Consider the following 72,089-nt stretch of genomic DNA (forward strand, 5'->3'; position numbering starts at 1 on the left):
GACAGGTCGCTCCTACCAGGTGGCGTGGCGAGAATCTGTCTCCGCACCACGTGCTCTCACCACTGGTGTCCCCCAGGGCTCTGTTCTAGGCCCTCTCCTATTCTCGCTATACACCAAGTCACTTGGCTCTGTCATATCCTCACATGGTCTCTCCTATCATTGCTATGCAGACGACACACAATTAATCTTCTCCTTTCCCCCCTCTGATAACCAGGTGGCGAATCGCATCTCTGCATGTCTGGCAGACATATCAGTGTGGATGACGGATCACCACCTCAAGCTGAACCTCGGCAAGACGGAGCTGCTCTTCCTCCCGGGGAAGGACTGCCCGTTCCATGATCTCGCCATCACGGTTGACAACTCCATTGTGTCCTCCTCCCAGAGTGCTAAGAACCTTGGCGTGATCCTGGACAACACCCTGTCGTTCTCAACTCACATCAAGGCGGTGACCCGTTCCTGTAGGTTCATGCTCTACAACATTCGCAGAGTACGACCCTGCCTCACACAGGAAGCGGCGCAGGTCCTAATCCAGGCACTTGTCATCTCCCGTCTGGATTACTGCAACTCGCTGTTGGCTGGGCTCCCTGCCTGTGCTATTAAACCCCTACAACTCATCCAGAACGCCGCAGCCCGTCTGGTGTTCAACCTTCCCAAGTTCTCTCACGTCACCCCGCTCCTCCGCTCTCTCCACTGGCTTCCAGTTGAAGCTCGCATCCGCTACAAGACCATGGTGCTTGCCTACGGAGCTGTGAGGGGAACGGCACCTCCGTACCTTCAGGCTCTGATCAGGCCCTACACCCAAACAAGGGCACTGCGTTCATCCACCTCTGGCCTGCTCGCCTCCCTACCTCTGAGGAAGTACAGTTCCCGCTCAGCCCAGTCAAAACTGTTCGCTGCTCTGGCACCCCAATGGTGGAACAAACTCCCTCACGACGCCAGGTCAGCGGAGTCAATCACCACCTTCCGGAGACACCTGAAACCCCACCTCTTTAAGGAATACCTAGGATAGGATAAAGTAATCCTTCTAACCCCCCCCCTCCCCCTTAAAAGAGTTAGATGCACTATTGTAAAGTGGTTGTTCCACTGGATATCATAAGGTGAATGCACCAATTTGTAAGTCGCTCTGGATAAGAGCGTCTGCTAAATGACTTAAATGTAAATGTAAATGTAATGTATAACACAAATTACAGCTACATTGTTTATAAAAATTGCCCATCAAAATACACTCCAATTTGGCTACTTAATTATAGATTATTTATCAGGGCAAACTCATAGCATACTGTAGGATGTTGTCCGTTGTCTTCTCTCTGGTTTTGCAGGTCGTGAAGGTTTTTTAAAATTAAAATTAAATAAATAAATGAAAGGTCTCGCAGTCGCCCCTCTCGCTTAGCACCTCCCTTCCCCAGGCCCGTAAGTATCTGCACTTCTGGCTGCCATTCAGGCCAATAGGTTGATGATAGATTTGCTTGTGCTCTGCTCCAAGTGTTCAGCATATTTTAGATTTTTTTGAAACAATACATTTTCTTCATTTCACTTCACCAATTTGGACTATTTTGTGTATGAACATTACAAAAAATCTAAATAAATATCCATTTAAATTACAGGTTGCAATGCAACAAAATAGAAAAAATGCCAAGGGGGGTGAATACGTTGCAAGGCACTGCAGCTAGCTAACTATCTAATATGAAGTTAGCAAGCTGGAGATATTTATTTCACCAGTATTTTAAGTTAGCTAACTTGCGAACAATACGTTAGCAGCCCATTTGAGTTAGCCTGCTAATAATACATAGTTTTTGATCACTTTCAAAATGCTGTATATTTACTTACTTGAATGGGCTCCCGAGTGGCGTAGTGGTCTAAGGCACTGAATCTCAGTGCAAGAGGCGTCACTACAGTCCCTGGTTCGAATCAAGGCTGTATCACATCTGGCCGTGATTGGGAGTCTCATATAGCGGTGCACAATTGACCAAGCTTCGTCCGGGTTTGGCCAGGGTAGGCCGTCAATGTAAGTAATAATTTGTTCTTAACTGACTTAAAATAAAGGTAAAGTAAATAGTGTCTCCAACTGCCTCCATTTTCTGGGTCCTTAGAAAAATGAAATAATGGCATTCTTCCTGGAAGGTTTCGGTGGTAGCAAAACACAGCCAGCCATGTGAACGATTGGAGGACTTCCAACATGGTGCCTGGTGCGGTTGCTAGGTAATTTGTGACACAACTGCAAGGCCTCTATACAGTAGGATATCTGTGGTCTAAGCCTACTGAGCTCTTACAGTATACTACCCCATGTGGACTGCCATTTCATTCAAGTATACACCCTCATCAAATATGCTAATAAATAATTGTTTCTCTTCAGTTTGTGTCTACATGAATTGAATTCTCAGTTGATCAAAGACATGCTTGTCTGCTATTACACATCTGTTCAGTAGGTGTATGTCTCTCTCTTCAGAATGACAAGAGAGAGTTGTACAGTGCAAAACAACCTCAATAAAAACCATCACTTCATATCTCTCCCTCCCTCCCTCTCTCCCTCCTCTCTCTCATGCAGCATGATCATACCCTCCCGTTCTCTCTCCCTCACTCTCTCTCTCTCCCTCCTCTCTCTAATGCAGATTGATCACACTCTCCCTCCCTCCCACGCTCCATCCCTCCCTCCAAACCCTTGTATCTCATCCTGATTCTGTAAACACTGAGCTTCCCAGAAACAGCCAGTTGACAACCTGCCACTCCACACCTCCCCCTCTCCCCACAACTGCCCCCCCCCCCCCCCCCCCCCCCGTGACCTGCCCTGGAGAGACAGAGGGCCTTACTATTAAAGAGCATTTCTCACATTCCTGCCCTGTTATCTTAAATCTGTTGGTTACCTTTTCTGTTTGTCTGTCTGGGGGCCGGACCCGAATGAGCATGCACTCTTCACAGCTTTTCTGAGTGAAGTTGTCAGGGCCGTGCAGAACAGGATTCCACGTCTTGGCTCCGACCCAGCGCCCGCCACTCTCACCCCACTCTCACCTGCACAAGTAGTCATTAGGGCTGACCCCCCTCCCAATTTCCCCACGCGCCCAACTGTTCTTCTCCGTCAACACTCCTAATCCAGCAGCCTAAAAGCACTTCACCACTCTAAGCCGACCTGCTTTCACAACCTCAAGTGCATGTCATGCCAAATGAAAGTTCTAAGGACAGATGCTGCTGTAATATGAGAGACCTCTTGTTTCTTCTTGTTGGTTAGTGTCAGGGGATTAAAAAAAACTGGATGAGAACAGCATGTACAGTCAGGTTATTAACAGCAGCTTACCTGCATGTAGGTATACACACATTGACACACATTCAAGCAGACACACACACACACACACACACACACACACACACACACACACACACACACACACACACACACACACACACACACACACACACACACCCCAATCTATTAGTCTAGAGCAGGTAGACATCATGTCCCTCCATCCATCAGCCACCTGACAAACTGACTGACTGCTGCTGGAGGAGGTAACCTGTGAAGGGCACACTGACTGACTGCTGCTGGAGGAGGTAACCTGTGAAGGGCACACTGACTGACTGCTGCTGGAGGAGGTAACCTGTGAAGGGCACACTGACTGACTGCTGCTGGAGGAGGTAACCTGTGAAGGGCACACACTGACTAGCTGCTGCTGGAGGAGGTAACCTGTGAAGGGCACACTGACTGACTGCTGCTGGAGGAGGTAACCTGTGAAGGGCACACACTGACTAGCTGCTGTTGGAGGAAGTAACCTGTGAAGGGCACACTGACTGACTGCTGCTGGAGGAGGTAACCTGTGAAGGGCACACTGACTGACTGCTGTTGGAGGAGGTAGCCTGTGAAGGGCACACTCTGACTGACTGCTGCTGGAGGAGGTAACCTGTGAAGGGCACACTGACTGACTGCTGCTGGAGGAGGTAACCTGTGAAGGGCACACTGACTGACTGCTGCTGGAGGAGGTAACCTGTGAAGGGCACACTCTGACTGACTGCTGCTGGAGGAGGTAACCTGTGAAGGGCACACTCTGACTGACTGCTGCTGGAGGAGGTAACCTGTGAAGGGCACACTCTGACTGACTGCTGCTGTAGGAGGTAACCTGTGAAGGGCACACTCTGACTGACTGCTGCTGGAGGAGGTAACCTGTGAAGGGCACACACTGACTGACTGCTGCTGGAGGAGGTAACCTGTGAAGGGCACACTCTGACTGACTGCTGCTGTAGCAGGTATTCTGTGAAGGGCACACTCTGACTGACTGCTGCTGTAGCAGGTATTCTGTGAAGGGCACACTCTGACTGACTGCTGCTGTAGCAGGTATTCTGTGAAGGGCACACTGACTGACTGCTGCTGGAGGAGGTAACCTGAGAAGGACACACTCTGACTGACTGCTGCTGGAGGAGGTAACCTGAGAAGGACACACTGGATGAACACACACACACACCCTTATCAACGCAGTTCAAGAAATAGAGTTACTGTTAGTCGTAAGAAAAAATTTGCTAAATAAACTAAAGTAAAAATGTTTTAAAAGTAACACAATAAGATTACATTAAAATAACGAGGTTATGTAGAGCGGGTAACGGTACCGAGTCAATGTGCGGGGATACAGGTTAGTCAAGGTAATTTGTACATTTAGGTCGGGGTAAAGGCTACGACTAACCGGAATTATTAATTCATTTCACATTCAGTAAAGGCTACGACTAACCGGTATTATTTATTCATATCACATTCAGTAAAGGCTACGACTAACCAGAATTATTTATTCATTTCACATTCAGTAAAGGCTACAACTAACCGGTATACTTTATTCATTTCACATTCAGTAAAGGCTACGACTAACCGGTATTATTTATTCACATCACATTCAGTAAAGGCTACGACTAACCGGTATTATTTATTCACTTCACATTCAGTAAAGGCTACAACTAACCGGTATTATTTATTCATTTCACATTCAGTAAAGGCTACGACTAACCGGTATTATTTATTAATTTCCCATTCAGTAAAGGCTACAACTAACCGGTATTATTTATTCATTTCACATTCAGTAAAGGCTACAACTAACCGGTATTATTTATTCATTTCACATTCAGTAAAGGCTACGACTAACCGGTATTATTTATTCATATCACATTCAGTAAAGGCTACGACTAACTAGTATTATTTATTCATTTCACATTCAGTAAAGGCTACGACTAACCGGTATTATTTATTCATATCACATTCAGTAAAGGCTACGACTAACCAGAATTATTTATTAATTTCACATTCAGTAAAGGCTACGACTAACCGGTATTATTTATTCATTTCCCATTCAGTAAAGGCTACGACTAAAGATAATTATTTATTCATTTCACATTCAGTAAAGGCTACAACTAACCGGTATTATTTATTCATTTCACATTCAGTAAAGGCTACGACTAAAGATAATTATTTATTCATTTCACGTTCAGTAAAGGCTACGACTAACCGGTATTATTTATTCATTTAACATTCAGTAAAGGCTACGACTAAAGAGAATTATTTATTCATATCACATTCAGTAAAGGCTACGACTAACCGGTATTATTTATTCATTTCACATTCAGTAAAGGCTACGACTAACCGGTATTATTTATTCATTTCACATTCAGTAAAGGCTACGACTAACCAGAATTATTTATTCATTTCCCATTCAGTAAAGGCTACGACTAACCGGTATTATTTATTCATATCACATTCAGTAAAGGCTACGACTAACCAGAATTATTTATTCATTTCACATTCAGTAAAGGCTACGACTAACCGGTATTATTTATTCATTTAACATTCAGTAAAGGCTACGACTAACCGGTATTATTTATTCATTTCACATTCAGTAAAGGCTACGACTAAAGATAATTATTTATTCATTTCACATTCAGTAAAGGCTACGACTAACCGGTATTATTTATTCATATCACATTCAGTAAAGGCTACGACTAACCAGAATTATTTATTCATTTCACATTCAGTAAAGGCTACAACTAACTAGTATTATTTATTCATTTCACATTCAGTAAAGGCTACGACTAACCGGTATTATTTATTAATTTCCCATTCAGTAAAGGCTACAACTAACTAGTATTATTTATTAATTTCACATTCAGTAAAGGCTACAACTAACCGGTATTATTTATTCATTTCACATTCAGTAAAGGCTACGACTAACCTGTATTATTTATTCATTTCACATTCAGTAAAGGCTACGACTAACCGGTATTATTTATTCATTTCACATTCAGTAAAGGCTACAACTAACCGATATTATTTATTCATTTCACATTCAGTAAAGGCTACGACTAAAGAGAATTATTTATTCATTTCGCATTCAGTAAAGGCTACGACTAAAGAGAATTATTTATTCATTTCACATTCAGTAAAGGCTACAACTAACCGGTATTATTTATTCATTTCACATTCAGTAAAGGCTACAACTAACCGGTATTATTTCTTCATTTCACATTCAGTAAAGGCTACGACTAACCGGTATTATTTATTCATTTCACATTCAGTAAAGGCTACGACTAACCGGTATTATTTATTCATTTCACATTCAGTAAAGGCTATGACTAACCGGTATTATTTATTCATTTCACATTCAGTAAAGGCTACAACTAACCGATATTATTTATTCATTTCACATTCAGTAAAGGCTACGACTAAAGATAATTATTTATTCATTTCACATTCAGTAAAGGCTACGACTAAAGAGAATTATTTATTCATTTCACATTCAGTAAAGGCTACAACTAACCGGTATTATTTATTCATTTCACATTCAGTAAAGGCTACAACTAACCGGTATTATTTATTCATTTCACATTCAGTAAAGGCTACGACTAACCGGTATTATTTATTCATTTCACATTCAGTAAAGGCTACGACTAACCGGTATTATTTATTCATTTCACATTCAGTAAAGGCTACGACTAACCGGTATTATTTATTAATTTCACATTCAGTAAAGGCTACGACTAACCGGTATTATTTATTCATATCACATTCAGTAAAGGCTACGACTAACCAGAATTATTTATTCATTTCACATTCAGTAAAGGCTACAACTAACCGGTATTATTTATTCATTTCACATTCAGTAAAGGCTACGACTAAAGAGAATTATTTATTCATTTCACATTCAGTAAAGGCTACGACTAACTGGTATTATTTATTCATTTCACATTCAGTAAAGGCTACGACTAACCGGTATTATTTATTCATTTCACATTCAGTAAAGGCTACGACTAAAGATAATTATTTATTAATTTCACATTCAGTAAAGGCTACGACTAACCGGTATTATTTATTCATTTCACATTCAGTAAAGGCTACGACTAACTGGTATTATTTATTCATATCACATTCAGTAAAGGCTACGACTAACCGGTATTATTTATTCATTTCACATTCAGTAAAGGCTACGACTAACCAGAATTATTTATTCATTTCACATTCAGTAAAGGCTACGACTAACCGGTATTATTTATTCATATCACATTTAGTAAAGGCTACGACTAACCGGTATTATTTATTCATTTCACATTCAGTAAAGGCTACGACTAACCGGCATTATTTATTCATATCATGTTCAGTAAAGGCTATGACTAATCGACAGGTTTTGTCTGTTGCATTACAATGTGCTTCTTTGGCTCCCGCTGTACCTTTCACTCTTCCTGTTGTCGCTGCGGTTTCCTGTCATTCCCAGTATTTAGTCTTGTCCTCTGTGTGTAACTCAGCAGTAACACAGGTGTCCTGTCATTCTCAGGATGAGTGTGTAACCCAGCAGTAACCTAGGTGTCCCGTTCTGTCTTAGGTGTGTAGCCACAGTCATGAGAAGGCTGCTATCCGAGACATAGAAAACACTCACTGGAGTGTCAACGAGAGTTCATCCTAGCTGAAGAGAAAGTCTGCCAGACTAGTCATGCCTGAACATACTTCAACAGGAAGCCTCTCCAATATTGTCTGACAGCCAGGATGCTTTTATATGTGCTACAGCAGTGCCTGATAGAGTAGAGAAAGAGAGTGCGAAAAAGAGATTGAAAGAGAGAGAGGTCTGCCAACAAACACACCCAACAGGACCTATTGGCTGAACAAATACTGTTTTTCCTTGACGTTATATACTTTGTCTCTGAAAGATGTCCAATAGCTCTATCAAACAAGGAATACCATATCTACACGCACAAAAACACAGTGTGATCAGTATAACATAGAGGCTTAGTGAAATGCCACAAAGCAGGACTACATTTATTTTCAGATGTCGCCCCCCATCAACACACTGGAAGCCATCATATGGTGTTTCTTTCGGCAAGTGTAGCCCAGTCCTACCATCTTCGTGGCCAATTTTGTGTAAAACACATCTCATTGACTTAGAAATCCCTAGGATTAGAAATTCCCCTTTAAGCACCTTGCTAAGAGGACAATTAATTTTTGGGGAAAGAGCCAGGAATCTAAACTAAAGCTTGGATCCAACCCAATTGCACTCTGTTGACAATCCAGCTTTTAAAGGCGATGTTCCCGTGTTCGCGGAGATCGAATTCACGATAAACACTTAATATGTCAGCTCAAATGGAAATGACCTTTAAATGTCAAGCACGCTAGAACGTGGAATCAGATTGAATCCCAGCCTACAGCCACATAGAGTGAGCGGGTCAATGTGTGATGGCCTGCATGTGGTTTACAGATGTCATCTTCTGCTGGCTAGCTATGCTGCAACTACATCCTAACAACACAACATTAGACATCTCTTTTAGAAAGGAACCCATGGCACATTATGCCAGTTAAATGGAGCTCACATTGAAAGAGTCAAGACCTATTGTAACAGCACCATGTGATGGATCATAAGGCTTATCCACTGCCACCTCCTCTCTGTCCCTCATTGCAGTCCTGTTCCCCTGGTGGGGTTTCAATATGTCCCTTCCGACCCTGCAAGTCTTCCTAATACTGAAAGCCAAACCAGTCTGGGGTTCTGGGTCTGGGCTATGTTGCAGAGACCTGGCCAGTCAAGGACCCTATTCCTCGGGTGCCATTCAGGTGCCATTCAGACCTAGGCCTGGAGCAGGAAGGTGCTAAATTAGAGGGGCTTACTGCGAGCCTGGGGAGCGGGTTGAAGTGCGGGGGCCGCTAATGCCTCCCTCTCCTGGAGAAGAGGAATATCAGGCCAGGGCCCGGTAGTGGAGGGGAGGTGGCCCGTGCCAGGCCAGGGCTGGGTAGTGGAGGGGATGTTGCCCGTGCCAGACCAGGGCTGGGTACTGGAGGGGAGGTGGCCCTGGCTAGGCAGGCTGGAACCAGGCTGTGGCCTCAGCATGTAGTCCATTAGAAGATTAACTCAGCACTTAATTTATTAAACACTGAACACATCTCTCATCTGGTAACACACACACATGCACGCGTACACACACACTTAATTGTCATTCTTGAGTAAATTTAAAGTTATGGACCTTAATAGGAAATGACTCAAGTAAAAGTGAAAGTCACTCAGTAAAATACTACTTGAGTAAAAGTCTAAAAGGATCTGGTTTTAAGTGTACTTAAGTACAGTGGTGGGGAAAAGTATTACATTGTCATAGTTGAGTAAAAGTTAAAAGTTAAAGAAAATGCTATACATCAAATTCATTATATTAAACAAACCAGACACCATTTTTTTTCAGACAGCCAGGGGTACACTACAAAACTCAGATATCATTTACATGATTTGTGTTTAGTGAGTCTGCCAGATCAGAAGCAGTAGGGATGACAAGGCGTTAAATTGATAGGTGTGTGCATTGGACCATATTGCTGTCCTGCCTGAATATTCAAAATGTAACTAGCACTTTTGGGTGTCAGGGAAAATGTATGGAGTAAAAAGTACATATTTTCTTTAGCGATGTAGTGAAGTGAAAGTAAAAGTATCAAATATATAAATAGTAAAGTACAGCTACCCCAAAAAACGACTTAAGTAGTACTTACTTAGTTAACACCACTGCACGCAACGCACGCACGCACGCACACACACACACACACACACACACATTTCCTAAACACTTTATTCTTCATGAGCACCAGGGCTCTGTATGAGCTTTCATCTATCGACCTCTCATCACGCCACCCATACATATTCTCAATGGATCACAACCAACAAGTTACACCATAAAATGCATGCAGTAAACTGAGGTATTATATTGTAGATGTGTCATTCATAGGACTAACATTCATCATGGCTACTGTATAGTGAGGAAAAACAGTATAGTTCTCCTGAAATGGACCCCACACCCCAACAGGCAAATCCAACTTCCCCCTGGCTGGTCTGTATGATCAGGGATGTCTGCTCTTTCTCTTCCTCCCTTCTCACGACAATGGAGGGGTGAGGAGAGGGAAGAGTGGAGATCTGCTTGTGAAAATAAACATGTTAAATAAACACTCTGCGTGTCCGTATCGAGTTACAGTGGTGTAATGACGAGGAGAGGCGAGATGGGAACTGCCTGTGGTAACGTGACCAGGATACTAGTACCAGGGGAGGTACTGCTCTAAAACACATACACCCAGTGAGGGCTTCAAGCAGCTGGGAAGGGAGATTGTCCACTCACATCTCCATAGGACTGGACTTTGCAGTCGTGCTTCATGCCAAGTGGATGTACAGTGGGGTCCGGAATTATTGGATCCCTTGATAAAGAAGAGCAAAAAATGATAAATAATACATAAATAATACAAATACTGAAAGAAAAAAAAATATATATATATTATTTTATACCAATACAATTGCTCAAAGAAGAATATTTTTCTTAACAAGTACAAAAAAATCTCGAACGAATTATTGGATATCCTGTTTCAACACTCCAGGGCCTCCCCTTGTACGGATAACGACAATTAACTTTTTTTCTCGGAGAAATTCTATTAGTATAAAATAATATACTTAAAAAGAAATGTAGCCTACAATATAGCTCAGTATTTGTAGCATCTCTTTTATAGTCTTTTTTGACAATCTTTATCAAGGGATCCAATAATTCCAGACCCCACTGTCTTGATATGGAGAGGGCAAGGATTCTGGTTAAAAGTGTCAAGTATCACTGTGAATTTATGAGTATCTTATCACTGAAGGGACAGACATGTTGTGGTCATGGCCTGTTGTTATGTGGATACAGAGACAAACACACAATTGTATAAATGCATCGCCCCCCATGCCAGCACACACAGATCTGTGTAACCAGATCTGGCTCTGAGCTCCAGTAGCAAGTCCCAATGGGTGAGCCACAGACATGAGCGGGAAAAATGACACTGCCAATGCTCTTTTGGGAAACCCCCACTCATCCGTACAAACACACACACACATAATCATATAATAGATATCATGCTACCAGCGCAATAGAAATCATATCCCGCCCAAGTTGTTAAAAACATAGTAATAGTCTGGACAATCCTCTCTCTTCAGTCTTTAGTAATATGAATGGTTACAATGAAGACTCAATGTCGGGCTTTATTATCTATGCATTTTTCTCTAATACATAATGCTACTAACTCATTTTATGGAGTGCAACTTTACTGTACATTTCTGACCGTGTGTTTCGGAAGGTTCTTGCTTGTGTACTAGTAAGTGGTATTAATGTTTTGGTGAAGTTGATGTGAAATGAGGTGAGGAGCAGGATGGAAGGATGTACAGTACCAGATATCAGCTATCTCTCCTTTCTCTCTCTCCCTTTTTCTCTCCTTACCTGAGAGGGCCTGGGAACAGCAGCCCTGCAGTACCTGTGAGTGACAGCTCATCTCTCGGGGTAACCACCCCGCCTTCAGGTGAGGTGTAGGCATCTCAGATTCACCCCACCTTTCCTTTACCCTCCCTCTCTCCTCCTCCCTCCGGGCTTGCTCATCCACCTGCTGCACTGCCCCTCTCCCCCCACTCTGTGGAACAATGGCAGGCAGGGCTGCAGCTACCCCCTGGGGCAGTGAGATGTACACCCTCTGTCCCCTGAACTGTGCCTGGGAAAGGAAACGCTCCTGTAACACTAACCTCCCACCTGAGGGCAACACTGACACTCACAGGCACCTTAAAGGCCATGTTGCAAGTTCAATTGGCCAATATACATAGAATATACACCCCTTGTAGATGGTAAAACAAAAAAAACAAAATAATAATAATCAGAAAAAATTAGCTGGCTGCTAAAGAAAACAATGTGTGAAGCACGTGCACTAGTAAGCCACGCCCCCTCAAGTGCATGACGCAGCCTGGGATTTTGTCTGGGAGATTGGTTCTGGTGAAGACTGGAGCTAACTGGGGAAACATCTGGTGAAGACTGGCGCTAACTGGGGAAACATCTGGTGAAGACTGGAGCTAACTGGGGAAACATCTGGTGAAGACTGGAGCTGACTGGGACAACATCTGGGAAGGACTACAGCTGACTGGGACAACATCTGGTGAAGACTGGAGCTAACTGGGACAACATCTGGTGAAGACTGGAGCTGACTGGGACAACATCCGGTAAGGACTATAGCTGACTGGGACAACATCCGGTAAGGACTATAGCTAACTGGGACAACATCTGGTAAGGACTATAGCTGACTGGGACAACATCTGGTAAGGACTATAGCTAACTGGGACAACATCTGGTAAGGACTATAGCTGACTGGGACAACATCTGGTAAGGACTATAGCTGACTGGGACAACATATGGTAAGGACTATAGCTAACTGGGACAACATCTAGTAAGGACTATAGCTAACTGGGACAACATCTGGTAAGGACTATAGCTAACTGGGACAACATCTGGTAAGGACTATAGCTAACTGGGACAACATCTTGTTAAGGACTATAGCTAACTGGGACAACATCTGGTAAGGACTATAGCTGACTGGGACAACATCTGGTAAGGACTATAGCTGACTGGGACAACATCTGGTAAGGACTATAGCTGACTGGGACAACATCTGGTAGCTAACTGGGACAACATCTGGTAAGGACTATAGCTAACTGGGACAACATCTGGTAAGGACTATAGCTAACTGGGACAACATCTGGTAAGGACTATAGCTGACTGGGACAACATCTGGTAAGGACTATAGCTGACTGGGACAACATCTGGTAAGGACTATAGCTAACTGGGACAACATCTGGTAAGGACTATAGCTGACTGGGACAACATCTGGTGAAGACTGGAGCTGACTGGGACAACATCTGGTGAAGACTGGAGCTGACTGGGACAACATCTGGTGAAGACTGGAACTGACTGGGGACAACATCTGGTGAAGACTGGAGCTGACTGGGACAACATCTGGTGAAGACTGGAACTGACTGGGACAACATCTGGTGAAGACTGGAGCTGACTGGGACAACATCTGGTGAAAACTGGAGCTAACTGGGACAACATCTGGTGAAGACTGGAGCTGACTGGGACAACATCTGGTGAAGACTGGAGCTGACTGGGACAACATCTGGTGAAGACTGGAACTGACTGGGGACAACATCTGGTGAAGACTGGAGCTGACTGGGACAACATCTGGTGAAGACTGGAGCTGACTGGGACAACATCTGGTGAAGACTGGACCTGACTGGGACAATATCTGGTGAAGACTGGAGCTAACTGGGACAACATCTGGTGAAGACTGGAACTGACTGGGACAACATCTGGTGAAGACTGGAACTGACTGGGGACAACATCTGGTGAAGACTGGAGCTAACTGGGACAACATCTGGTGAAGACTGGAGCTGACTGGGACAACATCTGGTGAAGACTGGAGCTGACTGGGACAACATCTGGTGAAGACTGGAGCTGACGGGGACAACATCTGGTGAAGGCTGGAACTGACTGGGGACAACATCTGGTGAAGACTGGAACTGACTGGGGACAACATCTGGTAAAGACTGGAACTGACTGGGACAACATCTGGTGAAGACTGGAGCTGACTGGGACAACATCTGGTGAAGGCTGGAACTGACTGGGGACAACATCTGGTGAAGACTGGAGCTAACTGGGACAACATCTGGTGAAGACTGGAACTGACTGGGGACAACATCATGCCTCCTTGCAGCATGCCTAAGGCACGTTCACACAGATGAGCGGGGACCCTGGGCATCTTTCTTTTGCTGTTTTTCAGAGTCAGTAGAAAGGCCTCCTTAGTGTCCTACGTTTTCATAACTGTGGCCTTAATTGCCTACCATCTGTAAGCTGTTAGTGTCTTAACGACCATTCCACAGGTGCATGTTCATTAATTGTTTATGGTTCATTGAACAAGCATTGGAAACAGTGTTTAAACACTTTACAATGAAGATCTGTTTACGAATTATCTTTGAAAGACAGGGTCCTGAAAAAGGGACGTTTTTTTTTCTGAGTTTTGTCACGTTCCTGACCTATTTCTGTTAGTTTGTTGTATGTGTTAGTTGGTCAGGACGTGAGTTTGGGTGGGCATTCTATGTTTTCTGTTTCTATGTTGGTTTAAGGGTTGCCTGGTATGGCTCTTAATTAGAGGCAGGTGTTTGGCGTTCCTCTAATTGAGAGTCATATTTAGGTAGGTTGTTTCACAGTGTTCGTTGTGGGTGGTTGTCTCCTGTGTCAGTGTTTGTCGCACCATACGGGACTGTTCGGTTTGTTTTGTACATCGTCATTTTGTGTAGTCTATTTTTCCCTGTTCGTGCGTTCTTCGTGTTTAATGTAAGTTCGTCGTCCAGGTCTGTCTACTCCGTTTGTTGTTTTGTTAGTTATAGTGAAGTTCGTGTTTTTTCATCTTGTCTTTAAATAAATTATGTGTTCACAACCCGCTGCGCCTTGGTTCCATCACTACTTATCAAGCAGCGGTGTAATCAGAGGAAGGGACAGCGCAAGAAGGAGGAATGGACTTGGGACGATGTTTTGGACGGTAAAGGTTGCTACACATGGGAGGAGATCCTGGCTGGAAGGGATCGCCTCCCATGGGAACAGCTGGAGGCACTGAGGAGAGCAGAGGCAATCGGAGAAGGGAACCGGCGTTATGAGGGGACGCGTCTTGCACGGAAGCCCGAAAAGCCCGTGAGTACTACCCAAAAATTTCTTGGGGGGGGGCTAAGAGGTAGTGGGCCAAGGGCAGGTAGGAGACCTGTGCCCACTTACCAGGCTAACCGTGGAGAGCGGGAGTACGGGCAGACACCGTGTTACGCAGTACGGCGCACGGTGTCTCCTGTACGTGTGCATAGCCCAGTGCGGGTTATTCCACCTCCCCGCACTGGTAGGGCTAGATGGAGCATTGAGCCAAGCGCCATGAAGCCGGCTCTACATATCTGGCCACCAGTACGTCTCCTTGGGCCGGCTTACATGGCACCAGCCTTACGCATGGTGTCCCCGGTTCGCCTACATAGCCCGGTGCGGGTTATTCCACCTCCCCGCACTGGTCGGGCGACGGGGAGCATTCAGCCAGGTAAGGTTGGGCAGGCTCAGTGCTCAAGGGAGCCAATACGCCTGCACGGTCCGGTATTTCCGGCGCTACCTCCCCGCCCCAGCCCAGTACCACCAGTGCCTACACCACGCACCAGGCTTCCAGTGCGTTTCCAGAGCCCTGTTCCTCCTCCACGCACTCTCTCTATGGTGCGTGTCTCCAGTCCGGTGCCTCCAGTTCCGGCACCACGCACTAAGCCACCTGTGCGTCTCCAGAGCCCTGTACACACTGTTCCTTCTCCCCGTACTCGTCCTGATGTGCGTGCACTCAGCCCGGTGCCACCAGTGCCGGTACCACGCACCAGACAAATAGTACGTTTTGAGAGTCCAGTGTGCCCTGTCCCTGCTTCCCGCACTAGGCTTGAAGTGCGTGTCTCCAGTCCGGTGCCTCCAGTTCCGGCACCACGCACCAGGCCTACAGTGCGTCTCAGCCGGCCAGAGTCTGCCGTCTGCCCAACGGCGCCTGAACTGTCCGTCTGCCAAGCGCCGCATGAACTGCCCGTCTGCCATGAGCCTACAGAGCCTTCCGCCAGACAGGAGCAGCCAAAGCCTTCCGCCAGACAGGATCAGTCTGAGCCATCCGTCTCCGCAGCGCCATCTGAGCCATCCGTCTCCGCAGCGCCATCTGAGCCATCCGTCTCCTCAGCGCCATCTGAGCCATCCGTCTCCCCAGCGCCATCTGAGCCATCCGTCTCCCCAGCGCCGTCTGAGCCATCCATCTGTCCCGAGCCATTAGAGCCGCCCGTCTGTCCCGAGCCGTCAGAGCCGTTAGTCAGTCAGGAGCCGCTAGAGCCATTCGTCAGTCAGGATCTGCCAGAGCCGCCAACCAGACAGGATCTGCCAGAGCCGCCAACCAGACAGGATCTGCCAGGGCCGCCAACCAGACAGGATCTGCCAGAGCCGCCAACCAGACAGGATCTGCCAGAGCCGCCAACCAGACAGGATCTGCCAGAGCCGTCAGTGAGCCATGAGCGTCCAGAGCCGTCAGTCAGCCATGAGCGTCCAGAGCCGTCAGCCAGCCATGAGCGTCCAGAGCCGTCAGCCAGCCATGAGCGTCCAGAGCCGTCAGCCAGCCATGAGCGTCCAGAGCCGTCAGCCAGTCATGAGCTGTCCCTCAGCCCAGAGCGGCTATTTGTCCAGAACTGCCCCTCAGTCCAGAGCTGTCTCTCTGTCCGGAGCTGCCTTTCAGTCCGGAGTTGCCCCTCTATCCTGAGCTACCTCTCTATCCTGAGCTACCTCTCTATCCTGAGCTATCCCTATGTCCTGAGCTATCCCTCTGTCCTGGGCTATCCCTCTATCCCGGTGCTGCCCCTTGTCTCGATGTTACCCAAAAGATTAAGTGGGTGTAATATGAGGGTGGTCATTTGTAGGGGGAGATGTAAGCTGGGATTGACTATGGTGGGGTGGGGACCTCGCCCTGAGCCTGAGCCACCACCGTGGTCAGATGCCCACCCAGACCCTCCCCTAGACTTTGTGCTGGTGCGCCCGGAGTTCGCACCTTAAGGGGGGGGTTATGCCACGTTCCTGACCTATTTCTGTTAGTTTGTTGTATGTGTTAGTTGGTCAGGACGTGAGTTTGGGTGGGCATTCTATGTTTTCTGTTTCTATGTTGGTTTAAGGGTTGCCTGGTATGGCTCTTAATTAGAGGCAGGTGTTTGGCGTTCCTCTAATTGAGAGTCATATTTAGGTAGGTTGTTTCACAGTGTTCGTTGTGGGTGGTTGTCTCCTGTGTCAGTGTTTGTCGCACCATACGGGACTGTTCGGTTTGTTTTGTACATCGTCATTTTGTGTAGTCTATTTTTCCCTGTTCGTGCGTTCTTCGTGTTTAATGTAAGTTCGTCGTCCAGGTCTGTCTACTCCGTTTGTTGTTTTGTTAGTTATAGTGAAGTTCGTGTTTTTTCGTCTTGTCTTTAAATAAATTATGTGTTCACAACCCGCTGCGCCTTGGTTCCATCACTACTCCTCCTTTTCGGTTGAAGAGGAGGAGAACAACCTTTACAAGTTTATTATGAATATACTATTCAACTTAGAGCACACAATCCATCATGATTCAACTAGGCCAAGTCTGAGCTTACTCTTACTCACTCTGTCATAATTTGTCGCTGCAGCTTTCTTCCCCTGGCAGGCAGCTATAATTATGTGGTAAATAATTACATTTCCTCATTCCAGAACGCACAGCCACAGTTCCTCTAGCTTCTCTGGCCAGAGGCAGCGTGACAACAGGCCGCAGGATCACCTCTATAGCAAAGCAGGTGGAACAGTCAGAGCTTAGTTTATACACTTAGAAACGTGTCAGGATCACAGCCTTTATATGTACATATTCTTATTCATTCCTTTACACTTGTGTGTAAAAGTTAGTTGTTGTGAAATTGTTAGATCACGTGTTAGATATTACTGCATTGTCGGAACTAGAAGAATAAGCATTTCGCTACACTCGCTTTAACATCTGCTAACCATGTGTATGTGACCAATAAAATTTGATTTGATTTTTTAACTCCACAGGTGTGTGACAGCTACCACTTTTTAGCTGTGTTATTTACCTAATCAGCAGAGGAAGCTGGGTGGTCATGATGAACATCAGATGTAATCTAGTGACAGCAGATAGAGATATTATATCAGGTATTTACTGAATCTCATGGGATTCACTTTGTTCTGTGTGTCACTCTCATTCCAGACTGCACTCTCACGCCAGACTATGACGTTTGACTGGAAGACAGAGGTTGTTTATGCTAGGCTAGGCTAATGGTGCGTAAACATGAGAACAGACACAGTCATTGGCAACAGTGTGGCGAGTTACAATAATGGATAATGCAGACCTGTTTCTGAGCCTCAGGGTTAATATACACTCCAACTGTTGTGTAATATAGCATATCTGGAAGAGGTGATGATGAAACAGAGAGGGTGAAATAATGTGCTGCACCTTTTAACTGTACGTCAGTGGGGATGCGTTGGAGCTGGCGCCCGGTTAAGACAAGAAAAGCCTCAGCACATCTCAGAGAGGGTTTTATTGAGCTTCGAGCCTCAAGCAGGGCGAGAGAGATAATTGGCCAATGGATATTTCAGACGCTCCGCTCTGATGGTTTTCAGGTTTCAGGGCCCCGGCTGGGCGGAAGTAGAGGCTTCTGGGATAGATTTATACGGAACTCTGGCCTAAATTGCACGTCAGGGTCGACTCTCTCTAATATTAAAATTCATTCCTTTTGGACTCAGCACAGATTCTGGCAAGCGTTAGCTGTCTGGAGTTCTCCAAGTAGTTTTCCATAAACCTTCCACAGCACAGGGGCTTAGGAGCTATGATGGTTATAACTTTCTCCCTCCATCACACTCTCCTTCATAAATGCCAGCAGTTTCCTTCGTTTCCTCAGATATGTTTTTGTAAAATCCAATCATTTGATGTCACACTAAAGTGAGCAGTGGCCAAGTTCCAATTCTTTAGCAGCATAGAATATTTTAGAGGACTCAAGCATTTTAGCACAGTTCTGATCAACTTAGCTTCAACACAATCTGGAAAAACAGACAGAGCCTGTAGGGCCACAGTCATAATAAACATACCAGCCTAGTTGACCAAATTCCTACAGCTCCTCTGCACAACAAGTGCCAAGCTCTAAGTCTGGGTCTGATGTGTCCCTGGACAGCCCAATACCCCATTAACACAGGCACTGACTTCACTCTCAGAACTCTGTGAGCCAAAGACAACATGATACCCTTCCCTCCCTTCTCCACCCCTGACTGCCTGTAGCCTCTACCATAACACAGAACCAGGGGTCTGCTCCATCACAGAGAGAAGAGAGCTACCCAGCAGCCAGCCCTAGGCTTTCACTAAGACCATCACAGAACAATTAACAGCTCCACCTTAATCAAACCCCTGTTTGCATTGGAAAATGCTGGTAAAAATGTGAGCTTCAGTTACTTGCTTTGGCCAAAACCTGATTGGAAGTTATGGATAAAATGTTGCATTAACTTAGGATAGGCAAAACCTGGCAAAAAGCAGTGTCATTGGGTTCCTCTGATGTCTACCCAGCTAACAATTCTAGGAAAAGAGAACATTTTCTGTAAGTTACCCGTAATGTTTGTGTCCAGTTTTCCCATTAGGCAAACATTCTATATATGTTTTTTTAAGACTTCTTAAAGCATTGTTGGTTAAGGGCTTGTAAGTGAGCATTTCACTGTAAGGTCTACCTGTTGTATTCGGCACATGTGACAATTACGATTTGATTTGATTAAAAACACATCTGAGAACCTTTTTAACATGTTTTGGTGTAAGGAGAACATTCCCTTAACTTCGTATGGCTGCAGTCCCGATATCGGGACCAATATGACAACAACCAGTGAAAACCAGAATAGAGATAAAATTAATCACTAACCTTCGATTATTTTCATCAGATGACACTCATAGGACTTCATGTTACACAATACATGCATGTTTTGTTTGATTAAATTCATATTTATATAAAAAAATCTGAGTTTACATTGAGGCTACAAGATTCAGTAAATGCAAAAACATCAAGTGACTTTGCATAGCCCATCGTTTCAACATGAATACTCATCATAAATATAGATGATAATACAAGTTATACACATTGAATTATAGATATACCTCTCCTTAATGCAACCGCTATGTCAGATTTCAAAAAAACTTTAAGGAAAAATAATTGCACGCTATAATCTGAGACGGCGCTCAAAGTAGCATATCACAGCTGCAAAGATAGCGTCACTATAAACAATAAAATACATGATGAATATTTCATTACCTTTGTTGGTCTCGATCAGAAAGCACAGCAGGAATCCCAGGTCCACAATAAATGTTTGTTTTGTTCGAAAAAATCCGTTATTTATGTCCAATTGTTAGCGCGTGTCCAAACGTGTCCAAACGCTAATTCTGGTCAGCTTCATATCGGACAAAAACTTCAAAATGTGATATTACCGGTCGAAGAAACATTTCAAACTAAGTACTGAATCAATCATTAGGATGTTTTTAACATATAGCGTCAATAAAGTTCCAACCGGAGTATTCGTTCTTGTCTGTGTGAGCAATGGAACGTCAGTGGTTTGCATGAGGAAAAGTCATGATAAGCGCATGCCTGCTTGATGGACACCTGACTGATTCTGCTCTCATTCTCTCCCACAACATCATAGAAGTCTCATTGGAATTTCTATTGATTGCTGACATCTAGTGGAACCCCTAGGCAGTGCAACCTCAGTCCTAAGTCAATTGGATTTCTTTAGGGACTCTGGTGAATACAGACAAGCTCAGATTTCTGACTTCCTGTTTTGATTTCAACTCAGGATTTTGCCTGCCAATATGAGTTCTGTTAATCTCACAGACATAATTCAAACAGTTTTAGAAACTTTGGAGTGTTTTCTATCCAATACTAATAATACTATGCAAATATTAGAAACTATGACTAAGGAGCAGGCCGTTTGAAATGGGCACCTTTCATCCAAGCTACTCAATACTGCCCCTGCAGTTAATGTCAAGCAAAACGTACAGTGCCTTCAAGAAAGCATTCACACCACTTGACCAATTCCACATTTTGCTGTTACAGCCTGAATTCCAAATTTTATTTAAAAAAAAACAATTCTCACCCATCTACACACAATACCCCATAATGACAAAATTGAAAACATGTGTTCAGAAACTTTTGCAAATGTATTGAAATTAACTTATCTGCGCTACGGATCCCTTTTACGGGAACCCTTTCCTAAACAACCGCTAGAATTGCAGGGCGCCAAATGCAAAAATATTACAAAAAATATTTAGAATCATGCAATCACAAGTGAAATATTCCAAAACACAGTTTAGCTTGTTGTTAATCCACCTATCGTGTCAGATTTTGAAAATATATTTTACAGTGAAAGAAATACAAGCTTTTGTGAGTGTAGCTTTCAATGCTACAACAGCTAGCCCCAAATTAGCTTGGTCACGAAAGTCAGAAAAGCAATAAAATTAAAATCAAATCACATCAAATCAAATCAAATTTTATTTGTCACATACACATGGTTAGCAGATGTTAATGCGAGTGTAGCGAAATGCTTGTGCTTCTAGTTCCGACAATGCAGTAATAACCAACAAGTAATCTAACCTAACAATTCCACAACTACTACCTTATACACACAAGTGTAAAGGGATAAAGAATATGTACATAAAGATATATGAATGAGTGATGGTACAGAACGGCATAGGCAAGATGCAGTAGATGGTATAGAGTACAGTATATACATATGAGATGAGTAATGTAGGGTATGTAAACATAAAGTGGCATAGTTTAAAGTGGCTAGTGATACATGTATTACATAAAGATGGCAAGATGCAGTAGATGATATAGAGTACAGTATATACATATACATATGAGATGAGTAATGTAGGGTATGTAAACATTATATTAAGTGGCATTGTTTAAAGTGGCTAGTGGTACATTTTTACATAATTTCCATCAATTCCTATTATTAAAGTGGCTGGAGTTGAGTCAGTATGTTGGCAGCGGCCACTAAATGTTAGTGGTGGCTGTTTAACAGTCTGATGGCCTTGAGATAGAACCTGTTTTTCAGTCTCTCGGTCCCTGCTTTGATGCACCTGTACTGACCTCGCCTTCTGGATGATAGCGGGGTGAACAGGCAGTGGCTTGGGTGGTTGTTGTCCTTGATGATCTTTATGGCCTTCCTGTGACATCGGGTGGTGTAGGTGTCCTGGAGGGCAGGTAGTTTGCCCCCGGTGATGCGTTGTGCAGACCTCACTACCCTCTGGAGAGCCTTACGGTTGTGGGTGGAGAAGTTGCCGTACCAGGCGGTGATACAGCCCGACAGGATGCTCTTGATTGTGCATCTGTAGAAGTTTGTGAGTGCTTTTGGTGACAAGCTGAATTTCTTCAGCCTCCTGAGGTTGAAGAGGCGCTGCTGCGCCTTCTTCACAACGCTGTCTGTGTGGGTGGACCAATTCAGTTTGTCCGTGATGTGTACACCGAGGAACTTAAAACTTTCCACCTTCTCCACTACTGTGCCGTCGATGTGGATAGGGGGGTGCTCCCTCTGCTGTTTCCTGAAGTCCACAATCATCTCCTTTGTTTTGTTTTGTTGACGTTGAGTGTGAGGTTATTTTCCTGACACCACACTCCGAGGGCCCTCACCTCCTCCCTGTAGGCCGTCTCGTCGTTGTTGGTAATCAAGCCTACCACTGTAGTGTCGTCCGCAAACTTGATGATTGAGTTGGAGGCGTGCATGGCCACGCAGTCGTGGGTGAACAGGGAGTACAGGAGAGGGCTCAGAACGCACCCTTGTGGGGCCCCGGTGTTGAGGATCAGCGGGGTGGAGATGTTGTTACCTACCCTCACCACCTGGGGGTGGCCCGTCAGGAAGTCCAGGACCCAGTTGCACAGGGCGGGGTCGAGACCCAGGGTCTCGAGCTTGATGACGAGTTTGGAGGGTACTATGGTGTTAAATGCTGAGCTGTAGTCGATGAACAGCATTCTCACATAGGTATTCCTCTTGTCCAGATGGGTTAGGGCAGTGTGCAGTGTGGTTGCGATTGTGTCGTCTGTGGACCTATTGGGTCGGTAAGCAAATTGGAGTGGGTCTAGGGTGTCAGGTAGGGTGGAGGTGATATGGTCCTTGACTAGTCTCTCAAAGCACTTCATGATGACGGAAGTGAGTGCTACGGGGCGGTAGTCGTTTAGCTCAGTTACCTTAGCTTTCTTGGGAACAGGAACAATGGTGGCCCTCTTGAAGCATGTGGGAACAGCAGACTGGGATAAGGTTGAATATGTCCTTAACCTGTTTGGGCTGCAGGGGCAGTATTGAGTAGCCGGATAAAAGGTGCCCATTTCAAACGGCCTCGTACTCAATTCTTGCTCGTACAATATGCATATTATTATTACTATTGGATAGAAAACACTCTCTAGTTTCTAAAACCGTTTGAATTATATCTGTGAGCAAAACAGAACTCATTTTGCAGCAAACTTCCTGACAGGAAGTGGAAAATCTGAAATCGATGCTCTGTTCTAGGGCCTGCCTATAAATGTTCTTGATATATATCAGTATACATGCACTTCATACGTCTTCCACTAGATGTCGACAGGCAGTGAGAGAAGAAATTGAGTGTATAACTTGATCTGGGGTCGAATAAATGCTCTTTGTATGACGTGTCACCAGTTTCCTGTTTTCTGGAGAGCGCGTGAAGGGACCTGGTTTTGCCTTCTGTACAGCTATAGACGTTATAGACGACTAATATCTCCGGCTTTGATTTTATTTGATACATGTAACAATATCATCGTAAAGTATGTTTTTTCAATATAGTTTTATTAGATTATTGAAATTTTTTCGGGACGTTAGGCGTGTTGCGTTGTCTGCGTTTGTTCACGAAGGAGAGCTTAGCGCCACTTTGCTAGCTTTCCGTGCTAATTGACTGGAGAAGAGGACATTCTAAATCCAAACAACGATTGTTCCCAACAAAGGACCCCTTGTACAACATTCTGATGAAAGATCATCAAAAGTAGGACCCATTTTATGATGTTATTTCATATATCTGTCGAATATGTTGTACTAGTAGTTTGCGGCCAGGTTTTGGGCACGCTCTCGCCATAATGTAAACTGCATATCGTAATGAAGTTATTTTTAGAATTCTAACACGGCGATTGCATTAAGAACTAGTGTATCTATCATTTCCTATACAACATGTATTTTTTAGTTATGTTTATGAATAGTTATTTGGTCAGAATATGTGAGTGTCAGAAAAATATCCGGACGTTGTGGGAAAAATATGCTACGTTAGCACAATGTATAACCACTGATTTCAGCTCTAAATATGCACATTTTCGAACAAAACATAAGTGTATGTATAACCTGATGTTATAGGACTGTCATCTGATGAAGCTTATCAAGGTTAGTCAAAAATTATATATCTTTAGCTGGTTTGTTACGATCGCTAACTTTTGCTGCTGGGGAATGGCTTGTGTTTCTGGCTATTGTGGTAAGCTAATATATGCTATATTGTGTTTTCGCTATAAAACACTTAAGAAATCGGAAATATTGTCTGGAATCACAAGATGCCTGTCTTTCATTTGCTGTACACCATGTATTTTTCAGAAATGTTTTATGATGAGTATTTAGGTATTTGACGTTGGTGTCTGTAATTACTCTGGCTGCTTCGGTGCCATTTCTGACGGTAGCTGTGATGGTAGCTGCAATGTAAAACTGATTTATAGCTCAAATATGCACATTTTTCGAACAAAACATAGATTTATTGAATAACATGTTATAAGACTGTCATCTGATGAAGTTGTTTCTTGGTTAGTTTGGTGTGTTCTTGGTTAGTTAGGTTGGTTTTGTGCATGCTACCTGTGCTGTGAAAAATGCCTGTCCTTTTTTGTATTTGGTGGTGAGCTAACATAAATATACGTGGTGTTTTCGCTGTAAAACATTTTAAAAATCGGACATGTTGGCTGGATTCACAAGATGTTTATCTTTCAAATGCTGTATTGGACTTGTTAATGTGTGAAAGTTAAATATTTCTAAAAAATATATTTTGAATTTCGCGCCCTGCACTTGAAGTGGCTGTTGTCATATTGTGCCCGGCTTCGGGCTTGCAGCCAGAAGAAGTTAAACACACCAGCCAGCTGGTCTGCGCATGGTCTGAGGACACGGCTGGGAATGCCGTCTGGGCCTGCAGCCTTGCGAGGGTTAACACGTTTAAATGTTTTACTCACCTCGGCTGCAGTGAAGGAGAGCCCACAGGTTTTGGTAGTGGGCCGTGTCAGTGGCACTGTATTGTCCTCAAAGCGAGCAAAAAAGTTATTTAGCCTGTCTGGGAGCAAGACATCCTGGTCCGCGACGGGGCTGGTTTTCTTTTTGTAATCCGTGATTGACTGTAGACCCTGCCACATACCTCTTGTGTCTGAGCTGTTGAATTGCGACTCTACTTTGTCTCTATACTGGGACTTAGCTTGTTTGATTGCCTTGCGGAGAGAATAGCTACACTGTTTGTATTCGGTCATGTTTCCGGTCACCTTGCCCTGGTTAAAAGCAGTGGTTCGCGCTTTCAGTTTCACACGAATGCTGCCATCAATCCACGGTTTCTGGTTTGGGAATGTTTTAACCGTTGCTGTGGGTACGACATCGTCAATGCACTTTCTAATGAACTCGCTCACCGAATCAGCGTATTCGTCAATGTTGTTGTTGGACGCAATGCGGAACATATCCCAATCCACGTGATCGAAGCAGTCGTGAAGCGTGGAATCAGATTGGTCGGACCAGCGTTGAACAGACCTGAGCGCGGGAGCTTGTTGTTTTAGTTTCTGTTTGTAGGCTGGAAGCAACAAAATGGAGTCGTGGTCAGCTTTTCCGAAAGGAGGGCGGGGGAGGGCCTTATATGCGTCGCGGAAGTTAGTATAACAATGATCCAAGGTTTTACCAGCCCTGGTAGCACAATCGATATGCTGATAGAATTTAGGGAGTTTTGTTTTCAGATTAGCCTTGTTAAAATCCCCAGCTACGATGAATGCAGCCTCAGGGTGTTTGGTTTCCAGTTTACAAAGAGTCAGATAAAGTTCGTTCAGGGCCATCGATGTGTTTGCTTGGGGGGGAATATATACGGCTGTGAATATAATCGAAGAGAATTCCCTTGGTAGATAATGCGGTCGACATTTGATTATGAGGAATTCTAGATCAGGTGAACAGAATGACTTGAGTTCCTGTATGTTGTTATGATCACACCACGTCTCGTTAATCATAAGGCATACACCCCCGCCCCTCTTCTTACCAGAAAGATGTTTGTTTCTGTCGGCGCGATGCGTGAAGAAACCAGCTGGCTGCACCGACTCCGTTAGCGTCTCTTGAGTGAGCCATGTTTCCGTGAAGCAGAGAACGTTACAATCTCTGATGTCTCTCTGGAATGTTACCCTTGCTCGGATTTCATCAACCTAATCACTTACCTTAGATAATCTTCGGATGTTTGCACTCACGAGACTCCCAGTTACACAATAAATGTTATTTTGTTCGATAAATATTACTTTTATAACAAAAAACGCCATTTGGGTTGCGCGTTATGCTGAGAAAATTACAGCCTCGTTCCGGTCCTGAAAGGAAGATGAAAATTTCCAAACATATCAGATTAAAAAATATTACTAAACATATTTATAATCATGCAATCACAAGTGAAATATACCAAAACACAGTTTGTTGTTAATCCACCTATCGTGTCAGATTTTGAAAATATACTTTACAGTGAAAGAAATCCAAGCTTTTGTGAGTGTAGCTTTCAATGCTACAACAGCTAGCTTTATATTAGCTTGGTTAGCTTGGTCACGAAAGTCAGAAAAACAATGAAATTAATCGCTTACCTTTGATAATCTTCGGATGTTTCCACTCACGAGACTCCCAGTTACACAACAAATGTTACGCCATTTGGGTTGCGCATTATGTTCAGAAAATCAAAGCCGTGTTCCGTTCGACAAATTCCAAAAAGTATCCGTAATGGTCATAGAAACATGTCAAATGTTTTTTATAATCAATCCTCAGGTTGTTTTTAACAAACATAATCGATAATATTTCACCCGGACCATAACCTATTCATTAAGAGACAAAAGGAAAATGGGGTGCCCCTCTCTGACTACTTTTGAAACCTGACTACACCTGACTACTTTTGAAAAAACTCGCTCATTTTTCAAAATAAAAGCCTGAAACTATGTCTAAAGCCTGGACACAGCCTGAGGAAGCCATTGGAAAAGGAATCTGGTTGATACCCCTTTAAATGGAGGTTAGACGGGCCAGGGAACACAGATAATTTTTTTTATATCACGTCCGGGTTACATTTTCTCAGGTTTTCGCTTGCAGAATAAGTATTGTTATACTCACAGACAATATTTTGACAGTTTTGGAAACTTTGGAGTGTTTCCTATCCTAATCTGTAAATTATATGCATATTCTACGATCTGGGCCGGAGAAAATGTCTGTTTACGTTGGGCACGTTATTTGAAAAAAAAATTCTAATCTGACCCCTAGCGCTAAGAAGTTAAGTACAGAAATATATAATTTACATAAGTATTCACACCCCTGGGTCAATACATGTTACAATCACAGTTGGCAGAGATTACAGCTGTGAGTCTTTCTGGGTATGTTTCTAAGAGCTTTGCACACGTGGGATTGTACAATATTTGCACATTATTCATATAAAAATTCTTCAAGCTCTGTCAAGTTGGTGGTGATCATTGCTTGACAGCCATTTTAAATGACTGCCATAGATTTTCAAGTCGATTTAAGTCAAAACTGTAACTAGGCCACCCAGGAACATTCAATATCGTCTTGGTAAGCATCTCATTGTGTTTTAAGTTATTCTCCTGCTGAAAGGTGAATTTGTCTCCCAGTGTCCGTTTTAAAGCAGACTCAACCAGGTTTTCCTCTAGGAATTTGCCCGTGCTTAGCCCCAGTCCGTTTATATTTATCCCCCCCCAAAAACTCCACAGTCCATGAAGATGACAAGCATACCCATAACATGATACAGTCACCACCATGCTTGAAAATATGAAGGATGGTGCTTAGTGATGTATTGTGTTGGATTTTCCTCAAATAACACTTTGTATTCAGGACATTAAGTTCATTTCTCAGCATTTTTTAAATAGTATTACTTTAAATAGTATTACTTTAGTGCATTATTGCAACTGTTTTTGCATATTTCAATTCTGTACATGCTTCTTTATTTTCACTCTGTCATTTAGGTCAGTATTGTGGAGTAACTACAATGTTGTTGATCCATAGTCAGTTTTCTCCTATCATAGCCATTAAACTCTGTAACTGTTTTAAGGCCACCATTGGCCTCATTGTGAAATCCCTGACCTCTTTCCTTCCTCTACGGAAACTGAGTTAGGAAGGATGGATGTGTCTTTGTAGTGACTGGGTGTCTTGATACGCCATCCAATGTGTAATTCATAACTTCACCATGATTAAAGGGTTACTCAATGTCTGTTTTTTTCATCTACCAATAGGTGCCCTTCTTTACAAGGCATTGGAAAACTTCCCTGGTCTTTGTGTTTGAAAAACAGCTCGACTGAGAGACCTTACCTTACAGCTAATTGTATTTATGTTTTGGGTACAGAGATTACGTAGTCATTAACAGATCATGTTAATTAAACAATATTATTGCACACAAAGTGAGTCCATGCAACTGATTTTGTGACTTGTCAAGAAAATGTTTACTCCTGAACTTATTTAATGTTGCCCAAAAAAAGGGGTTGAATACTGATTCACTCAAGACATTTCAGCTTTTCATTTTTAGTTAATGAAAAAACATATTTCCACTTTCACATTAAGCGGTATTGTGTATAGGCCAGTGACATAAAATCTAAATTTATAAAATATTTAATTTGTGTTCTAACAGAACAAAATGTGGAAATATTCAAGCGGTGTGAATACTTTCTGAAGGCACTGTATCTAGAAAGTGGTTGCCATGTTCTCAAAATATACACTATTAATGTTCTAGACACATTTCATGGGACATTGCAAGAACATTCATGTGTCCAGTTTTGTGAGGGTTAGGAGAATATTCCATCAACGACCCACCAAACATGGTTGCAATGTTCTCAGAATGTAATACATTAATATTCTAGGCAAGTTTCATGGGAACACTGTAAGAACATTTTTGTGTATCAGTTGACAGTTGCCTGATGGTCCCAAAGAAACATTCTCCCCCAAAAAATGTTCATTACACATCACGCCTTGTTACTGTTGCCAAGCCCATCAAGGTTCTGATTAGTGAACCACAGATCCATTCACAGCTCTTTTTGTCTGTTGGCAAGGCTTCATTGTATAGCTAGATGACTTCTGATATCTCCAGGAGAGATAAGTATATTTTGTTTGTCTTTATCTGTTGTGGTCTAGTACTGTCTTTTTGCTAGCTAAGGCCATGGGACATTGTCTTCCCAGTAGCCTACTTGGTGTGTGAACTGCTGACTGCTCATCATTTGCAGATAGTTGTTGACACATCAACCAGGATCAAGGGGCAGGGCAATGTGTGACTTGTTTTGGTAATCAGTGGCTGTATTGGAGCGGGAGTAGTTTCAACTCTCCTAGACAATTAGCAATTAGTGTTAGTTCTTCAGTCTCCCTTGATTTCTCACCGGCAGCTGTAAGCGGCTTCACCCCTTATAATTTAGTGTACCCTGCACACACCACCGATGTGGAATTCCGGGTCTCTGGCAGCGTTTTGAACTGCAGATCTACGGTCAAGAACGGCAAGTTCATCTCAGTCTATACTGCCCTTCAGTCCCTTGACTTTTTGGCCCTGGTGACATGGATCACCCCAGAGAACACTGCTACTCCATCTGCTCTTTCTTCATCTGACTGTTTTCTCTCATAGCCCAAGAGTGTCTGGTCGTTGCAGTGGTGGCACAGGTCTACTCATTTCTCCTAAGTGGAGATTTTCTCTTTTCTCCCTCTCTCACCTGTCCATCTCCTCATTTGAATTCCATGCTGTCACTGTCACTTGTCCACTCAAGCTTAAAATGATTGTCATCTATCGCCCACCAGGTGCCCTTGGAGAGTTCCTCAATGAGTTTGACACCTTGATAAGCTCATTTCATGACTATGGCTCTTCATACTTGGTGACTTCAACCTCCCAAAGTCTGCCTTTTATTAATTTCTTTCCAACTCTCTTTCCCCTCCTTGCCTCTTTTTACCTCACCCTTTCCCAATACCCTCCAACTCACAAGGCAAGCAATATGCTTGCCCTCATCTTTAATAGAGGCTGCTTGCCTACTAATCTCACTGCAACCCCCCTCCAGGTCTCTGATAACTACTTTGTGTCCATTTCTGTCTCCCTTTTCTCCAACCCTAACCACTCAGCCCCATTGCAATGTTTGCTCTCTCTCCCACTACTCTCTCCTCTTTAGTCCTATCATCTCTCCCTTCTGCTAAATCCTTTTCCCTCCTGTCTCCCGATTCTGCCTCTTCGACCCTACTCTCCTCCCTTTCTGCATCCTATAACTTGCAATGCCCCCTTTCCAATGCCCCCTTGCAATGCCCCCTTTCCTCCTTCCCCTCCTGCTCTGTGGCTGAGTGACTCATTGCGAGCTTACAGAACAGGGCTGTGGGCAGCTGACCAACAATGGAAGAAAATGAAACTTCCGGGGGACATATCATCCTTTCACTCCCTCCTCTCCACCTTCTCTTCCTCTGTATCTGCTGCTAAAGCCCCTTGCTATCACTCAAAATGTCAAGCTTCGCCATTAACCCTAGGAAATTATTTTCCACATTCCCCTCCTTCCATAATCTTTCACACCCTCCCTGCAGATGACTTTGTCAACCACTTCGGAAAAAAAGGTTGAGGACATCTGCTACTCATTCACTCAGTCCACTGGTCTCACTCACACAGAGCTACCCTACGCCTTATCCTCATTCTCCCCTCTCTTTCCAGATTACATCCTTCGACTAGTGAGGTCTGGCCACCCGAGAACCTGTCTGCTTTACCCCATCCCCTCCTCCAAACCATCTCTGGAGACCTTCTACCATTCCTCACTTCCCTCATCCCTGACCACTGACTGGGTCCCCTCTGACTTCAAAATGGCCCGAGTTGTCGGCCCACCACCTCAAGCTTAACCTTGACAAGACAGAGCTGCTCTTCCTCCCGGGGAAGGCCTGCCCGCTCAAAGACCTCTCCATCACAGTTAACAACTCCAGTGTCACCCTGAACAACACACTGTCTTTCTCTGCAAACATCAAAGCAGTGACCAGCTCCTGCAGGTTCATGCTCTACAACATTCGTAGAGTACGACCCTACCTGGCACAGGAAGCAGCTCAGGTCCAAATCCAGGCACTTGTCCTCTCCTATCTGGACTACTGCAACTTGCTGTTGGCTGGTCTCCCCGCTTGTGCCATCAAATCCCTGCAATTTATCCAGAATGCTGCAGCCCACCCGGTTTTCAACCTTCCAAAGATCTCTCATGTCCCCCTGTTTCAGTCAAAGCTCACATCCACTACAAGACCATGGTGCTTACCTATGGAACAGCAAGAGGAGCTGCCCCTCCTTACCTTCAGGCTAAGCTCAAACCCTATACCCCAACCCGAGTACTTCGCTCTGCCACCTCAGGTCCCTTGGCCCCACCACCTCTACGGGAGGGCAGCTCCCGCTCAGCCAAGTCCAAGTTCTTCTCTGTTCTGGCACCCCAATGGTGGAACCAGCTTCCCCCTGAAGCTAGGCAGAGTACCTGCCCATCTTCCAAAAACATCAGAAACCCTACCTCTTCAAACAGTATCTTAAATAATCCTCCTCCTCACCTCAACCCCCCCCCCCCCCCCGCCCAAAATTGCATTTTATAAATAAATACCCCCCCCCCCTTCTATCTCTGACTCTGACTAAAATGTAAAATGTTAGGAATAATTAGTGCTTTAACATAGTGTTTTCCACTAACATATTTGTACATGTTCATCAAATGGGATGTAAACTCACAACCTCTTTGTTCCTGGCATTCAGATCTTGCTGCTACGCCACCATGTCTGTCAGTTGTCCATTAATTTGAATATTCTCTAAATTTATAAAATGTTCTTATTTCATCAGTTTAAGGGCTTTCTGTATAGTTTTCTAATATTGGTGGGGCATATTAACATGTTCAATTATACTCCTGAATCACTATGATCAATACAATTTTTCTTGTACTTTTAAATATTTTTTAACAGAGATGAGATTAAGTAGGCTTGCTGAAACAGTGACAGTTCATTTGATGTTATACGGGGCAGTGAGGTGGTTTCCATATAGTAGGCTTGCTGAAACAGTGACAGTTCATTTGATGTTATACAGGGCAGTGAGGTGGTTTCCATATAGTAGGCTTGCTGAAACAGTAGACAGTTCATTTGATGTTATACAGGGCAGTGAGGTGGTTTCCATATAGTAGGCTTGCTGAAACAGTAGACAGTTCATATTCCCACAGACAGGTGAGACAGAAGCACACGCAGACCTCTTACGAGTCAGATTCCTGATCCAAAGCTGTGTCTCCATTGCATCCAAAGAATTTTAACAGGCGTTTTCATTTATGAAGATGTTCAGACCCACTTTGAATCACTATATATATCTTCATTAGGCTTACTTTTTTATGTTCCACCACAATAAAACCTCAAACCGGGGCACATTTTTGTGTTGCAGTTTGATTTCCTCTCCAGCCAGGATGAGAGTTCAGCTGGGATCTGAAGCACAACCTGCTGGATCTATAGAGCATAAGACCAACAAACCCACCAACCGGGGGGAAACACAGGAAATTCCAGATTCCTGAACCCAAAGCCGACAAAAGGCTGTGTTGTATTCCGACCTGCTCCCAGATCTGATTGCAGTAGCAGACCATAAAGGAGAGTGAGACACAAACGGATAACACCATTCTCCCCCTCCCTCCCTCTCCTCCCCTTCCTCTCCCCTGTATCACATTTCCCTACCCATACACAGCCGCACTCTGCCAGATCTCCCTCGTTTTAATTAATTCGCTCACCTATTTATTTTTAAGGTATTACGTTTCATCCCTGTCCTTGGGCCTTCTCCCCGTTGAGGGCCCATGGAGGGCAGTAGTTGTTAGGTAAGATGGGGCTGAAGGAGGTAAAGGGGGTGTGCTGGTGCCTGTGTGGTTGGGACGTGGTGCTGTGCAGACATGGAATAACATCAGATTGGCAGTGGTGGTGCTGAGAGAGGGCGGTGAGGATTGGGTGGATGTGGGAGGATCTTTGATTAGAGCGCTGCTGTACTGCTGCGTAATTACACCGCTGGCCGCTCAGCTCTCATTCTGCTCTACAGCTCTCTAGTCTACATCTCCCTAGCCTAAACCACTCTCCATCTCTACTCTACTACACATCTCTTCTACATCTCTCTACTCTACTACATCTCCCACTACATCTTTATACATATCTCTACATCTCTCCACTCTACATTTACCTCCATCTATCCATCTCTCTGCTCTCCATCTCTGTGCTCTCCATCTCCACATCTCTCTATTCTCTATCTCTCTGCTCTCCATCTCCACATCTCTCTATTCTCCATCTTACTCTACTCTAAATCTATCTTTACATCTCTCTCTACATCTCTCTCTCTACTCTACTACATCTCACTAATCTACTACATCTCTCTACTCTACTACATCTCTCTATTACATCTCGCACTACATCTTTATACATATCTCTACATCTCTATCTCTATGCTCCACAACATTGTTCTACATCTCTCCACTCTACATCTATCTCCATCTAGCCCTCTCTCTGCTCTACATCTCTACATTTCTCTATTCTCCATCTCTCCACTCTACATCTCTCTACTACATCTTTCTACTCTACTACATATTTCTTCTACATCACTCTACTCTACTATATGTCTCTACTCTACTACATCTCCCACTACATCTTTCTACATATCTCTACGTCTCTCTCTACTCTACTACATATTTCTTCCTCTTCACTCTACTCTACTAAACAGTATGTCTCTACTCTACTACATCTCCCACTACATCTGTCTACATATCTCTACGTCTCTCTCTACTCTACATCTCTCTACTTTACATATCTCTACTCTACATATCTCTACTATATGTCTCTTCATCTCTCTACTCTACATCTCTCTACAACATCGTTCTACATATCTCCACTCTACATCTATCTCCATCTATCCATCTCTCTGCTCTACATCTCTGCTCTACATCTCTCTATTCTCCATCTCTCCACTCTACATCTTACCCAACTCTACATCTCTCTACTATACATCTCTCTACTACATATTTATTCTACATCACTCTACTCTCCATCTCTCTGCTCTACATCTCTCTACTCTACATCTCTCTATGCTACATCTGTCTATGCTACATCTCCCTAGCCTAAACCACTCTCCATCTCTACTCTACTACATCTCCCACATATCTCTACATCTCTCTCTACTCTACTACATCTCTCTACATCTCTCTACTCTACATATCTATATTATATATATCTTCATCTCTATACCATCTCTCTACTCTCCATCTCTATACTCTACATCTTACTCTACATCTCCCTACATATATCTACCCTGCATCACTCTACATCACCCAAACCCAACATCTCTCTACTTTAAATCTCACCACTCTACAGTTATCTCCATCTCTCCATCTCTTTACTCTACATCTCTCTCTAATCTACTACATATCTCTACTCTACTACATCTCCCACTACATATCTCTACGTCTCTCTACTCTACAACATCGTTCTACATCTCTCCACTCTACATCTGTCTCCATCTATCCATCTCTCTACATCTCCCACTACATATCTCTACGTCTCTCTACTCTACAACATCGTTCTATATCTCTCCACTCTACATCTATCCATCTCTCTGCTCTACAACTCGACTCTACATCACTCTCCATCTATCTATTCACCATCTCTCCACTCTACATCTCTCTACTCTTCTACATATTTATACTGTACTACATATCCAAGATGGTGTAGCGGTGCAGACGTGGTTTGTCATCCTCTCATTTACTTATTGTATTTTTTCGTCTTTTTTTGTATATATTTCAATTCATTTTTAATCTCTTTTCCATTTTTAAATTAATATACCTTCCGGTAACCTGCCTCACCCAATGTGACATGGATCCGCTATTGTTTAGACCTTTTAGCCAGAACCTCTGTCAGAAGCTAGCCATCAGAAGCTAACCAGCTAGTTAGCTACTAACTATTTAGTCATTGTTAGCCACTGCTAGCGGCCTTTACCTTCTGCACAGACACCAGCTGTTTTTTTAGCCTGGATAATACTTGCCAGCCTGCCAGTATCGGACTCTTTTCTCCACTACAACGCCGGATTCCTGCCGTAAACCCTGGACCATTATTCCTGATCATCACAGCTAGCTAGCTGCCACCGAGTGACCCAGCCCTGAAGCTAGCCCTGAGCCAGGCGCACCTCCTGGCCTACTCTGTGGTCACTCGGCTACTCAACCGATGCCTCCCGGACTCTACCCCCAACATAGCTAGAATCCACTACTCAACCAGATCCTTGCCTTAAGCTCTGGACCTTTGCATTGGATCATCGCTGCTAGTTAGCTGCTTCCGAGTGGCTATAGTGGCTAACGTCCCTGCCCCGAAGCTAGCAACAGTTAGCCGCCAGCCAGGCGCATCTCCTGGCTAGCAAACAAAATTACTACAACTACAATACCTCTTTCGCCATCTGGCCCGGACCCTTTGTCGACACAGCTCCACGCCGTACCACCACGACTGGTCCGCCGACGTAACTCCATCCGCTGTGCTTTCAACCGGCCTTTGCCGGACGTCGGAGCAGACGCTTCTACTTACCCCGGCCTGCTAACTTTAAACGCTGTGTCTCCCACGTGCTAGCGCAGTAACGGCTACCCCGCGGCTTCCCTGTTCCATCTATTGCTGTTCACTGGACCCTATGATCACTTGGCTACATAGCTGATGCCTGCTGGACTGTTCATTTATCACGGTACTCCATTTTGTTATTTTCTTTGTTTTTCTGTTGGCCCCAGCCTCGAACTCAGGCCCTGTGTGTAGTTAACCACTACTGTGAAGTTGGCTCCACAGTATATATTATAATTCAGAAATGTTCACAAGTTGTTCACTGTTTTCACAAGAGACATACTGACACACATTTTCTGCCCATTTATCTCCATTTACCTCTTGTTGTCTTAGGTGATTAGCTATTGCTTTATGCCTCACTTTAAGTCGCTCTCTCATGTCAATATGCCTTGTACACTGTTGTTTAGGATAGTTATCATTGTTTTAGTTTACTGTGGAGCCCCTAGTCCCACTCAACATGCCTCAGAAACCTCCTTTGTCCCATCTCCCACACATTCGGTGACCTCACCAAGCATAACTATCCCATTCAGAGATGCAACCTCTCTTATCATCACTCGGTGCCTGGGCTTACCTCCACTGTACCTGCACCCCACCATACCCCTGTCTGTAAATTATGCCCTGAATCTATTCTACCACACCCAGAAATCTGCGCCTTTTATTCTCTGTCCCCAACGCACTAGACGACCAGTTTTGATAGCCTTTAACCGTACCCTCATCCTACCCCTCCTCTATTCTTTGGGAGATGTGGAGGTTAAACCAGGCCCTGCGTGTCCCCAGGCACTCTCAATTGTTGACTTCTGTAACCGAAAAAGCCTTGGTGTTATGCATGTTAACATCAGAAGACTGCTCCCTAAGTTTGTTTTACTCACTGCCTTAGCACACTCCGCCAACCCTGATGTCCTTGCCATGTCTGAATCCTGGTTTAGGAAGGCCACCAAAAATTCAGAGATTTCCATACCCAATTACCCAAACATTTTCCGGCAAGATAGAACTGCCAAAGGGGGAGGAGTTGCAATCTACTCCAGAGATAGCCTGCAAAGTTCTGTCATACTTTCCAGGTCTATGCCCAAACAGTTTGAGCTTCTAATCTTAAAGATTTATCTCTCCAGGAATAAATCTCTCACTGTTGCCGCCTGTTATAGACCCCCCTCAGCTCCCAGCTGTGCCCTGGAAACCATATGTGAATTGATTGCCCCCATCTATCTTCAGAGTTCGTTCTGTTAGGTGACCTAAACTGGGAAATGCTTAACGCCCTGGCAGTCCTACAATCTAAGCTAGATGCCCTCAATTTCACACAAAATATCAAGGAACCCACCAGGTACAACGCTAAATCCGTAAACATGGACACCCTCATAGATATTATCCTGACCAACTTGCCCTCCAAATACACCTCCGCTGTTTTCAATCAGGATCTCAGCGATCACTGCCTCATTGCCTGCACCCGATATGGGACCGCGGTCAAACGACCACCCCTCATCACTGTCAAACGCTCCCTAAAACCCTTTTGCGAGCAGGCCTTTCTAATCAACCTGGCCCGGGTATCCTGGAAGGATATTGACCTCGTCCCATCAGTCGAGGATGCCTGGTGGTTCTTTAACAGTAGTTTCCTCACCATCTTAAATAAGCATGCCACTTTCAAAAAATGTAGAACTAAGAACAGATATAGCGCTTGGTTCACTCCAGACCTGACTGCCGTTGACCAGCACAAAAACATCCTTTGGCAGACTGCATTAGCATCGAATTGTCCCCGCGATATGCAACTTTTCAGGGAAGTCAGGAACCAATACCCGCAGTCAGTCAGGAAAGCAAAGGCTAGCTTTATCAAACAGAAATTTGCACCCTGTAGCTCTGACTCCAAAAAGTTTTGGGACACTGTAAAGTCCATGGAGAATAAGAGCACCTCCTCCCAGCTGCCCACTGCACTGAGGCTAGGTAAGACTGTCACCACCGATAAATCCACGATAATCGAGAATTTCAATAAGCATTTCTCTACGGCTGGCCATGCTTTCCTCCTGGCTACCCCAACCCCCGCCAACAGCTCCACGCCCCCCGCAGCTACTTGCCCAAGTCTCCCCAGCTTCTCCTTCACCCAAATCCAGATAGCAGATGTTCTGAAAGAGCTGTAAAACCTGGACCCGTACAAATCAGCTGGGCTAGATTGGAAAGCTGCCGCGGTCATCTCCCTCTTCAAAGGGGGAGACACTCTAGACCCAAACTGTTACAGACCTATATCCATCCTGTCCTGCCTTTCTAAAGTCTTCGAAAGCAAAGTTAATAAACAGATCACTGACCATTTCGAATCCCACCGTACCTTCCCCGCTGTGCAATCCGATTTTCGAAATGGTCACGGGTGCAGCTCATCCATGCTCAAGGTACTAAACGATATCATGACCGCCATCGATAAAAGACAGTACTGTGCAGCCGTCTCCATCGGCCTGGCCAAGGCTTTCGACTCTGTAAATCACCATATTCTTATCGGCAGACTCAACAGCCTTGGTTTTTCAAATGACTGCCTCGTCTGGTTGACCAACTATTTCTCAGATAGAGTTAAGTGTGTCAAATCGGAGGGCCTGTTGTCCCGACCTCTCGCAGTCTCTATCGGTGTACCACAGGGTTCAATTCTCGGGCTGACTCTCTTCTCTGTATATATCAACGATGTCGCTCTTACTGCGGGTGATTCCCTGATCCACCTCTACGCAGACGACATCATTCTGTATACATCTGGCCCTTCTTTGGACACTGTGTTAACCAACCTCCAGACGAGCTTCAATGCCATACAACACTCCTTCCGTGTCCTCCAACTGCTCTTAAACGCTAGTAAAACCAAATGCATACTTTTCAACCGTTCGCTACCCGCACCCGCCCGCTCGACAAGCATCAGTACTCTGGACGGTTCTGACTTCGAATATTTGGACAACTACAAATATCTAGGTGTCTGGCTAGACTGTAACCTCTCCTTCCAGACTCATATCAAACATCTCCAATCCAAAATTAAATCTAGAATCGGCTTCCTACTTCACAACAAAGTATCCTTCACTCATGCCACCAAACATGCCCTCATAAAACTGACCAACCTACCGATCCTCGACTCCGGCAATGTAATTTACAAAATAGCTTCCAATACTCTACTCAGCAAACTGGATGCAGTCTATCACAGTGCCATCCGTTTTGTCACCAAAGCCCCTTATACCACCCACCACTGCGACCTGTACACTCTAGTCGGCTGGCGCTCGCTACATATTCGTCGCCAGACACACTGGCTCCAGGTCATCTTTAAGTCTATGCTAGGTAAAGCTCCGCCTCATCTCAGCTCACTGGTCACGATAACAACACCCATCCATAGAACGCGCTCCAGCAGGTATATCTCACTGGTCATCCCCAAAGCCAACACCTCCTTGGCTGCCTTTCCTTCCTGTTCTCTGCTGCCAATGACTGGAACGAATTGCAAAAATTGCTGAATCTGGAGACATATTTCCCTCACTAACTTTAAACATCAGCTATCTGAGCAGCTAAACGATCGCTGCAGCTGTACATAGCACATCTGTAAATAGCCCACCCAACTACCTCATCCCCATATTGTTTTTATTTACTTTTCTGCTCTTTTGCACACCAGTTTTTCTACTTGCACATCACCATCTGCTCATCTATCACTCCAGTGTTAATTTGCTAAATTGTAATTACTTCGATACTATGGCCTATTTATTGCCTTACCTCCTCACGCCATTTGCACACACTGTATATAGACTTTCTTTTTTTCTATTGTGTTATTGACTGGACGCTTGTTTTTTCCATGTGTAACTCTGTGTTGTTTGTGTCGCGCTGCTTTGCTTTATCTTGGCCAAATGAAAACTTGTTCTCAACTAGCTTACCTGGTTAAATAAAGGTGAAATAAAAAAAATATCACACTCTACTACATCTCTCTGCTCTACTCCATCTCCCAATACATCTTTCTACATATCTCCACATCCTTCTCTACTCTACATCTCTCCACTCTACAACATGGTTCTACATCACTCACCTCTACATCTCTCCATTCTACATATTTCTACTCAACTTCTCTGAAACTATCTCTACTCTACATCTCTCCATCTCTCTACTGTACATCTTACTGTACATCTATATCTACGCTACATCTCTCTACGCTACATCTCTCTACTCTACAACATCGTTCTACATCTCTCCACTCTACATCTATCTCCATCTATCTACCTATTCTACATCTCTCTACTCTACTACAACACCCACTACATATTTCTGCAAATCTCTACATCTCTCTACTCTACATCTCCCTCTACTCTACAACTTCTCCCACTACATTTTTCTACATATCTCTACTCTACATCACTCTACAACATCGGTCTACATCTCTCCACTCTACATCTATCTCCATCTATCAATCTCTCTGCTCTACATCTCTTCTCTACACCTCTCTCCATCTCTCTATTCTAAATATCTCTATTCTACATCCTACTCTAAATCTCTCCACTCTACAACATTGTTGTACATTACTCCACGTCTACCTCTATCTCATCTCTCTGCTCTACATCTCTTACTCTACATATATCTCTACGCTACATCTATCTACGCTACATCTCCCTACATATATATACCTACATCACTCTACATCTCCCTAACCTTATATCTCTCTACTACATCTCTCTACTACTCTACTACATATTTATATTGTACTACATATCATACTCTACTACATCTCTCTACTCTACATCTATCTCCATCTATCCATCTCTCTGCTCTACATCTCTTCTCCACATCTCTGCATCGCTCTACATCTCTCGCCATCTCTCTATTCTACATCTCTATGTTCTACATTTCTCTATTCTACATCCTACTCTACATCTCTCCACTCTACATCTCTCCACTCTACATCTCTCCACTCTACATCTCTCCACTCTACATCTCTCCACTCTACATCTCTCCACTCTACATCTCTCCACTCTACAACATTGTTCCACATTACTCCACCCTACATCTACAGTTGAAGTCGAAAGTTTACGTACACTTAGGTTGGAGTCATTGAAATTCGTTTTTCATCCACTCCACAAAGTTCTTGTTAACAACCTATAGTTTTGGCAAGTCGTTTAGGACGTTTACTTTGTGCATGACACAAGTAATTTTTCCAACAATTGTTTACAGACAGATTATTTCACTTATAATTCACTGTATCACAATTCCAGTGGGTCAGAAGCTTACATACACTAAGTTGACTGTGCCTTTAAACAGCTTGGAAAATTATGTCATGGCTTTAGAAGCTTCTGATAGGCTAATTAACTTCTTATGGCTGCAAGGGGCAGTATTGAGTAGCCAGTTAAATCGTGCCCATTTCAAACGGCCTCGTACTCAATTCTTGCTCGTACAATATGCATATTATTATTACTATTGGATAGAAAACACTCTCTAGTTTCTAAAACCGTTTGAATTATTTCTCTGAGTGAAACAGAACTCAATCTGCAGCACATTTCCTGACCAGGAAGTGGAATGTCAGAAATCGATGCTCTGTTCAACTTCCTGCCTATACATGGGCATGATACGTAAGAGTCTACGTACACTTCATACACCTTCCCCTGGTTGTCAAGAGGCGGTGAGAGAAGAAATTTCGTGTTTATCTTGGTCTGAGGTGGAATTAAAGCTCTTTGTATAACGTGACCGTCCATTTCCTGTTTCTGGAGCGCGCGAAAGGGGACATGGATTTGCCTTCTGTTTAGCTGTCGTTATGGACGACTAACATCTCCGGTTTAGATTTTATTTGATACATGTGACCATATCATCGTAAAGTATGTTTTTTCAATATAGTTTAATCAGATTATTGAAATTTTTTCGGGAGTTTTGCCGTGTTCCGTTCTCTGAGTTTGTTGACGTTGGAGAGATCCGTGCCACTTGGCAAGTGCCCATGCTAAATCAAGAGGGAAATTTGCCGTTCCAGATCCAAACAACGACTGTTCTGGACAAAGGACACCTTGTCCAACATTCTGACGGAAGATCACCAAAAGTAAGAAACATTTTATGATGCTATTTCTAATATCTGTCGTGCATGTGAACTGGTCGTCGGCGCCCAAGTGTTTCTGGCTATTGTGGCTACGCTAATATAACGCTATATTGTGTTTTCGCTGTAAAACACTTGATAAATCGGAAATATTGTCTGGAATCACAAGATGCCTGTCTTTCAATTGCTGTACACTATGTATTTTTCAGAAATGTTTTATGATGAGTATTTAGTTATTTGGCGTTGGTGTCTGTAATTTTTCTGTCTGCTTTCGGTGCAATTTCTGACTGTAGCTGCAATGTAAACTATGATTTATACCTGAAATATGCACATTTTTCTAACAAAACATATGCTATACAATAAATATGTTATCAGACTGTCATCTGATGAAGTTGTTTCTTGGTTAGTGGTTATTTATATCTTTATTTGGTCGAATTTGTGATAGCTACTGATGGAGTAAGAAAAATGTATTTTGCTAACGTGGTTAGCTAATAGATTTACATATTGTGTCTTCCCTGTAAAACATTTAAAAAATCGGACATGTTGGCTGGATTCACAAGATGTGTACCTTTCATATGCTGTATTGGACTTGTTAATGTGTGAAAGTTAAATATTTAAAAAATATATATTTTGAATTTCGCACCCTGCACTTGAGCTGGATGTTGTCATAAGTGTACCGGTGTCGGGCTGCAGCCCAAACAGGTTAACCTTGTTTGAATCAATTGGAGGTATATCTGTGGATGTATTTCAAGGCCTAACTTCAAACGCAGTGCCTCTTTGCTTGACATCATGGGAAAATCAAAAAAAATCTGCCAAGACCTCAGAAAAAAATGTGTAGACCTCCACAAGTCTGGTTCAACCTTGGAAGCAATTTCCACACACCTGAAGGTACCACATTCATCTGTACAAACAATAGTACGCAAGTATAAACACCATGGGACCACGCAGCTGTCATACCGCTCAGGAAGGAGACACGTTCTGTCTCCTAGAGATCAACGTACTTTGGTGCGAAAAGTGCAAATCAATCCCAGAACGACAGCAAAGGACCTTGTGAAGGTGCTGGAGGAAACAGGTACAAAGTATCTCTATCCACAGTAAAACTAGTCCTATATCGACATAACATGAAAGGCCGCACAGCAAGGAAGAAGCCACTGCTCCAAAACCGCCATAAAAAACCAGACTACAGTTTGCAACTGCACATGTGGACAAATATCGTACTTTTAGGAGAAATGTCCTCTGGTCTGATGAAACAAAAATGTAACTGTTTGGCCATAATGACCATCATTATGTTTGAAGGAAAAAAGGGGAGGCTTGTAAGCCGAAGAACACCATCCCAACCGTGAAGCACGGGGGTGGCAGCATCATGTTGTGGGAGTGCTTAGCTGCAGGAGGGACTGGTGCATTTCACAAAAAAAGATGGCATCATGGGGTAGGAAAGTATGTGGATATATTGAAGCAACATCTCAAGACATCAGTCAGGAAGTTAAAGCTTGGTTGCAAATGGGTCTCCAAATGGACAATGACCTAAGCATACTTCCAAAGTTGTGGCGAAATGGCTTAAGGACAACAAAGTCAAGGTATTGGAGTAGCCATCACAAAGAACAATTCAATCCCATAGAACAATTGTGGGTTGAAAAAGCGTGTGCGAGCAAGGAGGCCTACAAACCTAACTCAGTTACACCAGCTCTGTCAGGAGGAATGGGCCAAAATTCACCCAACTTATTGTGGGAAGCTTGTGGAAGGCTACCCAGAACATTTGACCCAAGTTAAACAATTTAATTGCAATGCTACCAAATACTAATTGAGTGTATGTAAACTTCTGACCCACTGGGAATGTGATGAAAGAAATAAAAGCTGAAATAAATCATTCTCTCTACTATTATTCTGACAATTCACATTCTTAAAATAAAGTGCTGATCCTAAAACAGGGAATTTCTACTAGGATTAAACGTAAGGAATTGTGAAAAACTGAGTTTAAATGTATTTGGCTCAGGTTTATGTAAACTTCCGACTTCAGCTGTATCTCAACCTCTCCATCTCTCTGATCTACTCTACATCTCACTGCTCTATCGCTCTCTACCTCTCCATCTCTCTGATCTACTCTCCATCTCTCTGCTCTATCGCTCTCTATCTCTCCATCTCTCTGATCTACTCTCCATCTCACTGCTCTATCGCTCTCTACCTCTCCATCTCTCTGATCTACTCTACATCTCACTGCTCTATCGCTCTCTACATCTCACTGCTCTATCGCTCTCTACTCTCCATCTCTACCTCTCCACTCTACATCTCGCTGCTCTATCGCTCTCTACCTCTCCATCTCTCTGCTCTATCGCTCTCTCCATCTCTCTGATCTACTCTCCATCTCTCTGCTCTATCGCTCTCTCCATCTCTCTGATCTACTCTCCATCTCTCTGCTCTATCACTCTCTACCTCTACATCTCTCTGATCCACTCTACATCTCACTGCTCTATCGCTCTCTACCTCTCCACTCTACATCTCTCCATGTCCATATTTCTCCATTCTACATCCTTCTACTCTACATCTCTAAAACTATCTCTACTCTACATCTCTGCATCTCTCTACTGTACATCTTACTGTACATCTATATCTACGCTCCATCTCTCTCCCTACATATATCTAGCCTACATCACACTACATCTCCCCAAACCTACATCACTCTACTACATCTTTCTACTCTACTACATATCTTTTCAACATCTCTCAACTCTACTACGTCTCTACTCCACACCATCATCCACTACATATTTCTACATCTCTCTACTCTACATTTATCTCCATCAATCTGCTCTCCATCGCTACATCTCTCTACTCTAATTCTCTCTCTACTCTATCTCTCTACTCCACTACATCTCCCATTACATAGCTCTACTCTACATCTCTCTACTCTATAACATTGTTGAACATCTCTCCACTCTACATCATCTCCATCTATCCATCTCCCTGCTTAACATCTCTACTCTACGTCTCTACATCTCCCTCCATCTCTCTACTCTACGTCTCTACATCTCCCTCCATCTCTCTACATCTCCCTCCATCTCTCTACTCTACGTCTCTACATCTCCCTCCATCTCTCTACATCTCCCTCCATCTCTCTACGTCTCTACATCTCCCTCCATCTCTACATCTCCCTCCATCTCTCTACTCTACACTAAATCTCTCCTTTCTACATTTATCCACATCTCTCTACTCTACGTCTCTACATCTCCCACCATCTCTCTACTCTACACTAAATCTCTCCTTTCTACATTTATCCACATCTCTCTACATCTCCCTCCATCTCTACTCTACACTAAATCTCTCCTTTCTAGATTTATCCACATCTCTCTACATCTCCCTCCATCTCTCTACTCTACACTAAATCTCTCCTTTCTACATTTATCCACATCTCTCTACATCTCCCTCCATCTCTCTACTCTACATCTCCCTCCATCTCTCTACATCTCCCTCCATCTCTCTACGTCTCTACATCTCCCTCCATCTCTACATCTCCCTCCATCTCTCTACTCTACACTAAATCTCTCCTTTCTACATTTATCCACATCTCTCTACTCTACGTCTCTACATCTCCCTCCATCTCTCTACACTAAATCTCTCCTTTCTACATTTATCCACATCTCTCTACATCTCCCTCCATCTCTCTACTCTACACTAAATCTCTCCTTTCTACATTTATCCACATCTCTCTACATCTCCCTCCATCTCTCTACTCTACACTAAATCTCTCCTTTCTAGATTTATCCACATCTCTCTACATCTCCCTCCATCTCTCTACTCTACACTAAATCTCTCCTTTCTACATTTATCCACATCTCTCTACATCTCCCTCCATCTCTCTACTCTACACTAAATCTCTCCTTTCTACATTTATCCACATCTCTCTATGTCTCTACATCTCCCTCCATCTCTCTACTCTACACTAAATCTCTCCTTTCCACATTTATCCACATCTCTCTACTCTACGTCTCTCCATCTCCCTCCATCTCTCTACTCTACACTAAATCTCTCCTTTCCACATTTATCCACATCTCTCTACTCTACATCTCCCTCCATCTCTCTACGTCTCTACATCTCCCTCCATCTCTCTACGTCTCTACATCTCCCTCCATCTCTCTACTCTACACTAAATCTCTCCTTTCTACATTTATCCACATCTCTCTACTCTACGTCTCTACATCTCCCTCCATCTCTCTACTCTACACTAAATCTCTCCTTTCTACATTTATCCACATCTCTCTACTCTACACTAAATCTCTCCTTTCTACATTTATCCACATCTCTCTATGTCTCTACATCTCCCTCCATCTCTCTACTCTACATCTCCCTCCATCTCTCTACTCTACACTAAATCTCTCCTTTCCACATTTATCCACATCTCTCTACTCTACGTCTCTCCATCTCCCTCCATCTCTCTACTCTACACTAAATCTCTCCTTTCTACATTTATCCACATCTCTCTACATCTCCCTCCATCTCTCTACTCTACACTAAATCTCTCCTTTCTACATTTATCCACATCTCTCTACATCTCCCTCCATCTCTCTACTCTACAATAAATTTCTCCTTTCTACATTTATCCACATCTCTCTGTCTCTACATCTCCCTCCATCTCTCTACTCTACACTAAATCTCTCCTTTCCACATTTATCCACATCTCTCTACTCTACGTCTCTACATCTCCCTCCATCTCTCTACTCTACACTAAATCTCTCCTTTCTACATTTATCCACATCTCTCTACATCTCCCTCCATCTCTCTACTCTACACTAAATCTCTCCTTTCTAGATTTATCCACATCTCTCTACATCTCTCTACTCTACACTAAATCTCTCCTTTCTACATTTATCCACATCTCTCTATGTCTCTACATCTCCCTCCATCTCTCTACTCTACACTAAATCTCTCCTTTCCACATTTATCCACATCTCTCTACTCTACGTCTCTACATCTCCCTCCATCTCTCTACTCTACACTAAATCTCTCCTTTCTACATTTATCCACATCTCTCTACTCTACAACATCGTTCAACATTAAATCAAATCAAATGTATTTATATAGCCTTTCTTACATCAGCTGATATCTCAAAGTGCTGTACAGAAACCCAGCCTAAAACCCCAAACTGCAAGCAATGCAGGTGTAGAAGCACGGTGGCAAGAAAAAACTCACTAGAAAGGCCAAAACCTAGGAAGAAACCTAGAGAGGAACCAGGCTATGAGGGGTGGCCAGTCCTCTTCTGGCTGTGCCGGGTGGAGATTATAACAGAACATGGCCAAGATGTTCAAATGTTCATAAATTACCAGCATGGTCAAATAATAGTAATCATAGTGAACAGGTCAGGGTTCCATAGCCGCAGGCAGAACAGTTGAAACTGGAGCAGCAGCACGGCCAGGTGGACTGGGGACAGCAAGGAGTCATCATGCCAGATAGTCCTCCGAGAGAGAGGAAGATAGAAAGAAAGAGAGAAAGATTGAATTAGAGAGAGCATACTTAAATTCACACAGGACACCGGATAAGACAGGAGAAGTACTCCAGAAATAACAGACTGACCCTAGCCCCCCGACACATAAACTACTGCAGCATAAATACTGGAGGCTGAGACAGGTGGGGTCAGGAGACACTGTGGCCCCATCCAATGATACCCCCGGACAGGCCCAAACAGGCAGGATATAACCCCACCCACTTTGCCAAAGCACAGCCCCCACACCACTAGAGGGATATCTTCAACCACCAACTTCAACCCATTACTCCAGCCTACATCTATCTCCACCTTACCATCTCTCTGCTTTCCATCTCTCCATCTCTCCATCTTTCTACACTACATCTCTCTACTGTACATCTCTCCATCTCTACATCTTTCTACACTACATCTCTCTACTATACATCTCTTCATCTCTACATCTTTCTACACTACATCTCTCTACTATACATCTCTCCATCTCTACATCTTTCTACACTACATCTCTCTACTATACATCTCTTCATCTCTACATCTTTCTACACTACATCTCTCTACTATACATCTCTTCATCTCTACATCTTTCTACTCTACATCTCTGCATCTCTACTTCACATCTCTCTACGCTATATCTCTCTATGCTACATTTCTCGATGGTATATCTCCCTACTCTACATCTCTCGACATCTCCCTAACCCTCCGTCTCTTTACATCTCTCTACTCTACATCTTTCTACTACATCTTTCTACATATCTCTCCGTCTCGCCATCGCTCTGCTCTCCATCTCTCTGCTCTCCATCTCTCTGCTCTCCATCTCTCTGCTCTCCATCTCTCTGCTCTCCATCTCTCTGCTCTCAATCTCTCTCCTCTCAATCTCTCTCCTCTACATCACTCTAAATATCTCTATTCTGCACTTCTCCATCTCTCTGCTCTCCATCTCTCTGCTCTCCATCTCTCTGCTCTCCATCTCTCTGCTCTCCATCTCTCAATCTCTCTACATCACTCTAAATATCTCTATTCTGCACCTCTCCATTTCTCTACTCTACATCACTCTTCACTTTACATCTCCCTACCCTAAATCTCTCTACTACCTCTCTACATATCTCTAATACATCTCTTCACTCTACATCTCTATACTCTACATCTCTTTCCACTATATATTTCTACATCTCTACACATCTTTCTACTACCTATTTCTACTCTACATCTCTCCACTACATTTTTCCAATCTACATCTCTCCACTCCACATATCTCTACTCTACATCTCTCTCCACTCTACATCTCTCCACATCTATCCCTCTCTCTATACTACATCTCTCTCTTCTCTACATCTCTCTCTTCTCTACATCTCTCTCTCTACTCTACATCTCTCTCTACTCTACATCTCTCTCTACTCTACATCTCTCTCTACTCTACATCTCTCTCTTCTCTACATCTCTCTCTACTCTACATCTCTCTCTACTCTACATCTCTCTCTTCTCTACATCTCTCTCTACTCTACATCTCTCTCTACTCTACATCTATCTCTTCTCTACATCTCTCTCTATTCTACATCTCTCTCTATTCTACATCTCTCTCTACTCTACAGTGGCTTGCGAAAATATTCACCCCCTTGGCATTTTTCCTATTTTGTTGCCTTACATCCTGGAATTAAAATGGATTTTGGGGGGTTTGTATCATTTGATTTACACAACATACATACCACTTTAAAGATGCAAAATATACGCATCTTTCTACTCTACACATCTCTCTACTTTACATGTCTCTACATCTCTCTACTCTACATGTCTCTACATCTCTCTACTCTACATCTCTCTACATCTCTCTACTTTACATGTCTCTACATCTCTCTACTCTACATGTCTGTACATCTCTCTACTCTACATGTCTCTACTCTACATGTCTCTACATCTCTCTACTCTACATGTCTGTACATCTCTCTACTCTACATCTCTCTACTCTACATCTCTCTACTCTACATGTCTCTACATCTCTCTACTCTACATGTCTGTACATCTCTCTACTCTACATCTCTCTACTCTACATGTCTCTACATCTCTCTACTCTACATCTCTCTACTCTACATGTCTCTACATCTCTCTACTCTACATGTCTGTACATCTCTCTGCTCTCCATCTCTCTGCTCTCCATCTCGCTGCTCTCAATCTCTCTGCTCTCAATCTCTCTACATCACTCTAAATATCTCTATTCTGCACCTCTCCATTTCTCTACTCTACATCACTCTTCACTTTACATCTCCCTACCCTAAATCTCTCTACTACCTCTCTACATATCTCTAATACATCTCTTCACTCTACATCTCTATACTCTACATCTCTTTCCACTATATATTTCTACATCTCTACACATCTTTCTACTACCTATTTCTACTCTACATCTCTCCACTACATTTTTCCAATCTACATCTCTCCACTCCACATATCTCTACTCTACATCTCTCTCCACTCTACATCTCTCCACATCTATCCCTCTCTCTATACTACATCTCTCTCTTCTCTACATCTCTCTCTTCTCTACATCTCTCTCTACTCTACATCTCTCTCTACTCTACATCTCTCTCTACTCTACATCTCTCTCTACTCTACATCTCTCTCTACTCTACATCTCTCTCTACTCTACATCTCTCTCTATTCTACATCTCTCTCTACTCTACATCTCTCTCTACTCTACAGTGGCTTGCGAAAATATTCACCCCCTTGGCATTTTTCCTATTTTGTTGCCTTACATCCTGGAATTAAAATGGATTTTGGGGGGTTTGTATCATTTGATTTACACAACATACATACCACTTTAAAGATGCAAAATATATGCATCTTTCTACTCTACACATCTCTCTACTCTACATCTCTCTACATCTCTCTACTTTACATGTCTCTACATCTCTCTACTCTACATCTCTCTACTTTACATGTCTCTACATCTCTCTACATCTCTCTACTCTACATGTCTCTACTCTACATGTCTGTACATCTCTCTACTCTACATCTCTCTACTCTACATGTCTCTACATCTCTCTACTCTACATCTCTCTACATCTCTCTACTCTACATGTCTCTACATCTCTCTACTCTACATGTCTATACATATCTCTACTCTACATCTCTCTACATCTCTCTACTCTACATGTCTCTACATCTCTCTACATCTCTCTACTCTACATGTCTCTACATCTCTCTACTCTACATCTCTCTACATCTCTCTACTCTACATGTCTCTACATCTCTCTACTCTACATGTCTGTACATCTCTCTACTCTACATCTCTCTACATCTCTCTACTCTACATCTCTCTACTCTACATCTCTCTACATCTCTCTACTCTACATGTCTGTACATCTCTCTACTTTACATGTCTCTACATCTCTCTACTCTACATCTCTCTACTCTACATCTCTCTACATCTCTCTACTCTACATGTCTGTACATCTCTCTACTCTACATCTCTCTACTCTACATGTCTGTACATCTCTCTACTCTACATGTCTGTACATCTCTCTACTCTACATGTCTCTACATCTCTCTACTCTACATGTCTGTACATCTCTCTACTCTACATGTCTCTACATCTCTCTACTCTACATCTCTCTACATCTCTCTACATGTCTCTACATCTCTCTACTCTACATGTCTGTACATCTCTCTAATCTACATGTCTGTACATCTCTCTACTCTACATGTCTGTACATCTCTCTACTCTACATGTCTGTACATCTCTCTAATCTACATGTCTGTACATCTCTCTACTCTACATGTCTGCACATCTCTCTACTCTACATGTCTCTACACCTCTCTACTCTACATGTCTACACATCTCTCTACTCTACATCTCTCTACATCTCTCTACTCTACATGTCTCTACATCTCTCTACTCTACATGTCTGTACATCTCTCTACTCTACATCTCTACACATCTCTCTACATCTCTCTACTCTACATGTCTGTACATCTCTCTACATCTCTCTACTCTACATGTCTGTACATCTCTCTACTCTACATGTCTACACATCTCTCTACTCTACATGTCTGTACATCTCTCTACTCTACATGTCTGTACATCTCTCTACTCTACATCTCTCTACTCTACATGTCTACACATCTCTCTACTCTACATCTCTCTACATCTCTCTACTCTACATGTCTACACATCTCTCTACATCTCTCTACTCTACATGTCTCTACATCTCTCTACTCTACATGTCTGTACATCTCTCTACTCTACATGTCTGTACATCTCTCTACTCTACATGTCTGTACATCTCTCTACTCTACATGTCTGTACATCTCTCTAATCTACATGTCTACACATCTCTCTACATGTCTGTACATCTCTCTACTCTACATGTCTGTACATCTCTCTACTCTACATGTCTACACATCTCTCTACTCTACATGTCTGTACATTTCTCTACTCTACATGTCTGTACATCTCTCTACTCTACATGTCTCTACATCTCTCTACTCTACATGTCTGTACATCTCTCTACTCTACATGTCTGTACATCTCTCTACTCTACATGTCTGTACATCTCTCTACTCTACATGTCTGTACATCTCTCTACTCTACATCTCTCTACATCTCTCTACTCTACATGTCTGTACATCTCTCTAATCTACATGTCTGTACATCTCTCTTCTCTACATGTCTGTACATCTCTCTTCTCTACATGTATGTACATCTCTCTAATCTACATGTCTACACATCTCTCTACTCTACATGTCTGTACATCTCTCTACTCTACATGTCTGTACATCTCTCTACTCTACATGTCTCTACATCTCTCTACTCTACATGTCTGTACATCTCTCTACTCTACATCTCTGTACATCTCTCTACTCTACATGTCTCTACATCTCTCTACTCTACATGTCTGCACATCTCTCTTCTCTACATGTCTGTACATCTCTCTACTCTACATGTCTGTACATCTCTCTACTCTACATGTCTGTACATCTCTCTACATCTCTCTACTCTACATGTCTCTACATCTCTCTACTCTACATGTCTCTACATCTCTCTACTCTACATGTCTGTACATCTCTCTACTCTACATGTCTCTACATCTCTCTACTCTACATGTCTGTACATCTCTCTACTCTACATGTCTGTACATCTCTCTACTCTACATGTCTCTACATCTCTCTACTCTACATGTCGACACATCTCTCTACTCTACATGTCGACACATCTCTCTACTCTACATGTCTGTACATCTCTCTACTCTACATGTCTGTACATCTCTCTACTCTACATCTCTCTACTCTACATGTCTCTACATCTCTCTACTCTACATGTCTGTACATCTCTCTAATCTACATGTCTACACATCTCTCTACATGTCTCTACATCTCTCTACTCTACATGTATGTACATCACTCTACTCTACATGTCTGTACATCTCTCTACTCTACATGTCTGTACATCTCTCTTCTCTACATCTCTCTACTCTACATGTCTGTACATCTCTCTACTCTACATGTCTACACATCTCTCTACTCTACATCTCTCTACATCTCTCTACATGTCTGTACATCTCTCTACTCTACATGTCTACACATCTCTTTACTCTACATGTCTGTACATCTCTCTACTCTACATGTCTGTACATCTCTCTACTCTACATGTCTACACATCTCTCTACTCTACATCTCTCTACATCTCTCTACATGTCTGTACATCTCTCTACTCTACATTTCTACACATCTCTTTACTCTACATGTCTGTACATCTCTCTAATCTACATGTCTACACAACATGTCTCTACATCGCTCTACTCTACATGTCTGTACATCTCTCTACTCTACATGTCTGTACATCTCTCTACTCTACATCTCTCTACTCTACATGTCTGTACATCTCTCTACTCTACATGTCTGTACATCTCTCTACTCTACATGTCTGTACATCTCTCTTCTCTACATGTCTGTACATCTCTCTACATGTCTGTACATCTCTCTACTCTACATGTCTGTACATCTCTCTACTCTACATGTCTGTACATCTCTCTACTCTACATGTCTACACATCTCTCTACTCTACATGTCTGTACATCTCTCTACTCTACATCTCTCTACATCTCTCTACTCTACATGTCTGTACATCTCTCTAATCTACATGTCTCTACATCTCTCTACATCTCTCTACTCTACATGTCTGTACATCTCTCTACTCTACATGTCTCTACATCTCTCTACATCTCTCTACTCTACATGTCTGTACATCTCTCTACTCCACATGTCTGTACATCTCTCTAATCTACATGTGAGTTTATGAGTTTATTTTTAATTTTACAGGGACAGTGCACATTAATAAACGTTTCAGTAAAAGTGCCGGTTTTAGCCAGCCGGCTAATTTTCAACCGCAGTCCCTGGGCAGGTTATTATGTCTGTACATCTCTCTTCTCTACATGTCTGTACATCTCTCTACTCTACATGTCTGTACATCTCTCTACTCTACATGTCTGTACATCTCTCTACTCTACATGTCTGTACATCTCTCTAATCTACATGTCTGTACATCTCTCTTCTCTACATCTCTCTACTCTACATGTCTGTACATCTCTCTACTCTACATGTCTGTACATCTCTCTACTCTACATGTCTCTACATCTCTCTACATGTCTGTACATCTCTCTACTCTACATGTATGTACATCACTCTACTCTACATGTCTGTACATCTCTCTACTCTACATGTCTGTACATCTCTCTACATGTCTGTATATCTCTCTTCTCTACATCCCTCTACTCTACATGTCTGTACATCTCTCTACTCTACATGTCTGTACATCTCTCTACTCTACATGTCTCTACATCTCTCTACATGTCTGTACATCTCTCTACTCTACATGTCTGTATATCTCTCTACTCTACATGTCTGTACATCTCACTACTCTACATGTCTCTACATCTTTCTACTCTACATGTCTGTACATCTCTCTACTCTACATGTCTGTACATCTCTCTACTCTACATGTCTGTACATCTCTCTACTCTACATGTCTGTACATCTCTCTACGCTACATGTCTGTACATCTCTCTTCTCTTCATGTCTGTACATCTCTCTACATGTCTCTACATCTCTCTACATGTGTGTACATCTCTCTACTCTACATGTCTGTACATCTCTCTACTCTACATGTCTGTACATCTCTCTTCTCTACATGTCTGTACATCTCTCTAATCTATATGTCTGTACATCTCTCTACTCTACATGTCTGTACATCTCTCTTCTCTACATGTCTGTACATCTCTCTACGCTACATGTCTGTACATCTCTCTTCTCTACATGTCTGTACATCTCTCTACTCTACATGTCTGTACATCTCTCTACTCTACATGTCTGTACATCTCTCTTCTCTACATGTCTGTACATCTCTCTACTCTACATGTCTGTACATCTCTCTTCTCTACATGTCTGTACATCTCTCTACTCTACATGTCTCTACATCTCTCTACGCTACATGTCTGTACATCTCTCTACTCTACATGTCTGTACATCTCTCTTCTCTACATGTCTGTACATCTCTCTTCTCTACATGTCTGTACATCTCTCTACATGTCTGTACATCTCTCTACTCTACATGTCTGTACATCTCTCTACTCTACATGTCTCTACATCTCTCTACTCTACATGTCTCTACATCTCTCTACTCTACATGTCTGTACATCTCTCTACATCTCTCTACTCTACATGTCTGTACATCTCTCTTCTCTACATGTCTGTACATCTCTCTACTCTACATGTCTTGACATCTCTCTACTCTACATGTCTGTACATCTCTCTACTCTACATGTCTGTACATCTCTCTAATCTACATGTCTGTACATCTCTCTACTCTGATAATAAGTTACTGTATATCCAGCTCCCTGTCAGTAGGGTCTCTCGTGCCCTGCCCTATAACCCAAGTCATTGGTAACAGTGCCTCCACTCCTGATGACAACAGAAACAACTAGGGCAATGGTGAACGGCTGGAGGACTGCTACAGTACATGAATGAGCAGGCTACTGAATCAGTGACCATAGCTTTCATTGATGCTCTCTATTTCTGGAACGACCTTCAGTCCTGAAACGATCCCAGCTGTGCACAATGATGTATCTATGGCTGGGCCAGATAGCATCTGTGTTAAGTCTAACCACTAATGGTCAATCTGGCTGATGTGGCTAAATCCTAGCTGGGTTAATAACATTGCTACATTAGCCACAGCATTAATGTCTAGCTAGAATTGTGGCTAAACAAACAGTTGCTCTGGCTGACTGTGCCCGGTGGTCTGTGAAGGTGTTAGCAGCTGTGCTAATAGTTGTGCTGGTGTCAGGCCTAATGGAGGGCTAGGCTAATCGGGCCAGTGATTGTGGGGAAGTGATGACAGGCAAAGCTGTTCCTGTTCCTGAACAGTTTGGACATCAGGAAAAATAGATCAGCATTAGCTGTCTGGGAGGCACGGGGCCCAGGGGAACTCCAGCTAAACAGACTGTCCTCTTCCCTCCCACAGAGTACAACCACACGGGTGGTGACCACCACCACCGCTGCTGCAGCCGCCGCCACCATCACCAACACATCACCACTGCTGCAGCCGCCGCCACCATCACCTCCTCCTCCACCACCACCTCCTCCTCCACCACCACCACCTCCTCCACAATCACCGCCTCCATAGCATCCACCACCATCGCCTCCACCTCCTCCACCACCTCCACCACCTCAATTATCACCTCCACCGCCTCCGCCACCATCTCCTCCTCCACCACCACCACCTCCTCCACAATCACCGCCTCCATAGCATCCACCACCATCGCCTCCACCTCCTCCACCACCTCCACCACCTCAATTATCACCTCCACCGCCTCCGCCACCATCTCCTCCTCCAACACCACCATCGCCTCCATCACTTCCACCTCCATCACCACCACAACCATCACCTCCATCACTTCCACCTCCATCACCACCATCATCTCCATCACATCCATCTACTCCATCACTTCCACCTCCATCACCATTACCTTCATCACTTCCACCACCATCACTTCCACCACCATCACCTCCACCACCACCACTTCCATCACCTCCACCACCACCACTTCCACCTCCATCACCACCACAACCATCACCTCCATCACTTCCACCTCCATCACCACCATCACCATCATCTCCATCACATCCATCTACTCCATCACTTCCACCTCCATCACCATTACCTTCATCACTTCCACCACCATCACTTCCACCACTTCCACCACCATCACCTCCACCACCATCACCTCCACCACCACCACAATCATCGCCTCCACAACAATCATCACCTCCACCATCACCTCCACCATCACCTCCACCTCCACCACCATCACCTCCACCATCACCTCCACCACCACCACAATCATCGCCTCCACAACAATCATCACCTCCACCATCACCTCCACCATCACCTCCACCTCCACCACCTCCACCATCACCTCCACCACCACCACAATCATCGCCTACACAACAATCATCACCTCCACCGCAATCATCGCCTCCACCGCAATCATCGCCTCCACCACCATCACCATCAGCTCCACCACCACCACATCCACCTCCACCATCACATCCACCACCACCTCCACCACCTCCATTGACTGAGCTGATTATTACCTGCATGAGAATGAATCATTGAGGTAAAAGAGGGTTTAGGGAGATTCATTGAGGTAACAGAGATTTTGGGGAGATTCATTGAGGCAAAAGAAGGTTTGCGGAGATTCATAACAAAGTGATCTGATGCAGCCTGTGTGTGTCACAGGAGGTTGGTGGCACCTTAATTGAGGAGGATGGACTCGTGATAATGGCTGGAGTAGAATAAGTGGAACGGTATCAAATACAGTGCATTCGGAAAGTATTCAGACCTCTTGACTTTTTCCACATTTTGTTACATTACAGCCTTATTCTAAAATATATATATTTTTTATACTCAGCAATATACATACACCGTAATGACAAAGCAAAACAAGTTTTTAGAAATGTTTGCAAATGTATTAATAATAAAAAACAGAAATACCTTATTTACATAAGTATTTAGACCCTTTGCTATGAGACTGGAAATTGAGCTCAGGTGCATCCTGTTTCCATTGATCATCCTTGAGATGTTTCTACAACTTGAATTGAGTTTACCTGTGGTAAATTAAATTGATTGGACATGATTTGGAAAGACACACACCTGTCTCCGCACACCTGTCTCCGCACACTCCGAAGCAATTGCCATAGAGCTCCGAGACAGGATTGTGTCGAGGCACAGATCTCGGGAAGGGTACCAAAACATTTCTGCAGCGTTGAATAACACAGTGGCCTCCAGCATTCTTAAATGGAAGAAGTTTGGAACCACCAAGACTCTTCCTAGAGCTGGCCGCCCGGAAAAACTGAGCAATTGGGGGAGAAAGGTCTTGGTCAGGGAGGAGACCAGGCACCCGATGGTCACTCTGACAGAGCTCTACAGTTCAACTGTGGAGATAGTTGTCCTTCTGGAAGGTTCTCCCATCTCTGCAGCACTCCACAAATCAGGCTAGACCACTCCTCAGTAAAAAGGCACATGTCAAATGCTCAAACTCTAAGCACCACTGGTTGGAGTTTGCCAAAAGTCACCTAAAGACTCTCAGACCATGAAAACAAGATTCTATGGTCTGATGAAACCAAGATTGAACTCTTCGGCCTGAATGCCAAGTGTCACGTCTGGAAGAAAACTGGCACCATCCCTACGGTGAAGTATGGTGCTGGCAGCATCATGCCTTGGGGATGTTTTTCAGCGGCAGGGACTGAGAGACTAGTCAGGATCGAGGGAAAGATGAATGGAGCAAAATACAGAGAGATCCTTGATGAGCGCTCAGGACCTACTCCAGAGCGCTCAGGACCTCAGACTGGGGAGAAGGTTCACCTTCTAACAGAAAAACAACCCTTAGCATAAAGTCAAGACAACGCAGGAGTGGCTGCGGGACAAGTCTCTGAATGTCCTTGAGTGGCCCAGCAGGAGCCCGGACTTGAACACGATCGAACATCTCTGGAGAGACCTGAAAATAGGTGTGTAGTGACGCTCCCCATCCAACCTGACAGAGCTTAGGAGGATCTGCAGAGAAAAATGGGAGAAACTCCCTAAATACAGGTGTGCCAAGCTTGCAGCATCATACCCAAGAAGGCTCAAGGCTGTAATCACTGCCAAAGGCGCTTCAGCAAAGTACTGAGTAAAGGGTCTGAATACTTATGTAAATGTGATATTTCAGTCTTTAAAAAATATACATTTGCACACATTTCTAGAAACCTGTTTTTCCTTTGTCATTATGGGGTATTGTATGTAGATTGATGAGAGAAAAAACATGTATAACTCCATTTTAGAATAAGGCTGTAATGTCACAAAATGTGGAAAATGTCAAGGGGTACTTTCTGAAGGCACTATACATCCCCTCAGCAGCCTCCTGTGTGCGTGCGTGCGTGCGTACGTGCGTAGCGTGCAGGGACATCATACACACCAAAAATCTGAAGGGGCACAAATGTTGAATTTTTCAAACATCTGAAACAGCTTTTTCCTGCACTCTAGAGCCATAATCATTGTGCTTAACCTGTTTGGGCTGCAGGGGGAGTATTGAGTAGCCAGATAAAAGGTGCCCATTTCAAAAGGCCTCGTACTCAATTCTTGCTCGTACAATATGCATATTATTATTACTATTGGATAGAAAACACTATCTAGTTTCTAAAACCGTTTGAATTATTTCTCTGAGTGAAACAGAACTCATTCTGCAGCACATTTCCTGACCAGGAAGTGGAAAGTCTGAAATCGATGCTCTGTTCTATTTCCTGCCTATACATGGGCATGATACGTAAGAGTCTACGTGCACTTCATACACCTTCCCCTGGATGTCAAGAGGCGGTGAGAGAAGAAATTTCGTGTTTATCTTGGTCTGAGGTGGAATAAAAGCTCTTTGTATGACGTGACCGTCCATTTTCTGTTTTCTGGAGCGCGCGAAAGGGGACATGGATTTGCCTTCTGTTTAGCTGTCGTTATGGACGACTAATATCTCCGGCTATGATTTTATTTGATACATGTGACCATATCATCGTAAAGTATGTTTTTTCAATATAGTTTCATCAGATTATTGAAAATTTTTCGGGAGTTTTGCCGTGTTCCGTTCTCTTCCGTTTGTTGACTTGGAGAGCTTTGTGCCACTTGGCAAGTGTGCGTGCTAAATAGAGAGGGAAAATGAACGTTCTAAATCCAAACAACGACTGTTCTTGACAAAGGACACCTTCTACAACATTCTGATGGAAGATCACCAAAAGTAAGAAACATTTTATGATGCTAATTCATATATCTGTCGTGCATGTGAATTAGTCGTGGGCGCCCAACTTTGGGGTACTCAGCTATACCGAAGCTGGATGTCGTAATGAAGTTATTTTTTAGAATTCTAACACTGCGATTTCATTAAGAACTAATGGATCTATCATTTCCTATACAACATGTATTTTTTACTTATGTTTATGAATAGCTATTTGGTCAGAATATGTGTGTCAGAAAACGTGTCAGAAAAATATCGTTGCTGTTTAGACGGTGTGGAAAAAGTAGCTAAGTTAGCACAATGTGTAACCACTGATTTCAGCTCTAAATATGCACATTTTCGAACAAAACATAAGTGTATGTATAACCTGATGTTATAGGACTGTCATCTGATGAAGAAAATCAAGGTTAGTCAAAAATTATATATCTTTTGCTTGTTCGTTACGATCGCTAACTTTTGCTACTGGGAAATTGCTTGTGTTTTTGGCTATTGTGGTAAGCTAATATAACGCTCTATTGTGTTTTCGCTGTAAAACACTTGATAAATCGGAAATATTGTCTGGAATCACAAGATGCCTGTCTTTCAATTGCTGTACACTATGTATTTTTCAGAAATGTTTTATGATGAGTATTTAGTTATTTGGCGTTGGTGTCTGTAATTATTCTGTCTGCTTTCGGTGCAATTTCTGATTGTAGCTGCAATGTAAACTATGATTTATACCTGAAATATGCACATTTTTCTAACAAAACATATGCTATACAATAAATATGTTATCAGACTGTCATCTGATGAAGTTGTTTCTTGGTTAGTGGCTATTTATATCTTTATTTGGATGAATTTGTGATAGCTACTGATGGAGTAAAAAACTGGTGGAGTAAAAAAAGTGGTGTCTTTTGCTAACGTGGTTAGCTAATAGATTTACATATTGTGTCTTCCCTGTAAAACATTTTAAAAATCGGACATGTTGGCTGGATTCACAAGATGTGTACCTTTCATATGCTGTATTGGACTTGTTAATGTGTGAAAGTTAAATATTTAAAAAAAATATCTTTTGAATTTCGCGCCCTGCACTTTGAGCTGGCTGTTGTCATAAGTGTACCGGTGTCGGGCTGCAGCCATAAGAAGTTAATTGTATGTGTTTCTTTTTCTGCGTATCTCTTGAGCTGTCTCTATCCTTCTGACTGAAGGTTATTTTTTTAAAGAAACTAAATATGCTTCTCTGCATCTCTGCTAAAATCTGGGTAAAAGGAATGAGTCTTATTCAGTACATTTAGTTACTGATTGCTTTTCTGAAGTCTACGAACCTTGCCAGCAGGCATGCCAGCTAAGATAATTAGATAAGCGAGCTACTATAACTTCATTGACAGCCTGAAATGGCTTCTTGGTAGCTACAGTAGTTATGAGGTTGGGAGATTGGGAATCTGTATTTGCTGAAGTCAACTTCATAAAATTGCTAAGTGGCTAGCAGTACAGTATGACAGTGGCTAGCAGTACAGTATTACAGTGGCTAGCAGTACAGTATTACAGTGGCTGGCAGTACAGTATTACAGTGGCTGGCAGTAAAGTATTAGTGAAAAAGCTAACAAATATATATATATTTATATAAATGTATATATATTTATATATATGTATTTATAAATATATATATATACACAGTGGGGCAAAAAAGTATTTAGTCAGCCACATATTGTGCAAGTTCTCCCACTTAAAAAGATGAGAGAGAGGCCTGTAATTTTCATCATATGTACACTTCAACTATGACAGACAAAATGAGAAAAAAAAATCCAGAAAATCACATTGTAGGATTTTTAATGAATTTATTTGCAAATTATGGTGAGCTTGCACCGCGGGACTTAGAGGTACCCAGCGTCACGGCTTCATTACTCCAGACCAACACAAGGGGGACTTAGAGGTACCCAGCGTCACGGCTTCATTACTCCAGACCACCACAAGGGGGAGTTAGAGGTACCCAGCGTCACGGCTTCATTACTCCAGACCAACACAAGGGGGAGTTAGAGTACTCATTATGCATTTAGGTCCCATATAACCAATCATATCGAATGGTTCCAATGACGAATTTTGACACGAGCCACCCTTGCCTTGCGGCATTCTTCAACAAAGAACGTCCCTCTCCTGGCCCCTACCTGGGCTCAAACCAGGGACCCTCTGCACACATAGACAACAGCCACCCTCAAAGCATCATTACCCATCGCTCCACAAAAGCCACGGCCCTTGCAGAGCAAGGGAAGCAACTACTTCAAGGTCTCAGAGCGAGTGACGTCACCGATTGAAACGCTATCAGCGTGCACCCCGCTAACTAGCTAGTCATTTCACACCGGTTACAAAAAATCTAAATATACACATTGCGAGATATTTGGCGAAATAGACAGATATGCCTATATTTCCCCCATAGGAAATAATGGGAAGACCGAAGAGTTCCAATATTATTTTTGTTGTTTACATTTTGTTGTTTACATTTTAACTATAAAACAACGTGAGCAGGTCTCATTGCCAAAAATAGCGAAGCTGGCATTGTGACATTGAACAATAAGCTGAGAATAGGATGTTCGGAAGGCGAGTTGGTGCTCAATAGAACTAATAGGAGCTGGCAGGGTGAAAAATGCACTAAAATAAGGCGATTAATTCAAAACGACGGCAAGCTTGACTGCCGTTGCAAGGCCAGGACGCTAAAATCAACCCTACTACTTGGCCCAAACGTCCAGTGTGCGCTCCGAGAGCAAAACGGTCTGAATTTACAAACTGACCATTTTTCTCTGAATGGAAACACCATAATATTAATTAAATTAATTAAGCCAAATTTCTTAAAATCAATCCCATATACTGTGTTATTACAAAAAATGTTTAAAATTATCTGGTAATGCCAATACGGAATACTTCTCAAAGATGCCGTCTAGTGGTCAGACTAGCAATAACTTGCAGTAACAGAAGAAATGGCTGAGAATTAAATGACGTGCCACAGAATGCTGCAGCAGCACTCAGGGTGTGCCGCAGTAGGATGCAACTTTTAAAGGAGGAACCACTGCTATGGGTGTACTTCAACATCAAACAGTGACCTGGGTTCTGGGATCCTGCAACACTGGCTAGCCATACCGCGCCTCAGAAGAATGTTTCACATTGTATTATGCTGATTTACCCCTAAACTCCTTCCTTCTTCTAGCCAGCGTTGGTCCCAGCTCTAACGGTGATCTCTGTGGGATGAACAGGAGATATGAATATGAATAAGTGTGTGACAGCTGGCTGGCCTCATGTGAGGGGCTCCTGGATAAAAGCCTCCCCTATACTGAGGCCCAACCTAACCAAACACTGTTCTTTTGTCTCAGCTGTCAATCACCGTCAGCCACCAACGGCTGCCACAACATGGGGGGACAGGAAGGGGCCTGGCGTGTCCCAAAACAGATATTGCTATGCAGTACTAGTTGTGTGTGTGTGTGTGTGTTGTGTGGGTGGTAGGGGAATGCAAGTTGGGAATCTGCAATTCTAAAACACAATTAAACACATGTACACAAAGCATTCTAAGAGCCGTACACCTTAAAGGCAACAATGTTCCCCTTCTCCCTTCCCTCTGTCTCTCTCCCCCCATTCCCTTCTTGTCTTTGTGGGGCCTGGGCTGCTGTGAAAATATTTACCCAGGGAGGGTTCACTGCTGGAGGGGCTGCTCCCCCCCACCACCCCACATAATCAGTCTAAATACATTATCCACTTATTGGAGATGAGCAGCGATGCTGGAGGGGATGTGCAGTCTGTGTAACATAGTTACGGTTATGGCCGCCAGTATGACAGGGTAATGAATTTCTGCTCTGAGCGTCCGGAGAGGAGGAATGACTGCCCAAAGGAAGGGTTGCTAATCAGACACCTGGAGAGGAGGAATGACTGCCCAAAGGAAGGGTCGCTAATCAGACACCCGGAGAGGAGGAATGACTGCCCAAAGGAAGGGTCGCTAATCAGACACCTGGAGAGGAGGAATGACTGCCCAACGGAAGGGTTGCTAATCAGACACCCGGAGAGGAGAAATGACTGCCCAAAGGAAGGGTTGCTAATCAGACACCCGGAGAGGAGGAATGACTGCCCAAAGGAAGGGTTGCTAATCAGACACCCGGAGAGGAGGAATGACTGCCCAAAGGAAGGGTTGCTAATCAGACACCCGGAGAGGAGAAATGACTGCCCAAAGGAAGGGTTGCTAATCAGACACCCGGAGAGGAGGAATGACTGCCCAAAGGAAGGGTTGCTAATCAGACACCTGGAGAGGAGGAATGACTGCCCAACGGAAGGGTTGCTAATCAGACACCCGGAGAGGAGGAATGACTGCCCAACGGAAGGGTTGCTAATCAGACACCTGGAGAGGAGGAATGACTGCCCAAAGGAAGGGTTGCTAATCAGACACCCGGAGAGGAGGAATGACTGCCCAAAGGAAGGGTTGCTAATCAGACACCTGGAGAGGAGGAATGACTGCCCAAAGGAAGGGTTGCTAATCAGACACCCGGAGAGGAGAAATGACTGCCCAAAGGAAGGGTTGCTAATCAGACACCCAGAGAGGAGGAATGACTGCCCAAAGGAAGGGTTGCTAATCAGACACCCAGAGAGGAGGAATGACTGCCCAAAGGAAGGGCTGCTAATCAGACACCCGGAGAGGAGGAATGACTGCCCAACGGAAGGGTTGCTAATCAGACACCCGGAGAGGAGGAATGACTGCCCAAAGGAAGGGTTGCTAATCAGACACCCGGAGAGGAGGAATGACTGCCCAAAGGAAGGGTTGCTAATCAGACACCTGGAGAGGAGGAATGACTGCCCAAAGGAAGGGTTGCTAATCAGACACCCGGAGAGGAGGAATGACTGCCCAAAGGAAGGGTTGCTAATCAGACACCCGGAGAGGAGGAATGACTGCCCAAAGGAAGGGTTGCTAATCAGACACCCGGAGAGGAGGAATGGCTGCCCAAAGGAAGGGTTGCTAATCAGACACCCGGAGAGGAGGAATGACTGCCCAACGGAAGGGTTGCTAATCAGACACCCGGAGAGGAGGAATGACTGCCCAAAGGAAGGGTTGCTAATCAGACACCCGGAGAGGAGGAATGACTGCCCAAAGGAAGGGTTGCTAATCAGACACCCAGAGAGGAGGAATGACTGCCCAAAGGAAGGGTTGCTAATCAGACACCCGGAGAGGAGGATGACTGCCCAAAGGAAGGGTTGCTAATCAGACACCCGGAGAGGAGGAATGACTGCCCAAAGGATGGGTTGCTAATCAGACACCTGGAGAGGAGAAATGACTGCCCAAAGGAAGGGTTGCTAATCAGACACCCAGAGAGGAGGAATGACTGCCCAAAGGAAGGGTTGCTAATCAGACACCCGGAGAGGAGGAATGACTGCCCAAAGGAAGGGTTGCTAATCAGACACCCGGAGAGGAGGAATGACTGCCAAAAGGAAGGGTTGCTAATCAGACACCCGGAGAGGAGGAATGACTGCCCAAAGGAAGGGTTGCTAATCAGACACCCGGAGAGGAGGAATGACTGCCCAAAGGAAGGGTTGCTAATCAGACACCTGGAGAGGAGGAATGACTGCCCAAAGGAAGGGTTGCTAATCAGACACCCGGAGAGGAGGAATGACTGCCCAAAGGAAGGGTTGCTAATCAGACACCCGGAGAGGAGGAATGACTGCCCAAAGGAAGGGCCGCTAATCAGACACCCGGAGAGGAGGAATGACTGCCCAAAGGAAGGGTTGCTAATCAGACACCTGGAGAGGAGGAATGACTGCCCAAAGGAAGGGTCGCTAATCAGACACCCGGAGAGGAGGAATGACTGCCCAAAGGAAGGGTTGCTAATCAGACACCTGGAGAGGAGGAATGACTGCCCAACGGAAGGGTTGCTAATCAGACACCTGGAGAGGAGGAATGACTGCCCAAAGGAAGGGTCGCTAATCAGACACCTGGAGAGGAGGAATGACTGCCCAAAGGAAGGGCCGCTAATCAGACACTTGTGTTCCACTGTTAATATTCCCCTTGTTTGGGGATGCAGGCTTTTATAAGCTCTGGTGATGAGGTGCGGACTAAATGCAAACAGCCAGCCTGTCACCTGTCTCCAGGCATCGCCATTGAGTGTATTAGAGAGAACAGTATCTCAATCAAATGTATTTATAAAGCCCTTTTTACATCAGCTGATGTCACAAAGTGCTATACAGAAACTCAGCCTAAAACCCCAAACATCAAGCAATGCAGATGTAGAAGCACGGTGGCTAGCAAAAAAACTCCCTAGGAAGCCATTTATGTGAACAGTATCTGAACACTATCTGCTGTTGGTATACAGGGGGTTAGCAGTTGGTATATGGGGGTTAGAAGTAGCTATACAGGGGGTTAGCAGTAGCTATACAGGGGGTTAGATGTAGGTATACAGGGGGTTAGCAGTTGGTAACAGGGGTTAGCAGCAGCTATACAGGGGGTTAGATGTAGGTATACAGGGGGTTAGATGTAGGTATACAGGGGGTTATCTGTTGGTATACAGGGGGTTAGCTATCGGTATACAGGGGGTTAGATGTAGGTATACAGGGGGTTATCTGTTGGTATACAGGGGGTTAGCTATCGGTATACAGGGGGTTAGCTGTAGGTATACAGGGGGTTATCTGTCGGTATACAGGGGGTTAGCTATCGGTATACAGGGGGTTAGCTGTAGGTATACAGGGGGTTATCTGTCGGTATACAGGGGGTTAGCTATTGGTATACAGGGGGTTAGCTGTAGGTATACAGGGGGTTATCTGTCGGTATACAGGGGGTTAGCTATCGGTATACAGGGGGTTAGCTGTAGGTATACAGGGGGTTATCTGTCGGTATACAGGGGGTTAGCTATCGGTATACAGGGGGTTAGCTGTAGGTATACAGGGGGTTAGCTGTAGGTATATGGGGTTAGCATTATGTGTACAGTGGGTTAGCTGTAGGTATACAGGGGGTTAGCAGATGAAGAAGCTGTATGTATATGTGGGTTAGCATTAGGTGTACAGGGGGTTAGCTGTAGGTATACAGGTGATAGGTATACAGGGAGTTAGCAGTAGGTATTCAGGGAGTTAGCTGTAGGTATACAGGTGGTAGGTATACAGGGGGTTAGCAGTAGGTATACAGGGGGTTAGCTGTATGAACTAAGGGTATGAACTAGGGAATGAACTAGAGAATGAATTAGGGAATAAACTAGGGTATGCACTAAGGTATGAAATAGGGAAACCAGATTTGGAGCAGACGAACAATGCTGTGCTTCACCAGTCTATGATTGCCTTCCCCACACTATTACCAAAAGGCAACAACGTAATTCTCTAAACTTTGTGAAAATAACATATTGTGGAGACATGTTCCATGGCACTAAGTCCATACATCCTATGAGTAACCGCCCAAGCCTCAACACAGCTGGCTGATTTGTTTAATGTTAATGTTGTCTAATTAATTTCAGAATTTAGCTAATGAAGCACTACGTCATCACAGGGAGAGACTGGGGAGATGACTGGAGTCCAACAGTGATGGAAGGAGGTGCAGTGTATCATCTTATGTCATCACATCATAAAGTGACATCACACCAGAACATGGCCACGCACTCACACACGCTCTCTCACACGAGGACACAACATGATTAACGAATTCATGGCCAACTTGGAGAACCCTTTTTCTTTGGCACACCATGGATGATCTTTCCATTGGCCACTGCAGGCTTCTCAGAGCTCATCTACTTCTTCAATAACACAAGTGTCATGAAGATACAGAGAGCACAGTGGCAGTGAGCCGACCTCTATGGGACAGAGACGAGAGAGATGGATGAATGGTCATAGAACTCAGTCAGAAACACAGCAAAGAGACAGAGTGGAGACAGGATCCCTCCCCTCACTATTAGTCATTTGATTCCTCCATGGTTGAGGCTGGCTGCAGCCTGGCTTCTATAGTAACACTAACCACTTGTTGGGGCTCCAACCGTTTGTCTGATAGGCATAGCCGACAATAGCTGTCTCTCGTATCTGCGTGGTCACGTTCGGAGGGGAGAGGGAGCTGTAGTCCTGAAGAGAGGGTTGTAATGACGTGGCTCTCTCTGGCCAAACAGCAGGACAGGACTCTGTGAGGAGAGACCATGGACAGCTGTGTGTGTGCCTAGGAACCCTTGTGAGAGGGAAAGGATTTAACACACTATCAGATCCTATTCCTCTCACACACATGCCACAGATCAACCAGGCAAACACACACACACACGGAGGGAGAACATGAAAAACACCACTCAAAAGTTAAACGATATATAACCCTGATTGGGAGACAACATGAAAAATGACAAAGCCACTGACGGGCTAAACAATAACACTGAAGTAGAAACTAAAGAGACAAGGCAATGGAGCCGATCTGCATGTATAGTCTTTGATCACCAGGAAGCACTGCCACTGTCGGTTAGTCTTGATGAAGCATCTCCGCAACACAACGCCAGTGTTAGATGCACTATGTACATGTGCAGGGGGAGGAACAGTAATCTGGTATTCTCCAAGGTTTTCTCAGGAGACCTACAGGCCTTTTTACAGTATTTCTCTATGTGTGCCACATAAACACAAACAGATTGGATAATGCAGAGGGGACTATGGGATTAATTTTGAAGTGTCTGATTAGTGTGGCACAGTGGCTCTGTCCTGGGGTAATTGTGTCTGGGCTCATCTCTCTGTGGCCCTCTGGCTTATTGCAGTCTGGCAGAGACCCTCCATCTACCCCCGCCCCTGCCCTACGAGACTGTCAATCAACTCACTGGCAGGACCGTCTGGGTAACATGACACAATAATGGTATCCAGCAAGTGGGAATGACTTCAATTTGTCACAATAGTGGGTTTGAACAACAATTTACTTTGGCTTGACTTTGATCACTTTGGCTGATCGTTTTCATGTAATAATACATACAAATAAAAATAAAAAGTGTTAGTGTTATTAATTCAAACTGAGTCACACAAAGAAATGGTCCAACATAGTGAAGAGTAAATAAAGATAACGTGAGAAATAACTGAATACTGTATAATGAATACTACATGGTCAACAGTCAGCCTTCTGTCATAGAGATGCTCCAGGAGTGGCTACACAGAAGGGTCAACAGTCAGTCTCTTAGGTCACAGAAGGTTCAACAGTCAGTCTCATCGGTGATAGGAGTGCACAGAAGGGTCAACAGTCAGTCTCTTTGGTCACAGAAGGGTCAACAGTCAGTCTCTTTGGTCACAGAAGGGTCAACAGTCAGTCTCATCGGTGATAGGAGTGCACAGAAGGGTCAACAGTCAGTCTCTTTGGCCATAGGAGTACACAGAAGGGTCAACAGTCAGTCTCTTTGGTCATAGGAGTGCACAGAAGGGTCAACAGTCAGTCTCATCGGTGATAGGAGTGCACAGAAGGGTCAACAGTCAGTCTCATCGGTGATAGGAGTGCACAGAAGGGTCAACAGTCAGTCTCATCGGTGATAGGAGTGCACAGAAGGGTCAACAGTCAGTCTCATCGGTGATAGGAGTGCACAGAAGGGTCAACAGTCAGTCTCTTAGGTCATAGGAGTGCACAGAAGGGTCAACAGTCAGTCTCATCGGTGATAGGAGTGCACAGAAGGGTCAACAGTCAGTCTCATCGGTGATAGGAGTGCACAGAAGGGTCAACAGTCAGTCTCTTAGGTCATAGGAGTGCACAGAAGGGTCAACAGTCAGTCTCATCGGTGATAGGAGTGCACAGAAGGGTCAACAGTCAGTCTCTTAGGTCATAGGAGTGCACAGAAGGGTTAACAGTCAGTCTCTTTGGTCATAGGAGTGCACAGAAGGGTCAACAGTCAGTCTCATCGGTGATAGGAGTGCACAGAAGGGTCAACAGTCAGTCTCTTAGGTCATAGGAGTGCACAGAAGGGTCAACAGTCAGTCTCTTAGGTCACAGAATGGTCAACAGTCAGTCTCTTAGGTCACAGAAGGGTCAACAGTCAGTCTCTTAGGTCATAGGAGTACACAGAAGGGTCAACAGTCAGTCTCTTTGGCCATAGGAGTACACAGAAGGGTCAACAGTCAGTCTCTTAGGTCATAGGAGTACACAGAAGGGTCAACAGTCAGTCTCTTTGGTCATAGGAGTGCACAGAAGGGTCAACAGTCAGTCTCTTAGGTCACAGAATGGTCAACAGTCAGTCTCTTAGGTCACAGAAGGGTCAACAGTCAGTCTCTTAGGTCATAGGAGTACACAGAAGGGTCAACAGTCAGTCTGTTATGTCATAGAAGGGTCAACAGTCAGTCTCTTAGGTCACAGAAGGGTCAACAGTCAGTCTCTTAGGTCACAGAAGGGTCAACAGTCAGTCTCTTAGGTCATAGGAGTACACAGAAGGGTCAACAGTCAGTCTGTTAGGTCACAGAAGGGTCAACAGTCAGTCTCTTAGGTCACAGAAGGGTCAACAGTCAGTCTCTTAGGTCATAGGAGTACACAGAAGGGTCAACAGTCAGTCTCTTAGATCATAGGAGTACACAGAAAGGCTTGAACAGAGTGGCATTTTCCACTCGGACAGTCAGAACCACCCCCTCTCTCAGGTCATTCATAGACACAATTTCACAATTGAAGTGCGCCTGCTCAAAGTCTGGGGAGAAGGGAGGTGGAGGTAGAGAGAAGGAGTGGAAGGAGGGAAGGAGGGAGGGTAAACAGTTGAATGAATTTTAATTATTTTTAAAACATTTATTTAACTAGGCAAGTCAGTTAAGAACAAATTCTTATTTAAGACGACTACCTAAGAAAAGGCAAAAGGCCTCCTGCGGAAACGGGGATCAAAAATGTAAATAGATTAAATAAAAATATAGGACAAAACACACATCACGACAAGAGAGACAGCACTACATAAAGAGAGACCTAAGGCAGCAATATGTCATGACAGCAACACATGACAACACCGCATGGTAGCAACACAACATGACAACACGTTAGCAACAATTGGCAGCACCACAACATGGTAGCAGCACAAAACAGGGTACAAACTTTATTGGGCACAGACAACAGCACAAAGGGCAAGAAGGTAAGGAAAACAATACATCACGCAAAGCAGCCACAACTGTCAGTAAGAGTGTCCATGATTGATTCTTTGAATGACGAGATTGAGATATAACTGTCCAATTTGAGTCTTTGTTGCAGCTCGTTCAAGTCACTAGCTGCAGTGAACTGAAAAGACGAGCGACCCAGGGATGTGTGTGCTTTGGGGACCTTTAACAGAATGTGACTGGCAGAACGGGTGTTGTATTTGGAGGATATGGGTTGCAGTAGATATTTCAGATGGGGGGAGTTTTATAAATATAGTTTCATAAATAAGCATCAACAAGTGGGTCTTGCAACGGGTATACAGAGATGATCAGTTTACAGAGGAGTACAGATTGCAGTGATGTGTCCTATAAGGAGCATTGGTGGCAAATCTGATGGCCGAATGGTAAAGTACATATAGCCGCTCAAGAGCACCCTTACCAGCCGATCTATGAATTACATCTCCATAATCTTGCATGAGTAGGATGGTCAATTGAATCAGGGTTAGTTTGGCAGCTGGGATGAAAGAGGAGCAATGACGATAGAGGTGTAACGGCAGATTTCCTCCTCTTCGTCTGAAGAGGAGGTGTAGGGATCGGACCAAGACGCAGAGTGGAAAGTGTCCATAATTTATTATAAAATTAACTGAACACTACAATGAAACAAATTAACAAATAGAATCCAACCGAAAGACAGTCCCGTGTGGCACGAACACTGACACGAAATACAAACACCCACAAAAACACACGTGAAACCCCGGCTGCCTAAGTATGATTCTCAATCAGGGACAACGATTGACAGCTGCCTCTGATTGAGAATCATACCAGGCCGAACACACAAAACCCCAACATAGAAAACAACACATAGACAACCCACCCAACTCACGCCCTGACCATACTAAATAAATACAAAACAAGAGAAAACACCCCCCCCTCAAGGTGCGAACTCCGGGCGCACCACCTAAAACTCTAGGGGAGGGCCTGGGTGGGCGTCTGTCCGCGGTGGCGGCTCTGGCGCGGGACGTGGACCCCACCTTAACAATGTCTTTGTCCGCCTCCTTACTCGCCCCCGTGGCCTCCTCCTAACAACCACCCTCCATGTCAATCCCACTATACCAAAGGGCAGCACCGGACTGAGGGGCAGCACCGGACTGAGGGGCAGCACCGGACTGAGGGGCAGCACCGGACTGAGGGGCAGATCCTGGCTGGCTGGCTCTGGCGGATCCTGGCTGGCTGGCTCTGGCGGATCCTGGCTGGCTGGCTCTGGCGGATCCTGGCTGGCTGGCTCTGGCGGATCCTGTCTGGCGGACGGCTCTGGCTGCTCCTGTCTGGCGGACGGCTCTGGCTGCTCCTGTCTGGCGGACGGCTCTGGCTGCTCCTGTCTGGCGGACGGCTCTGGCTGCTCCTGTCTGGCGGACGGCTCTGGCTGCTCCTGTCTGGCGGACGGCTCTGGCTGCTCCTGTCTGGCGGACGGCTCTGGCTGCTCCTGTCTGGCGGACGGCTCTAGCGGCTCGGGACAGACGGGCAGCTCTGACGGCTCGGGACAGACGGGCAGCTCTGACGGCTCGGGACAGACGGGCAGCTCTGACGGCTCGGGACA

The sequence above is a fragment of the Salvelinus namaycush genome, chromosome 4 (assembly GCF_016432855.1).
Source record: "Salvelinus namaycush isolate Seneca chromosome 4, SaNama_1.0, whole genome shotgun sequence".
Taxonomy (NCBI): domain Eukaryota; kingdom Metazoa; phylum Chordata; class Actinopteri; order Salmoniformes; family Salmonidae; genus Salvelinus; species Salvelinus namaycush.